The 72,089-nt window shown below is 46.9% G+C and overlaps 1 protein-coding gene and 2 pseudogenes across 1 annotated transcript; 2 read left to right on the top strand and 1 right to left on the bottom strand.

Annotated features, from left to right (window-relative positions):
- Positions 1-10,103: 10,103 nt before the first annotated feature.
- Positions 10,104-13,160, bottom strand: LOC149355784 (uncharacterized; annotated as a pseudogene).
- A 7,127-nt stretch (positions 13,161-20,287) lies between these two features.
- Positions 20,288-33,059, top strand: LOC149355783 (uncharacterized). Its single transcript, XM_089576188.1, has 8 exons — positions 20,288-20,302; positions 21,143-21,461; positions 23,453-23,578; positions 25,686-25,748; positions 26,210-26,335; positions 27,148-27,233; positions 30,785-31,007; positions 32,935-33,059. The coding sequence occupies exons 1-8, from the start codon at positions 20,288-20,290 to the stop codon at positions 33,057-33,059; spliced, it is 1,083 nt and encodes a 360-aa protein (XP_089432314.1).
- Positions 33,060-52,353: 19,294 nt separating this feature from the next.
- Positions 52,354-57,646, top strand: LOC149355782 (uncharacterized; annotated as a pseudogene).
- Positions 57,647-72,089: the final 14,443 nt, after the last annotated feature.

Genomic DNA, 72,089 nt, shown 5'->3' with positions numbered 1-72,089 from the left:
ACGTCTCATTACACCCTTTGTTGCTTTTAGGTGATCAAGCACTTATTGATTTTTCAAGTATTTCAAAGTTTCTTAATAAGCCAGTATTTTAAACAAACTGCAGCTGTCTGCTTTAACACCAGACATTCTAGCCCTGTTCTTGGTGCGTTAAAGCCTTTGTTTCTTTTGCGATAAAGTAAAAAAAAACAATATAACTATGTTGAGTAAGAATAGGAAGCCGACGCCATCGCACGAAGCAATGTTATCGACACTGGGATATCGGGATATCGGGAGAGGCGGTCGCCATTTGCATGTTGCCGCCGTGACCAGACTTTCGATTTCCGGCCTCCCTTAAAAAAATGGTCTATAGACTTTCTATAGACTTTTTATAGACTCTATAGCCATCCTATAGACTTTTCCTTTTGTCTATAGACAGTCTATAGAAAATCTATGGACTAAAGTCTATATCTGCTTCAATTTCCTTTTCTCTATAGACTGTCTATAGACTCTCTATAAACTAAGGTCTATAGCCACCTCAATTTCCTTTCGTCTATAGACTGTCTATAGACCCTCTATAGACTAAGGTCTATAGCTGCCTCAATTTCCTTTCGTCTATAGACTGTCTATAGACTCTCTATAGACTAAGGTCTATCGCTGCCTCAATTTCCTTTTGTCTATAGACTGTCTATAGACGCTTTATAGACTAAAGTCTATAGCTGGCTCAAATTTCCTTTTGTCTATAGACTGTCTATAGACACTTTATAGACTAAAGTCTATAGTTGGCTCAATTTCCTTTTGTCTATAGACGGTCTATAGACTCTCTATAGACTGAAGTCTATAACTACCTCCATTTCCTTTCGTCTATAGACGGTCTATAGACTCGCTATAGCCTAATGTCTATAGCCGCCTCAATTTCCTTTTGTCTATAGATTGTCTATAGACTAAAGTCTATAACTGCTTCAGTTTCCTTTCGTCTATAGACGGTCTATAGACTAAGGTATATAGCTGCCACAATATCCTTTCATCTATAGACGGTTTATAGACTCTCTATCGACCAAAGTCTATAGCTGCCTCAATTTCTTTTCGTCTATAGACTCTCTATAGACTACGGTCTATAGCTGCTTCAATTTCCTTTTGTCTATAGACTGTACACTAAAGATAGTCTACTGCCTATAGACCAGTCTATAACAATCGCAATTTTATTTAACAATGTTCGATACACTGACTTTCGACTAAGTCCAGAACAATGTCAATTTCTTTTTGCACTGCATGTTGAGGGGACCTGCATCTAGTGACCGCAACTATGTCGGGAGTCCCCCACCTCCTTCGCTATTACGGAAATTAAAAAGTACTGCGTAAGACCATTACAACACCCTCCTGTATATTGTTTTCAGGAGCATTGACAAGCTCCTTTTCGTTATACCGTGACGTATATTGTCAATACAATTAGATATTTAATGCTAACAAGTAAGCCGAGGAAAGGCAGCCGTTCTTGAAGTAAGGGCGCCCGCAAACTGTACTACATCGAACGAATACGCTGTCCCTTAAAGGAATCGCTCTACACAATTCCATTCCATCTTTCTATCGTTACTGTCCAACGCGCTGAAATTAGAAACATTTCATCAACGGTTCTACATTTCTTTTTAAAACGTCCTGAAAATAAAGGGGGAAATACGGGTGTGAGAATTCAAGGAAGCGCCCATCCCTTAGTAACATCTTCGATTAATCTCAAAGAGCCTGGTCCTCTGTGCGATTAACATCTGCCATTTCTACCTTTGCAGTTTGTATTCACGTGAATAAGTGCTGCGACGCAACAATCACAAAGCCAGTATTTTTTCGTTCCTACCCTTGCACTTGTTGCTTAGGAGCCGATGACACGCTGATGTGGCGCATATCAGTTTTCTAAACACGAGCACACGCAAAAAAGACGTTATGCTATGCAGCCTTATAATTATTATTTGAGATTTGTACCACATACTATTCGGTGGGAGATGCGGCGCGTATACCGACAAGAAGTTAAATTTCGGTTCTGTTTTCACGAAAACAATAAGATTTTTAGAGGGTAAGCGAAGAATTTAAGCTTATAAACCAATTGCCTTCGGTGGTCTTGGATATCAGATCAAGCTGCACACGGCAAGAGTGTGAGCGATAAAGATACGACCGTGAAATGGGTTTCTGTTTCACGTTTTACCCATTTTCCCGCGAGACGGCGGAAAATCATTCGGGCTACAAGCAACCCTGTGCGTGGCTGCAGCAATGGCGTTAGCGTGTTTTTCGCGGATTACGTTTTCTTCAAAATCCAGCTTCATCGTCCGCTTAGGGTAAGTCTACACGTTTATATTTTATTCATCTGGTCTCCTAAACCACTCTAAGCAGAGCTGTGTGTGCAGAACAGATTATGTGCGCAGTTACAAACGTCCTATCTTCGTTTCTAAGGCGGAAGCCATCGGGTTCTCGACTAATGCCGCTTATCTCTGTCCCGCTGTCTTTACTAACGCGCGGAAAGGCAGTCTCTGCGATGCCCTTGATGATAAGCCGCTCCTCGCGAGCTGTCTACTAGATTTTTCGTGTTTCAAGGTAGATGCGCGGCCAGAAATGTCGTTTAGCCTCTGAATGACGGCCGAAATGGAACTGTGTGTTAGTTAGCGCCGTGTGAGCTCAATTTACTTTTCACGTCCGAAAACGTACTTACATAGTCTCGTTCAGTGGTGGATTACATTTATTTTCTTATCTTTGTGTTATCGCCTGTCTGGACCATAGAGTGCTGTTCTTTTTGAGGTGTGCATTGCTTGCTACGTATGGACGCTCGCTCGGTGCGCGTCGTGGACGCCGACGTTTCAGCAAAGGTGTCTTGTAACGCTATAGACTGGAGCGCGAGATGTTTGTCAAAGTTGTATTCAAGCGGCGCTGGAGGAATGCTTGTAGTGTGATGGGTGAATAAAATTCGTTGCCGGCGCGAATGGCCGGCGTGCTCAAACACCGCGAAGAACCCACGAGCTCCATCCCATCTCCCCTTCGTTGCACACGTATGGATTCGTCCGTGTCTGTCATCAGAGCCGTTGGCCGCCGCCGCTGGCTGGCGGGCGCTTCATTTTGAAAGCTGGGTAAAGGTCGGCTCGACAAGAGGTGGCTTACATTTCGTTCCGAGTGGTTCGTTCATGAATCCCGCTCACGCGTGCACAGATTTCTAATACCATTTGCGCGAGAGGCAAAGTATGTGTTTGATTTCAGACTGCTACGTTACGAAAGCGCCGATGTGACTCGCCGCTTATTTGCGCCTAAAATTAAATTAAGCTCTCGTGTTATTATGGATGCGCCTGTTGAAGGCGTTAATTGTTTCATTGAAATACTTCCTACTTTGAGCACGTTCAATGCTTTCGCTGATTTTTATAGCAGCGTTGGGTTAGGCTGCCTCCATGCAAGAAACACACCTCTTTACTGCGCTGTTGGAGCTGCACTTGAAGGAAAAACTAAGTGAATTTCAGACGGTATTTTATCGTGACAGTAATTTGCTGTCTCAACCTCGCGACTGCTTTTGAAACGGCGCAGCTGCAGCCTCTGTGTGCTGTATTAGTTTTCTGAATAATGAGCGCGGCATGGAAGCGCTGCAACCCGCTTGTTTCTAAGAGCGCGCGCAGATGTACGAGTATGCTGTTCCGTCTTTGTGCTTCAAGTTATAGGCGCAAATCTGTGGTGAACTGGTTGCTTCTGCCTGCTGGTTTTGTATAGCTTGTGCCCGTTTGAGTATCGGCTTACGTACACTCGGCCAAATCTTTAACTGGCTTAAGCGTTGCATCGCTAAATGCACCTTGTAAAAAGGTGCCTTTTGGCTACACTGCTGGCATATTCATGTTGTAATTTGACGGGTGAGATGGCATTTCATAGTTTCTTTTTGTTAATATAATTTTTGAGTGGAGTACTTGCATGTTTAGATCAAAGTTATCAGCAATATTCATCGTCCGCCGCTACGAAGAGCCGAAACAAGCGGAATACGCACCAATGGTTCTGGTGGCGCATTTTCACTAATATGGGTAAACGACTTGTCCGCCACGAAAGGAGTGGTACTTTACCCAGAGCATGAGGCCATATGGACCAGATCCATTGCTGCGTATGCCGCTTGTTTCAGCTGTTCGTAGTGGCAGACGAATGTTTCTTATAACGTTGATCTAAACACGCAAGTACTGCACTCAAACATTATATGAACAAAAAGGAACCACGAAATGACATTTCACTCGTTAAATTACAGCATGAATATGCCAGCAGTGTAGCCGAAAGGCACCTTTTTTACAAGGTGCATTTAGCGATGCAACACCGGAGCCAGTTAAAAATTTGGCCGGGTGTACCAGGCTTAATTCACGCAGGGTATTCTGAAGCGCTTCTTCTATAGCGGTTATAAGAATAAATGCTGCAATATTCTCCTTTTTAGATCCCTCTGTAAGGTGCACTGAATCTGTATTTTATGGAGGTGGCATTCTTAACAGCTCCTTGCGAGTCAATGCAGATATGTGGCACAATTGTTCGAAGTCTTCTGTTACAAATAGTGTAAAAGGATTGCCATAAAGAGATCAGTATTGGCTGTAACAGTATGGCCATACAGAAATCAATATCGGTACTGGATTCAGAGTGCTCCAGGGATTAGGGGTCTTTGTTACAATGTTTTTTGACGACACTTATAATCTGTCGTGTATTTACTGAAATGATTGAGCCGGCGTGATAGCTCAGTGGCTATCATGTTCGTATGGCGACCTGAAAGATGCAGGTTCGATTCCGGCCTAGGCGGTCGCATTTTAATAGAGGCAAAATGCTAAAGGCCTGTGTACTCTGCACAGGTGACCGAAATTATTCCCCAGCCTTTCACTTCAGCGTCTCGTAGCCTGTGTCGCCTTGGGTCTTTGAACCCCATAAAACCAAACCAAAAGATCAAGATTGCCTTTCTAGAATGGCATAGCCAGCATATGCCTTGCATTGTAAAGCACAAGTGTAGAGATGGAATGGGAATTTTTTTTTAGTTCCTCTTATATTATTTTTTCCTTTGTGCTGTACAGGTGAACATGCCCGGATGATTTACTGCAGACAACAGGCCACAAGAATGCTTCTGAGAAAACTAGCCGGACTGTTACTTTCAACTTTTATGTTACTGTGGTGCATTATTATGGTGCATGTATTGCATATTCCCAGCCTGGATAGCTTGGAAATAAACTAAATTTGTAAGTATATTGATTGTTTCATGTGTGAACTCTGTCTGGTGACCTTTTTCAATGATTGTGGACAGTCTATAGGCAGTCTATAGATAATGGTCTACTAATAGTTTGGTAGACAGAGGTCTATAGACTGTCTATAGACAAAGGTCTATAGCACTGCCAGGCCACACCTATGGGATGTCTATAGACAGTCTATAGACATCTGTCTACTGGACCAGTAGACTTTTGTCTGTAGACTGTCTATAGACAGTAATCTACAGGAAGTCTATGGCCACAAGTCTATAGTCCGTCTATAGACAAGTGTCTATAGACGGTCTATAGACAGCTCTATAGGAAATGTTTGACCATAAGTCTATAGATCGTCTATAGACTGTCTATAGACCTGTGTCTATAGACTTCCTATAGACCTATAGACTTTCAGTAGACATTTGTCTATAGACTGTCTATAGACAAAAGTCTACTAAAAGTGTATGGCCATAAATCTATAGACTGTCTATAGACCAGTCTAAAGGATTTGTCTATAGACAGTCTATAGACTTCATAGACTAAAGTCTATAGACAGTCTATGGACTGTCTATAGAAATTTTTATAAGGGCTAGCTTCCAGTTTTTGGAAGTGCCGCCCCTGATTGGTCGTTTTTTTTTGTTTGTAGAGACGCCACACGGCAGTTTATTTTTCGCAGGCGCTTTGAACGTATAAACGCTTCATGCCTTTCATTTGTTTTGTTTTGTTTTTTTCAGCAACGCAGCCTCCTTTCCGCGTTGAAAAAATGTCGCTAATGTTCGCGAGGAATAAGTCTCGCCTAATGGGATATTTCCGTACAATGCCGCTCTAACCTTAGCATAACGGACAGATATTTTCGTTTACAAAAAACAATGAAACTCTTCTTTTTTATCTTTTCAGCTGCCCAAGCACTACTGTGCATATAGTTTCTTAAAATTATTCCTGAGTGTCCCGTCACAACCTTCCCTGTTGAATCGACTCTGCTTCTTGGCTGCGAATAGCTAGCGGCCTGCTCGATCGCACCAAACGTCCTGGCTGTTGACTGCACAGAAAGGCTTTGTCTTTTCTGTGGACGCAGCGGGGGACATGGTAGCCTTCCGCTGTTTTTACGTTTGCAAATACATCTAATCCTTGTCCCTGCGTCCACTACGTTCCTGTTAAATCTGAGCAAGTCCAGTTTTATACTTTCCCTTCTTCCCAAGGACCGCCGATGAGGTTACCCGGCCTTCTTAAAAGCTTTAACTTGTAGATAGATCTAAAATTTCGTCTATCTCTTATTACTCGGTACAAGAAACTTTAGACCCTCTACACCGTTTTTCCACAAATTGGCAAAAATCTGCATAAAAGAAATAACCTGCATCGTTACCCGGTCAAAAAATCCTTCAAAGTTCCATCAAGGATTCTTGACTGTCATTCAAGATTTCTTGAATGCACCTCTACACGCACATGCGTTATTCTGAATGTCCTGAGGGAGTCTGCATTGGAAGCTCTGACGGTACCGGTGCGGCCCTGAACGTGCTGAAGGAATCTCCATTGGCAGCCCTGACTGTATCGGCGCGACTCTGACGGTCCTGCAGAAATCTGGCATGACTCTGAACGTTCTGAAGGAATCTTCATTGGCAGCCCTGGCTGAACCGGCGTGACTCTGGCGGTCCAACAGGAATCTGAGTGCAGCTGCTCTGTCTGATGGAGCCTTTCTGACGGCCCTCTTTGGGCTCCGTCTGCAGGCTGGGTCGCTTTAGGCACGAAAATAATACTGCTAACATCGAAGATTAATTGCACGAATACCAGTCTGTATAGCATATATCTTGTAGTACCAGCACGACTGCTCACAAATGGCAGAAAGCAAGCCAGCTGGATGCATATGCGCGCGCACGCAGCTATACGATCGCGATCGGTAAGCGTTCTATATATTACGCACATAAGTTGCACGATCACGGACGTTTGTTTCTAGCACTCATTAAGAATGAACGAGCTTCCGATAGGGCATCTGTCCTGCATACGAACGGAACCAGTCGTGATGGAGCACATTTTGCACTCGGTAATTGCAGCGGTTTTTCGATCCAATTCGTTTCGTCTGCTCGCTCGCCTGCAACAAAACAGTGCGCCTTGGACACTGCGGTAACTGTTGTCTCGTTGTAAGTGCAACGGTGATATACCTTGCTCGACCGCGCGTGTCATGCAAGCCCAGGTAATCGTTCGATCGCTTCAGCTGAAGCATACGCCTGCGTTTTGCATGCAGCAAATGAAACCGCCCTTTGACGGAAACCCGGTTTCGGCGGATTCCTTATTCATGGCTGCATGTCGTACTCGCCTCGAAGCGCCTTCGATGCGCTCGCAAGTGTAAGGGTCTCGCCGCACATTATGCGAGCCCGGAATTGTCTGCGCCGTCCGGAATCGTCTGCGCCGTAATGCGCATTACGGCGCAGGCGATTCCGGGCTCGCATAATGTGCGGCGAGACCCTTACACTTGCGAGCGCATAAAAGGCGCTTCGAGGCGAGTACGACATGCAGCCATACAGATTAAGCTAATCGTGAATGACGCCCGAAGGCGCGTTGACGAAAAGATTAAAATTGCATGCCATGTGACAGTTATCTAGTGAGATGTAACTCAAGATCACAGCAACAAATGCCCCTCAAAGGAGGCCCTAGCTCCATCGACCACAAATTGCCATGGCGCTGGATTTGTAAATAATCTGGCCCCTGCACTTAATTTCTAGTTCTTCGCATGTATGTGTCACATGTAGGGAATAGGGATTACCAGCGCGTCATAACAACCGGCCGGCACCATCGGCTGGACACCTTTTAAGGCCCATTTAATTGCCCTAGCATGTTTCAGTTAATTGCATATGTGTATTTAGCTCCAGGGTATACATTCACAGCAGTAATACAGATTTTGCTTCTGTAGACAGTTTTGAGTTTTCCACACTCACAAATATGATTTATTACACATTCTGGATCACAACATCAAAGCAGATCGGGAAGCAATAAATGGGAAAATGAGCATGTTAGAATTGAAAATGCATATTTGAGCAAATTATGATGACAATGCATTCATTATAATTAAATGAAACAGCAAACATCTCAAACACACGACAAAACAAGGAGAAAGCATAATCAGCTTATGAGGATGCAAGGTAAGGTGTATAATATTCTTGTATCATATAAATGCAATCAGTGGATTTCATGTTATATAGCCTATGGGCCGAACAAAGTGGTCACTTACATTATTTGCACTACACACTTTCAAGTGAAAAACTGGCCTTATTAAACAGTTCATATAAGCGGCAGCTACTACAATTGTTTGGACTGATCCAGACTCCCACCAATTGCTAGGAGCAATCCATAGTAGGCTTTTAGTACAGATGAATAAAAAGACTGTCGGGCATTACAGACATGCTTGTGTTTGCAGTGATGTTATGAATAGACACAATGTAGTGAAATAGTGCAATCATTAATGGGAAAGGAGACTGGATGCTCAGGCAAACAAAAAAAGAGCATGAGGCCATGTGCCATTATTGATTTTCTTCACAATACTGAGACCAATCACTGGACTCAATGTAGGCCGGGCAAGAAAATGGTTTTCCACCACACACTTATATCCAAATAAGAAACAGTGCAGCAGGTGTTTTCCCCAAAAGAACATGTATTCAAGAGTTCCATCCCACGCAGCTGATGGTCACAGTCTTCCGGGACAAACTGGCTGGTTTATTGGTTTATTGGGGTTTAACGTCCCAAAACGACTGAGGCTATGAGGGACGCCGTAGTGAAGGGCTCCGGAAATTTCGACCACCTGGGGTTCTTTAACGTGCACTGACATCGCACAGTACACGGGCCTCTAGAATTTCGCCTCCATCGAAATTCAGCCGCCGCAGCCGGGATCGAACCCGCGTCTTTCGGGCCAGAAGCCGAGTGCCGTAACCACTGTGCCACCGCGGCGGGGCGGGACAAACTGGCATTGTGTCTGTAAACTTCATGCCTCAAGACAAAAGTAGAGCCGCTATAAACCACAAAAATTTTGAATGGCTGTGGTATTCCAAACATAATGAAGGGGACTGATGACAATGGGCCTACAGATGCTTCAACAATGCCAGGGTCTACAGCATGCATACCCTCTCCTCGCTTTTGGTAATATTCAAGTGCTCTGGAACATTCCCTGTGTAGCATGGGTGAGGCGACCAGTGAGTTTCACTTGTTCCATTATGTGAAGAAACATCCTGCAGGAAAATGGTTCACTGATACAACACAAAATGACACAAGGTATGATGAGGTTTACAGGGCTGGCAGAGTGTTAATTTTATGGCCATGGCATTCAGAAGTTGGTTGGCAGCCTAAACGAGGGCTTGAATAATGCAGAAAATATGTGGGAAAATGAAGAAATGTGGTTACCTTTGGATTGTGCTGAATAGGAGCATTACACAGCCATGCAGGCTGTTTTTACATTTTTGTACTGTTTACTTTCTAGACATATATCTCACAAATTCCTCTTTAATGCATTTGTGTAAATATTTGGCATTTCAGTTCTTATGAAATGACCTTTTGTCGCACTCTAAAGAAGCAGCATAATCATTAACTGTGATGAGTTTTGTGGCCATAAATTTTAAAATAGCCTCTAAGGTGGCTTGGTGGTTGCGGTGTTTGGCGGCTGACCCAAAAGATGTGGCTTTGATCCTGGCCGTGGCAGTCACATTTTGATCGAGGTGAAATGCTGTGCGATGTCAGTGTACGTTAAAGAATACCAGGTGGTCAAAATTATATGGAGCCCTTTACTATAGCTATGCCATTCCTCATAGCCTGAGTCCTCTTGGGATGTTAAACCCCATAAAACCATAAAACTAATTTGAAAAAAATAAACACACTAATGAGGTATCGAAAGGTAAACAAAAATAATATTACACTGAAACCACCTTCACTACTGTATCAGTCCCTTTCCTTTTGATTAGGCACATCACACAAGTACGAGACATTATTCACATTAAAGAAAACACATTGCAGGGCCACATCATCAAAACGATACAAACAATTATTCTGAGCACCTGATGGATGTTGACACCGCTTAATGTGTGGCATATCAAACACAAGTGGCGAGGTAATCAATCTTTGAGAGTGCAAATATATACAGTTTGTGATTACATAAATTCCAAGTACATAACAATAAGAACCATCCACCATTTTTACATAGCAAGAACATGTCTTCTTTGGTGTTAAATAATCTGAACTGTGTACAATAATGCCACCGATTTGCGCGCGAAAATACTTGGACATCTCAGGAATGCAGCCAAAGCGTGAATTTAAAACATTTCTCAGATGTTCAGAACAACCTGAAATAGGTTGTGGCATGCCAAGAGGACATATTTGGTGGCTCTTTTTGTACTGAGCAGTAATATCTTTCTTGGCACCAGCCAAATGAGCTGGAAGTTGCAAGTGCCTGCCCAAACTCCGATAGGTTTGTTGCATAATGCACCGTTATGCAATCTGCATGGGAACAAGCTTGGCTGCTGACACAAGCCGCAGTGCATGGCCAATCCCATCTTCAAAAGGAAATGTGGACATTCCCCACAATGGGCCAAACATACGTGTAGCTTTGGAAAGGTGAAGCAGTTGATGAACATTGAAAGTCATCACTGCATTGCCATAGAGCCTAGCTACCTGTTCAACGAATGACAACAGCAACCTTTCAGCTACACATATGTCACTTTCAGTTACAGTGTCTTTTAACAACAAAAACACTGCCTTTACAAGGAGTGCAAAGTGTACCAAGTATGGCCGAGGCAGGAGATCGGATAAACATGGAATACTATAAAACAAAAGCCAGTAACGCCATTCAGTTGCTTTCCAGTAAGCACGCTCCGAGAGGGGTCGCCCAATCCTCGAGAAGGTGATGGGAGATCTTATTAATCGCAATCTGGAATCTAACGGCCTGACATGCAGCCCGACATAGAATGCAGAGCCTGTTAGCGACAGCCATAGGTCAACAAGTTGTTTCGTCACACCCTCGAGGGTGCAATGCATGTAGTCCGGAGGTAGGCCCCACAAAAGGTCAAGGCCCTTCAGTTTTAACAACGAAGATGGCCCCTTAAAACCTTCGACTGCTACTTGCTGTACCCCTGCTTGTCGCATCGCTTCCAGGACACGCCCATGGGTCCGTTCACAGGCTAGCTGGCCGTGGTACAGGTATTTGACCGTGCCTGTAAAAATTGCATGTAGGCTTCAATTCCTTTTCATTAATAATCTGACCCACAAAATTCAGCCTAAACCTTCCAAATGCAACACTGCACCTAAAGCTTGCAGCACTTTGTGTATTATATAGAAAGACATGCTCAATTTATATTTTTAGCTGCACAAGAAATTTCCAGTAATTAAGGAGCTTAGCTTTTCCAGAACATAGAAATATGCATTTTATGACATTTAAAACATTGCTCATGTGATTAACAATAAACCTCATGCATCTGTTACAGAGCAATAAGTAGGCACTGTACACAGGACCTAAAATGAATGCCTAGCTGCTTGGTATAAGTGTTTTGCTTTTGCTTACCATTAAATTCACACTTTCATAATACCACTATGACACCTAATTGTCAGTTAGTCAGTATTGCTGCGGACCCATTAAGAAATGAACCCCCTTTGAAAGTGTGAATTAAACTTACCATCAACACATGTACCTTCCTCAAGGCACCAGCTGCACCCGTAATGCCCATTAAACTGCTTAATGTTGAGGACAGATGCTCTTGCTGGCGAGTCCACACAACACATAACCGCATGTACAGATGACTTCACAATTGTTCCAGCATGGGACCAAACAACTGTCCCAATACTGTTGACCTCGTCAACAAACCTGCGCATAAAAATATGCATAGGTGGGTGGTCCTTTGCAAACCACAGCCCTGATAGTGCAACATTTTTCCACCGGAGTTCTACGGGCAGTTCGTTTACCATGACCTGAATAGGCCAGATGGAACTCTTGGACGACTCGAACACAGGCGCCCCGTCAGTGTTAAAAGTCAGTGTGATGTCACTCCATGACATGTTGAGTTGTCGCCGAATGCTTCTGTATAGGTCACCATCAGTGACATCTTTGTAGGTTCCTGGCTCACGAATCGCTGTCGAAAGCTTCTCCAGATTTTGAAACAGGACGGAGCTGTAATGCCTGATCAAATTTGTTAGTTGCTGTTTGAGGTCAAACATGACGAAAAAACTTCCCATTGCTATCAAATTTTTCTCACTCTTCTTCCTGTTGCAGCTGTTACATGTTATTTCACTTTTGGCAGGGACTTCATGAGTAATGCCAAGATATTCATAACAATGCCAGCAGAACCGATGCAGCCTCAGTGCTTGTTTTTTGTCCTTGCAGACCTTCCTTAGTAGATATGTAGTTGGTGGCACAACCACTTCTCCAAAGAGGGCGTTGAGAAGGACAAGGAGGCCCCTAACCTGTGACCAAGTGAGCCCTGCTGTCACGATGTACGCTAAGATTAACAGCAGTGCTTATGCTTTTGTTGTGGACTGATGTGGCAGATTTTTCTGAGAAAGTTTCCCAAGGTAGGCCTCGAAGTCGTCAGAGAAGTCTGGGTTGTCAGTTTCATTTCCCTCGACATCATCACAGTTTTCTCCCATGTCTTCATTTACGGTGTATTCCACACATTCTTTGTCTGAAGTGTCCGTGCTGTAGCCTGTCTGACAGTCCTGACCACCATCACTGGCAAAGGCAGCACTTTCATCTTCATATGTAAGAGGATCTGCAGCATCATTTGGGGCTGTCCCTGGGCTGATATGAGTCAAGCCTGTACTTGGGCCTTCACCGCCACCAACACTCGGAGATTCACTCTCACTGCCTTCAACGCTGGCTTGAACCTCCAGCTGCCTGGTTCTGATTGTCCTGCAAATGAAAATAAACATCATGTGGCTTGCAATAAATATGAACAATTTGAATTTGTGCGTGCATAGATTATCCAACTTTTTATCCTTCACCAACTGCATTTTGCCCAATAAGAAAGTTCCCAATGGTTGAAGTATGTGTAGCCATGCTGACAATAACAATACATGCTCCTTATGAAAAACATGAGATTGTAGCCAGCTGTATACAACTTGAAAATGGTGCTGTCCATAGGGAATGCACTCGAAGAAAGAAAGGCAGAAGAGTGCAAAAAAAGAGATCAGGAAAACGTGAAAAAAAAGCCGTCAGCTGCAGTCACAGAATTACGTGTAATCATTCAAGTGGTGAGAAAGAAACGATTCTGAAGTCTATCAAGAAAGCCAAAAGGACAAACATACTGATAAAATGCTTCAGTTACTACTAGGATACAGTAAACTGTAAACACTGAAATGTCAGTGGACTAACGCAATTGTTACAATGGGGTCTATGAGTCATGGAACAGGGAGTAGCCAAATGGCAGAGATGCTAAAATTTCTGTCATTGTTTACTGCCTCCCATTTGGTACCATACTACTCTGCACCTGTTAACTATTACCAGACATGCAATGTGAAACGAATATTGAGTACATGAACGTACCTTTACATAATATTTTCTCAACATTTGTTCACAGGCACTCAACTGCCTGTATCAAATGTGCCGGCAAAGTGAGTTTGAATGCCTTGTGACCGCAAGCAAGCTGGTGATGCTGATTAAGCACAAGTGTATGCCGCTTCAGTACACATTCCCTAGGAAATCACTTTTCCATGCGCACTCATGGCCGAATTAGTAAATTGCAGTGATGCAAATGCGTGCAAATGATGCAAACTTCTTGCTGAAAACTCATAAGTACAGGGACTCCAGAACTATTTTTTGAGTGAGGGGCAAGACCTCGTTTGTTTTATTTGATTATTTGTTTCATTTAGATATTTATACATTTGACCCTGCATATATTTATTTCACATTGTTCAAAGACTTATTTGTTAATGCATATAAACCCTACATTAAAATAGGCAGCTTAAGATCCACACAAAGAGTGATCAACCATGTTAAAAATGGTACATTTTCTGTAAGCTACTGAAATGAAAGTTTTATGATCCAGTGGTCAATGAAGCCAACAAGCTCAGCTTCACTGCGCTTTATATTAATAAGCCCTGGAATGTAAGCATTTGTCAGAGACCTGACCAGGCTTGCAACTGGGGATACAACAGGGGCCTGTGGAAAAATGTTGGGAGGAAGGAAGGGCGGAGAACGCCCCCTTCCCCTTTTTCTCCTCCCTTCATTCCGGAGGCCTTGCATAAGCACTTCATTGCACCACATGTGCACCTACCTGAACAATAGCTGAAGTCCTGACTCTCTTGTTTACATTGGACACAGTTTGCCTAGGAACTTGAACGCTGGTTCCCTGCTCGAGGTAACGCCTGTAGCGCTGTCGTGGCTTTCCTGACATCGCGATATCAGTTGAAGCCACCACGGAACGCCAGCCCTTGAAGCTAGCGTTTTGCGCGCTTTTATCTCAGGTGAAGTCTCACTATCCAGAGAAAGAGAAAAGGAAATCCAGAACGCCTGAGTGGACAAGGATATGGATTTGGCTGTGCGGTAGACGCGAGCTGGTCCACAGCTAGGGTGGCTAGACTAGCCTACCACAGTTCCACAGCTCGTGGCGTATACTGAGACGAGATATGCAAGAACCACGGTGGCCGTGCATGGCTGTATTATATTTGTGTGGGTCACACATATGTCAAACGATTATATCTCTGAGCAGCAAACAACGAACGCGCCGCACAGTGCGCCCTAGCTTCCAACAATCATATGTGTGAACGTCCTGTACGAAAACATATACTACCATTTTAATACATGTATTCACCTGGCGCGATATGGCTCAGTGGCCATGGCGTCAGATGCTTACCGCGAGGACACGGGATAAAAGGTCCACCCCAGCGGGCCACGTTTCAGTGAGATTGATTGATTGCATGGCGTCCTTTATTAGAAGCCATTCATGTTGGTGCATATTGCTCGAAGCATCTGTGGCCACCCCGGGCGCGTGCTGATCCGGTCGCCGCCGGTCTCCCTCAAATTCTCAGAACTTTTTCCAAGCAAAGCGACAGCCGTATGTGCTGCATTGTGCTGCTGGAAGAACACTACGGGCCCGGCTGGCATCGCAACCGGTAGTTCTGAGGGCTTTGTATTGAGCTCCTATTATTCGATCCTAGCATTCCAAGATGCGCGTATTCGGCGACGACGGCCCATATCCATTCGTCACTGATGAAAAACTTCAGTCTTAAAGCCAGGGAGAGCGCAATTGCTGATTGTCAGGTGGCGGACTAGTCTGCGTGCCCCTCGCACCTCCGGCATATATGCGCAGGGCGTGTGCTTGCTTCTCAGCGCGGAGACGAGATACATTAAAGGCCCGGGCCATATACTGTGCGATAAATGTCGTGCAGTGCAACGTACTCGAAATTAATCCGGATACTTCTATCACGGTGCTTTTTATATATGTGTGTGTAGCTTGGGCACCGTCGATTGGGTACCCCACAGCGCGCCTAGGTGTGTAATGCACCGGGAGAGCGTACGTGCCTATGGCGCACTAGATTATACAGGAAGGCAGGGTCGATATAGAGAATTAAACTTGCTTTCGTGGAGCATATATCAGCAATTTATGCGTAGTCAATTAAGGCGTGGACTGCATGCAAGAGCATCTGCACTGGACGTGTCTTCGTGTGATTCCATGGCCTCATTGTAAACTGTGACGCATTGCACGATCTCTGGAACACTAGATCGACAGAGCAGTTCGTCATGCATTTCAGACGTTTGTGCTTGATACGATCGAACAGCGTATGTAAGACATGTTAGTTCCTGCTCTGAAATAATTAGGGCCTCAACACTGCTATTACAACGTAGTACAATAAGTGTCCATGCAAAAAAAGGGGAAAGGACAAGATGGGCCTGTTTTTTTTCTTGTCTACTGGAACAAATTTTGTTACTAAGTGACCACCCTCCTTTCCTAGCAGTTTAAGCAAACGACCATGTGGCATTTTTTAGGCAGTTTTAGGACCGCCGTACGATAAACAAGGTAACTGCTACCTCCTATTCGTACAGGAAACGTGACAAGGCTCGCCTGTCAAACAGGCGTCAAAAAGCTGTAATGAGGAAAGGAGTTTGAATGTCCGCGCTACTCGAAGTTCGAGGATGCTGTCCGCATGTAATGATAAGTGAAATAAAACTCGCAAATAAATCAGTGACAAACGTTGATGGACACACCGTCGGGCCCTGCAACACTAATTCCTAACGAATGCAAAGACATACAGACCAACTAGTGTGTGATCATTCCCCTCCAGATGAAGCCACTGCTGCGTTTTAATTTTTGTATAAAAAACAAAAGGCATATTTCTGTCTGTTTAAATACGCTAGCGATGCTAATGAAATAGCGCTAGCGATGCTAGCGCCAATGAGATGTGCCGGCATGCGTGGTTCGCGCACAACAGCTCGCCATGCTCGCCCTATGCCTTCACTTGCTTTCCTTAGAGTGCGTTGGTGCGAGTAATCATAGTGCGAGTGTAGACGTGCATTATTTTCTTGAAAAGTGCGTGGGATTCAGCGTGAATTCAAAAATGTTCGCGCTTGTGGAATATGTCTGTGACCTTACAGTCGCGAACATTCAGCACGGCGACATCGAACATTTCGCGCCTAAGAATGTCGCGGATTTCGATCCTGGAAAGCTATACCAGGCCTACTGGCGCGGCGACGATGCCACCCAAGGTGGCTATTACGACGCAAAAATCCTTCATCTCACCGGTAAGTGGTTTGTGCTAGCGTTTTGCAATCCACTACCAGTTCTTTATGTGCGTAAACGTGTTACGGCAGGTGTGCAGTGCGGTTCGGAGTGCATTTCATAGCAGTTGCCACTGCGCATGTATACCTTTGTTTTTGCACAAGTGTGCAGTCCGCGGATAATGATGGGCTTGTGTTTCTCTTGACCTTGCCTCTACGATTTCGGGGTTTCGAGTCGGCCACACTTGGAGTTCAGGCTCGTGTGCAGAAGTGAGCTGCCTTGTTAGGCTGGAGCAGTGTACTTCGGTTGTCGTTTGGATGTCTCTTGCTGTGTTCAAGCTCTAGAACTGCCCCTGCAATGCAGCACCCGCGTTTTGAGGCCCTCTAGGCAGGCCTGCGCACGCCTGTGCTGCATAAACTTCGACTGCATTAGTCCTGTGTGATAGTGAAACGCTTCCTTCAGATTAATCTCGTAGCTGAAATGCAGACTCAAATTGTTAAATTGCAAAGAGTAGTCATGCATGAAGGGCGAAATAATCCCCCAATAAGCGTGAAATATATTGCAGCACGGTTCATGTCACTGTTACTGGCAGTGAAATTACTGAACTGCCCTTCTGAACTGCCGCTGCTCACCAGGCACCTGCGTATACCATTTATTAGGTCTTTCCAGCACGCGCATTAAACGATTGCATCTGTTAACTATGCTTCCCTGTAATTCAACAGGAAAATGGCGCAAAAGACGTGGACAAAAGAGACAAATACGACAGGACCAGCGCCAACTTACAACTGAATTTTATTTCGCACCAAACCCGCCTTTATGTAGGCCAACACGCCCTAACATCCGTGTAATCACGCACAGGCAGTAGAAAAGATAACTGTAAGATATCTAGCACATGAAGCGCAATAGCAACCACGTAACATACTATCATGGCTAAAAAAACCCAACAAAAAAAACCCAACAAAAGTATAGCAAACTATACTTTTGCTATACTTTTGTTGGTTTTTTTTTTGTTGGGTTTTTTAGCCATAATAGTATGTTACGTGGTAGCTATTGCGCTTCATGTGCTAGATATCTTACAGTTATCTTTTCTACTGCCTGTGCGTGATTACACGGATGTTAGGGCGTGTTGGCCTACATAAAGGCGGGCTTGGTGCGAAATAAAATTCAGTTGTAAGTTGGCGCTGGTCCTGTCGTATTTGTCTCCTTTGTCCACGTCTTTTGCGCAATTTTCCTGTTGAATCATGAACCAACTAGCCCAAACTAGAGTTCTTCTTTCCCTGTAATGTATTCCATTCTTAAGCTATTCATTTTCAAGCGTAACAAGGTGTAGAAAAATGTGAAGTGCAGAAAGGTCTTTTATGTATGTGCTTATGAACCACTAGCCGGCACAACCATCATGCTGCCTCATTTGAGTACAGCTGTGTGCAAGATACTAGGTTCCACCAAGCACAGTGATGGCTGGGAAAGGAAACTTAACCAACACAATGTTCTGTTGAAAGCGGAGGATCCCACAGCACCAGTTTGAGTGGGAGAATGTGCACATTAGAAGTGCCAACTGCGACCGCGGGAATCGTGAATTTCTAGTCAACTGTCAACAGTGTCATGATGGTGAAACAAGGGAACCTTTGCTGTATAGCACGATTGTGTGTGTTGGAGTGACGGCCACCCATTGAACTAACCGTAAGAGGCACCGTTGCTCGCCTCTACTTTGTAAGTACAGTGGCAAGCATAAAGGTTCTGCATGCCACTAGCGCACAGTGAATAACGAGTGAGTGAAAACCAGTGAATTAAGCTCCTGAAATAGCATGTCGAGGCTTGTGTGCCAAGGGTAGTGATCCTGCCATGCATCTGTCTTTCTGCCTGAATGATGATTACTGAAGATATCAGTATTTGTGTGGACTGCATTTTAGCATCTAGAAAGCTAGAAAGGGATGAGCACTAACAGCAATGCTACATTAACAGCTCGAGATAAGTTAGCTGGCTGAGAGCATAAAAAAAAACATTGCGCAAGTGAGAGCCCTTCGAACATCCTCTATGAGCTGGGTTACTGACAAGTTCACCATAGTAACAGCGAAGTTAACATGCAGTTATAGCGATTTGTACACTTTCATTCATGGGGAACAATAAGGTACTTCACAATGCTACCATGTCACATTGAGGAACAGCCTAAGGCCAAGATATTTTCTGTTTCTGATGCGTCATGGGTGGTCAGCCTCTCATACGGACAAACATTTTTCTTGCACCAAGCAGTCACTGATATGAATAGCTGCGATATGTAACCCTCGTGAAAGGTTTGCACAGTCAAAATTGGAGGTATTTCTACGCAAAAAGCAGAAAGGAGGTCATGTCAGGACGGAATGCGGCCTTTTGTCTGCATCTATGCATGCGCGGCAGCCCAGTGGTTCATAAGCATGGTTGGCGCAGCAGTGAGTGCGCTGATATGACGTCACATGCAAGCTATGTATATCGGTGCTGCTAAAGTAATCTTCAGAGTGATTTTGTGGGATATACATTACTGTAGTATCGAAAGCATGGCATGTGATGTTTTCAGTTGCCTTTGTAAGGATGATAAATCACGGTCTAAATGAGTGTAGTAGCATTCTTGATCATCCACAGGGGTGTGCCTTGGTGTGCACTTTCATCCTTTATCAGCAACACTAGTTTGCACTGGCCACTTTTGATCGGAAGTGCACCCTGCTGGGGCAGTTTTTAGGTGCCCCGCTGCACACCAAGAAACCGGAGAGCAATCCCAGCAAGCATACTGAACAAGCCAACCGAGACCTACATTGGCCTGCTGAGGTCCCAGAGGCATGTGGCTCTCGGTCACCGCTCGTCAAGTGCATATGGATGAGGTTGAAAAGTTATGCAATGCTTAGGGAAAACTGTTCAGGACAGCGTCTAAGTTGAAAAACGTTACAGAGATGTCTATTTTGTCTCTCACAGCACGATGGGATGAAAGGGTCTTGGAGCACATTTAAAGCTACCAGTCATAGGTACAGCTCCGTACTTGCTGCCACCATGTGTGCACGCTCACACACTTTCTCGACAGGTGTATTTTTGTATTCCATGGGTACACAAGGTGCACTGGGTACATATGTTTCTGTTTCCTCTAGGTTTTCAGAAATTTTAAGTTTGAACAGTGGGAGTTAGGCAGTAGCTTCTATGGCATGTTACTGTGTCTCTTCACTTCCTGGAAATTGGTGAGTGTCAGCATGCGCACAAGTATTCTGAAAGCTGTTCCAGGTTTGGAACACCCGGTAATTGGCTGGCATGCCTCAGTGGTTACATACTTGCCTGGCCTGAACGATGCCATGCTAGCCATGAGTCTCTACACTAGGTGACAGTAGGTCTAATCTCTGGTGGGCGCCCTTTGCCGTTGTTCTTGACGCCACTCTCAGCCACCACCGCAGAGCACTGCACACCATGCTGGCTCACCCGGTGAGACTTGATGAAGAATGCTGCAAAATATACCTCTCGCCATAACTGTAAAAAAAAAGCACTGTAGAAGCACTGCTTTGTTTGGTCATCTTGTCCTGTTCTCTGCAATTGAAGAAACAGAAGAGGAGATGAGAAGTTATTCCGAGAAGCGGCGCAGGAGGCCACTAGTGCCTGCTAGCGTGAAACGCAGCAGCGCAAAGGACAAAGAAAAGGTATTGTGACTGCGGCTTGTTCATTACGAATTATTTGTTTTAAATCTTAAGGCAAAACCACTAAGCGGCAACACTTGTCTTGCGTTGCACCAGTGTCTCGTCTATCCATTTTGCTGGAGCTGAAATGGTGGCATTAGGAGGCTACGCATGGAGACACAGGGGTCTGTCAATGCCAGACCTCGGCGCCAACGTCTCAGCACAGTGTGCTGTCTGGCAACCATCCCTTGGAAAATAATGCAGACTTCTTTTATTGTTCGTGACTACTTGAAAGAAGTAGTATGCTGTGTCACACATGATAGGCTATGTGATAAGAGGTTAAGAGCATAATGGCTAGCTCTACTTATAGCTTTGTAGAGACATAAGGAAAGGAAGTGGCATGCACCTGCTGCTATTGGTAGGTGTAGCGTCATGCTTGGTGTTTTAGATTTTTTGGGGCTAGTAAGCTCTATTTCAGCTTCACTGTATGGGAGCACGAAGGATGAGATGGGATTGCAGCTTGTTCATAAGTGGTGCTGGGGGTATATAGTCATTTTCATTTTGCTTTCAAGAAGCCAACCGTAGAAAACTGTGAATACGTTGCTGTGGCATTTTTAAGTTTTGGTTGGCCTTGCTAAACTTTGAATTGCAGGTAACGCCACCAGCTAAAAAGCTGCGCAAGGAGGTGCAGCGGAAACATGAGCTGGACCTCCTGCAGGAAATGCAGGACCAGGCAGGAGAGGTGGAAGCCGCTTGCCAATGTCCTGCACTTCAGCAACTCCAGGCGTTGAGGCAGGAGATTGAGGACCTGAGAGGAAAGCTGGCAGAAAAAGATTCTGCCCATGCTGTCCCACACTGCACCTGCACATGCAGGGAAGGGGGCTGCGAGCCACTTGAAGCGGAAGTTAAAGAACTTCGCGCACTAAACGCGGACCTGCAGAAAAGCCTGCTACTCAAAATATTTTCATCTGGTGAGTGCATAATCTGGTCACATGCAGATGGGGGCAAGAAGAGAGCAGGCAAGCAGATAATGGCAGGCTTTAAAGGGACACTGAGGAGAAATTGAAGTTGGCTTGTATCGATTGAATACCAGCCCCTAATCACAAAAACACCAGTCTTACCGAAAACAGAGCTGTTGTAAGGTAGAAATGAGCAAGCGCTAAAATACAGGTGTCGCCGCCACAGCCTAATCTCGCAAGTACAAGGCGGATGATGAAATAGAGAAACACCACGCGTCTCTGAGGCTGACAAATGGGCGTGAAGGTTACACGTGTGAAAATTGAATTAAGTTTTGCTTCATAGCCGCTAGTGAACTTTTATCATGGAAGGAAGACTGAGAAAATACAACCGGTGTGTTGGAAGTAAAAAAAAAAACTACTTGGCGGCGCGACAGGCGGCCAGTTCAGTTTCGGTATGCTTCAGCTCTTCGCGGAAAGCAGCCGCCTCTGCCCCCCAAAGCATCGCACGCTCTTTGGGGCTGAGGCCGCTGAAGTGCAGGCCGGAATTCTTTGGCAGGGTTGCGTTATCAGGATCGGTAACGAACATCGTCGCAACGTCCGATCACAGCTCGCCGCCTGCGTCCAACAGGCTAGATGTCAACGACCCGCCGCAGCCCTTCGTCGCAACAAGTGGCTGCAGCCAATGCGAGCGCTGAGAGCTGTAACTTCACGATGACGTATAGGTGCGCTGCTGGGGCCGGCGTGTTGGCCATCTTGGAAGGCTGGATGCCGCACGCCGGTGTCAGAAAAAGGGGCTGGGCTAAAATTGTTTATTCGCGGGCATAACAAAGCCTGATGCAGAGGACCGGCAAAAATAGAGCATTTTTGAGGATCGTTGACCAATACTTGGTTGCCGATAGCAGTGGTAGCGGCTATACATGCATATTTCTTCCCACAAACGCTTTGCTGCTGCTGCTCGGGGCGCCTCGCCTGGTGTCTGCTGCTTCCTGCGCTGGTGTCGTGGGAATTGTACATATCATTGTTATTGTGAGAGGTCGATCATATCAAAGCAATGACGAGACTAGTATACTTTTATTACAGCGCTGTCCGCTGTGTCTTCGATGCAAAACACGGTATAGGCAGCGACGACTACGGCAGCCAGGAAACAGCTCAGTTCGTCGCCCGGCGCGCCCGCGATCGACGCCGTTGCTGAAAGCTCGGTACTTGTGCAGACGTGCTTTGCCGCTGCTCGAATATAGCAAGCAGTCTTTCTGATAACAAGGCTGTTTTGTGTTTACTAATGCGAATTAGGGGTACACCTCGGCAGTTGTCGGACACTCCTTCGGGGTGGCAGTGCGATACCGGCTGTGGGCTTATTCGTCGCTGCCGCTCCATGTGTCCCTGCTTGCTGTGTGATGGTGAACCGCTTGCAACAGTTCGCGCGCAGCGCTGCAGCAGACTTCGTACATGTGTCTCCTGCTTTAAGCGCCCAGCCGGCGGTAGCTTTTATTTCGGCTGCTAGACCGCACCACACTGCGCCAGCAATCACGGAGTCGGCGTTTACGTCACTGTTTCTCTGTTTCGTCGCAAGAGAGCCGCCTGTTTGAATTGGAGCGGCGGGAAAAAGTATTTCAACTTCGGATCCAAATCTCTCAGCAATAAATACATCTTTCGCACAAGCGACAACTAAGCCACGAAGTGCCCAACTATCGAGTTTTGCTAAGAAAAAAAAAATTGCTAGAGTTGTCCTCAGTGTCCCTTTAAGAGCACCTGGAATCAGAATCTTAAAAATAATTGTGGTCACAACAGTGGGAAGGTCTAGGGTTTGCCCGCACTTGAAAACAGGTTGTGAAAAAGATATGGCAGCAGTGGCATGTATTTACTTTGGGGTGAGAGAAGAGCGATACTTGGGCAGAGCTTTAACTATTGGTAAAGTAATCTTCTCTGAGGATGATAATGTGGTGTGAAGTTTTAGTTTTTTGTTTTGTTCCATCTAACGCTACCTGTTATGTCGAACATTTCAGAAAGCAGACTTATCTGCGCGTCGAGTATGGACGTTCAGGTAAACGCAGTGCCACAACTGCGCAGCAGCACAGTGCCACAACTGCGCAACAGCACAGTGCCACAACTGCGCATGCAGGAAAACAGAGGCAAGTGAGCTCTTTTAAAGTGCATCTGTTACTTTGGTTACTTCATTCAGCTAATGGGGTGGCACAGTGGTGGGCATGCTTTGCAGCTGAGCACAAAGTGGAGGACAAGTCCCAGCCAAACACTCAGCCAAATGCAAAAAACAGTCGTGTTGTGCGCCCTCAGTGCATGTGAAGGCACCCCAGGCGGTAGAAATCAGTCACGAGTACCTGTTCTCTCACGAAGGCAGGACCCCCCTTGTTTTCCCGCGTGGGGACCAATTCTGTAAAAAGGAGGCTTTACGTCTTCTTTTAAAGGACTTACTGGGCATAAACCTAGTCTCCACATGGTGACTGCAGGAGTGACAATTATTTGTTTGTGAGTTCAGTGCCGGATTGTAGGTGTCGCTACTGTGGAGCAATTGCTGGCACAAACAGCAAGGCTAAGCCCACCTGTAGCTAACAGCATCTCAATTCAACTGCCTTTACAATGGCGAAACTCATAAACTTGCTACTATATGCAACTACTTGTACTATATGCACGACTTAGCGCAAAATGTGGTTTGGTGTATGGGGTTTAATGTCCCAATGCAACATGGGCTATGGAGGGACGCTGTAGTGGAAGGGCTCTGGATTAATTCAGATCTCTGGGGTTCTTTATTGTGCATTGAGACCACACAGTACATGGGTGCCTTGTGTTTCGCCTCCATCAAAACGTGGCCGGTGCGGCTAGAGCTGAACCTGTGTCCCTCAGCTGAGCAGCCGAGTGCCTTAACCACTGAGCCACTGTTGCGAGGCCGCAAAATATGAAAGCACTAACGCAAGAGAGGAGAGGCTACTGGCTTGTTTTTGTGTTGTCTTCACTTTGTTTGCTAGAGCCTGCAACCATTACCAGCTCACCCAACACATTGTTCATGTGTTAAAACCCATATACATTGCTTTGCTTTAATTCAATCCTCTGAATTTTCTGGACTGCCTCCTTTCTTTATTATTTCTTTCTAAGAGACTTGAGATTCTTAGGGGTTTTAGTTTGCTCTGCATTTGCATCTAAGCCGAGCGTAAGCTGTTCACGATTAATTCATTTGCAATGGTGAGACTAATAAAATTTCAAGTGTGCCAGTCCTCGCCCCGTGTGCATCACATGCAAACTCCAATAGGATATGCGGCAGCAGCCTTACACACACCTGTACAATCATTAGTGTCACACTCATTAGTAACGGCAGACCACATTACACCATTGCGCCACTCACACATCACAACCCACATCGGCAGCTTTGGGGAGCAAGTCATCTGTCTCTTCCGAGACAGTGCAGCTATGGAGCACAAAGCCTGCTTTTCTTGAACAGTTGTTTATTGTGGCCTGCCTCACCTCGTATCACACACTGTACACAAACTGCACCGCTTCTAACAAGGTCACCTTCATGTCAGGAGGTCCGGAAGCGTGCTCTGACATCCCCTGGTGGTCTATTTTCCCATCAGCTATTCCGGCATGTAAGGCCTCCCTCAGCGGTTATGGCGCTCTGCTGCTGACCCGAAAGACACAGGATTGATCCTGGTCGTGGTGGCTGCATTTCGATGGAGGCAAAATGCTGGGGCCCATGTGCTGTGCGATGTCAGTGCACGTTAAAAAATCTCAGGTGGTCGAAATTCCGGAGCCCTCCACTACGGCGTCTCTCATAGCCTGAGTCATTTTGGGATGTTAAACCTCTTAAAATAAACAAGCAATTCAAGGAAAGCAAACTTCTTCACTTTTGCGGCAAGAATTGGCCCAGTGATGGAAACATTCTAGTTGCAAGCGTTCAAAAACGACTGGTAAAGGGACTGTTCGACGTCGCCATGCAAATCCTCTGCCACCAGTAAGCCCTTTCACAAGGGCTGTAATGAGTTGCAGTGGCTCGAGCCATTTATATGAACACAGATGCTTGCAATATGTGCTGTGTTACACTTGCAGAGTAGCTCAGCTCCATAAGTTCTTACCTTTAGGCTCGGCTAATAGCCTTTGTAAGTTTCATTTTGCAGATGTGAAAGATGTAGAGGTGTAGCACAGAACACGTACTTCCTCTTTTAAGGACCTTAGTTAAATTTGCTCTCTGGTGTATGAATGTGCATTCAATGTGTATCAATTTCACAGCGCTGCCTCGTTCAACACCGTCGACCGCCGCAGTGGCTGGCAATAGTGGCCCTGACGAGCCCGGTGAGCAAACCCTTTTGTGAGGCATGCTGTGTTACTGTTATCGTCAGCCTAATTTTGCCTTATTGCTACCTGGCTTGAATGCGGCGCTGTGCCAAACAGACATTGCAGGCAGGCAGGCACCGTTGCCTTCAAATGAGCTGAATTGAAATGTGTGGCCTTCATATTAGAATAAAGGTTATTTGCACGCTGATTGTCTTGTTCAGGTGAAATAGTTTGTGTTAGAGTTGCAAATCTGTACATTGTAGGGCCACCAAGAAACCCTTTCATAGGGCCTGTGATGTGTTGCAGTAGCTAAGGCCATTTTGTGAACGCAGATGCTTGTAATGTGTGCTGTGTTACACTTGCAGAGTAGCTCAGGTTCATAAATTTATGCCTTTCAGCCCAACCAGGTAGATTAACGTGATTTGCAGGTGTCAAAGCTGAATAGCTGTTCTAGCACAGAAAGGCTTTTCCTGTTTTAGGAGCCCTGCCTAAGTGGGCTCTGTGGTGTGTGGATTTGCATTCAAAGTACATCATTTTCACAGCACTGCCTCACTCGACACCGTCCACCGCCGCAGGGGCTGGCAATAGTGACCCTTACGAGTTTGGTGAGCAAACCCTTTTGTGAGGCATGCTGTGTTACTGTTATCGTCAGCCTAATTTTGCCTTATTGCTACCTGGCTTGAATGCGGCGCTGTGCCAAACAGACATTGCAGGCAGGCAGGCTCCCTTGCCTTCAAATGAGCTGAATTGAAATATGTGGGCTTCATATTAGAATAAAGGTTATTTGCACGCTGATTGCCTTGTTCAGGTGAAATAGTTTGTGTTAGAGTTGCAAATCTGTACATTGTAAGGCCACCAGTAAACACTTCTGCAAGGGTGGTGATAAGTTGCGGTGGCTTAAGCCATTTGGCTTAGTAGATCGAGTAAGCTGGCTATTTAGGTGTAAAAGATATATAGATGCTGTAGCACAGAACCGGTACTTCCTCTTTTAGGGGCCTTGCTTAAATGAGCTTTGTGGTGTGTGGATGTCACTCAAAGTGTATCATTTTTACAGCACTGCCGTCTACCAGTGGAGCGGCTATGAGTCAGGACGAGTACGGTGAGCGAATCATCTTGTGATACATGCTGTTCAACTATTGTTATCAGCAACCTAATTATGTCATTACTCACCACTTCGCTTGAATGTGTTGCAGTGCCAAGCAGACATGGTAGGCAGGGAACTCTGGCCTGTGTAGCGTACTTTGTCGTTACTGCTCCATGAATTTACTGCATGTGAGCCGTACCCTCTTTCAGTGCTTTCTGCATCACAGCCAATGTGGCCAGCAGGCTCAGTCTAAGGGAGCTGAATCAATGGAGCTCTGTGTTGGGGTTTATAGAAAGTGTTAACTGTTTTCATGCCTCCCAAAAATCTCCTCAGATGCGGATATTGACGCTCAATGTGGCAGCTGCGATTTACAGCTGCCTGGAGCCGATATCATAGGTGCCACCCGGGACGATGGGAAGGTAATTGTATGAAATATTTTGGGCATATGGGTTGAATTACCGTATTTACTCAAATCTAGGCAGACCACGATTCTAAGCTAAGACCCGAAAGTTGAAGGCCACAGAAAAAAAAAACTTGCTGCGATTGTAGGCAGGCTGCAGCGGTCCAGCTGGCCGCAACTCCTAGCGATGCGTGCCTTATGCGACCTGTTGGTGTAAGCTCGCGGTCTTCACTAAGCCATTCCATGTAGTATTTGTGCAGCCGATCCTTAAAAGGCTTGTTGAGGCATACACCAAGAGGCTGCAGCTGGCCTGTCATGCTGCTGGGTATGATGGTGATTTCAGTACTGGCCTTGGCAAGCGCACCTTTTACGCCATCGGTCAGGTGCCGACGGTAGGAGTCTAGGACGAGGAGGGAATGTTTGGCCAAGAGGGCCCCTGGACGCCGTTGCCGAATGATTCTTATCTACTCCTCAACCATTTCGCTCGCCATCCATCCATTTTCATTGGCACGGACGATCACGTTTGTTGTGAACACTTCCGTGCTGGAAGAGTCTTGCGTTCGAAAATTATGTACACCGGCAGCTTGTGGCCATCCTCCGTGCAGCCCAACATTACTGTCATGCGCTGCATCTTGTATCCGGCTGAGCACACTTTGACCTCCTTTGCACCTTTTTCATTCACTGTGCACGCCACTGGCATGTCAAACCATACACCCGTCTGGTTGGTGTTTCCCGTTTGCCCTACTACGTAGCTTTGCTCCACCCTCTTTATAACAAACTGCTGAAATGCGATCAGGTTCTCTTCATAGTCGCCCGGCAGCTTTTGACAGATGGACATGCGACGTCGGAGGCTGAAGCCAAAGCGCTTCATGAATTTCTGCAACCAACCCCAGCCACCTTTGAACTGTTCCCGGGGAATGCCTCGCTCTCTAGCCAGCTCTCTTGCTTTGGCCTGTAGCACTTCCGTTGTCACTGGAAGTGCTGCTGACCTCTGCGACTTCATGAACTCGGCCAGTGCTAACTCCACTTTGGGATGGCGGCCTTTCTTTGGGCCTGTGAAAGTAGTTCTCGTTGCGGCGCAAGCAAAAATTTCATTACATTGCCTCCTCCAAATGCAAACATTCTTTTCATCCACGCTGAAGTCCCGCCCGGCTTGCACAACTGAAGATTGCTCTGCAGCGAGTATAACTTCGTGCTTGAAGGCAACACTACAGATAACGAAAGCCCTCAACAACGAAATTTTCGCAACAACAAAATATTTCGGAGTCCCCGGCAGAGGTACGTAGGGCTACACGTATTTCATATCCCTCAACAACGACACATCTTCAACCGGCAGCCCTGCGACAACGAAAATTTCTGCCGTAGCGGGTCGCGAGTTTTCTTTGCACGATCTCAAAATAACATAGAAACAGTGTAATCCAGGTGAAATCCTAATCAAAAATGTGTTAAAACGTTTTCTAGGTATTTTAGAAACCAACCGTATATACTTGCATAATGAACCAACTTTTTTTCCAGAAAAGTTGACCCCAATTTGGGGGACGGTTCATTACGCGCAGGAAAAAGTTTTAAGATTTTTTTGCAACAGTGAAAATTTAATATCCGCCCGCTGGCTCGGCCAGCCGTCGGTCAGTTGGTGCGTTACTTCATTCGTCAATAAAAGCGTGCGGTCACCGGCGCTCCTGTCACGGCGCACGAAATCTTGGCACGCAACTTGGCAACTTTGCCGAGCTAGCGTACCACCCCTCCACCATCGAACTATAAACGCGCTGTAACGCTATCAGTGCGCGGCATCTTGGCGCTCTGCCAACTTCAATGCCCCCTCCCTTCCTTTCCACAGAAGCAACACGCCGTGCTAGCCATGCGCAGCATATCTTGGTGCGCAGGCAGGTCCACAGACGGCGGAAACAGCTTGACAAAGAAAAGAGCTAAGTTAGCGCTTTAAAAAGAATGTAAGCTCTCAACGACTGAAGTGGTGGGTGGGTTTATTATGCAAGTGGGTCCGTTACGCGCTGCATACAAACGTGTCTATGGCCACAGCCATCTGGCTTTAATAACCAGCAGGTGCCAGCTGCACCTCCAGAGTCTGAGTGACCAGCAGAAGGTGCAAGTGCGTCTGGTGACGCGAGCGAACTTTCCACACTGAGCAAGGCATGGGATGCTCTTCTGAGTGTGGACAAAACTGCGCCGCACGGCTTGGGTCTGCACGACTTCCTGTCCGTTGACGACGGTTTGTTCGTCCACGAGGAACTAACAGACGATGCCATAGTCAGAAGCGTACGCGGCGCTAACGAGAGCGATGACGGCGACGAAACCGCAACCAAGCAAGCGAGTCCTCGAGATGTGCTTGATGCACTCACCGTGCGGTCATTCCTCGCGACGCATGATGACGACGTGGCCACATAAGATATTTTGAGTTGTGAGGATCGAGTGTTAAAACTCCTCCGAGGCCGTGGACGGCAGGTCAAAATTACGCAATTTTTTCAGTAAAACGTGGTTCCTGTGGTATTTCTTTTTTTTGTCTGCTTTCTCTCATTTTCGCAATAATGAAATTCTCACGAGAACGAAAAAAATTGCTTTCCCCGGCGATTTCGTTATTGCGGGGTTCAACTGTATAACGAAACCGCCTGGTTGGTGCCATGGTGTCCGTGAGAAAAACCACGTATGAAAACTTCCACTGTCACTGAATGTGCTCATGCCACCACACGAGGAGAGAACAAGGCCAAAATGGCAGCGAATGCTCGTTTGAGGTCTGATCGGCATCGGCTACGGATAGTAACGGCTACAGTGCTCTTTTTTGCGGACATTTTGTAGGGGCGCCACTGAAGTGCAACTTTTTTGTATTTTATGAATATGAAACCTTGAAATAAAATCCTTGAATCTAAGCCCGCCTAAGAGTTCAATACCTTTTTTTTAAGTATCAGCCTAGGTTCGAATAAAAAACGGTATCTGTGAACGTCGTGGATGGACCCTGATGCCACCCCAATTCTGTTGACTAGGACGCAGCTGCTTCCACATATCTTTCAGTGTTTGGGCCGCCGCGGTGGCTCAGTGGCTATGGTGCTCGGCTGGTGACCCAAAAGACGCGGGTTCGATCCCGGCCGCGGCGGCTAGAATTTCTTTGGAGGAGAAATTCTAGAGACCCGTGTACTGTGCGATGTCAGTGCACGTTAAAGAACCCCAGGTGGTCGAAATTTCCGGAGCCCTTCACTACGGCGTCTCTCATAGCCTTAGTCGCTTTGGGACGTTAAACCCCACAGAACCAAAAACAAAACCAAACTTTCAGTGTTTGGCCTTTTGAATATATTTTGTGCTGATGAACCTACTTTCACTTTGAGAAGTCGAGTGTAGCTTGATTTTAATGTTCTGCACAGATGCTTAGTTCTTTTTCTGTAATGGGCGTGGTGTATCAGGTAGAGGGTTTTTATCATGATTTGACACACTGCTGCTGTAAAAAAAAAATCTTTGTCCATATTGTTGTTTTCTATCCAGTTTTCAAGTGATATTTAATTTAGGTCCTCTTTGATGACTGCTCTCAGTGTACACACATAAAATTCTGGGAATTTGCTGCAGGTATATGCAGGCTCCGGCGTGTGGCTGGACCGCAGTGCCTGGGAAATTTTGCTGCGGTCCCCGACAGACTCCATGTTCTGTCGTGCTGCGTCGCTCATTTACTGGACGCCAGACCAATTAAGAAGCCGCAGCGTGACAGGAGTCATATCGAATAAATCGAAGTCACTGGGGATGACAGAAGCCAAACCGGCACTTTCTCCAGAGAAAGTCTCCTCACTGAAAGGTGAGAGGGCTTTTTCAGTTGCTTTGAGTGTAATGTCGAGACAGTAAAAAAAATGTTGATTGAAGCAAAGCTTGCATTCAGGAATGTCTCATGTAGCACGTAACGGCAGCAGCAGCGGCCGCCGCAAGTGGATGTCGTGTATCACGACTGCCTTGCTAATCTGGAGACTGTGGGAAGTAGTGCAGTTTCACAGCAGCAGACGACAGCATGCACAGCATGCACCGCTTGGACGCCATATCTGAGTGAGCGGCGGTACTCTAGCGCCTGCACACGTGGGCACACAAACCGCGGTGATGCCGTCGTTGGCGACCGGCCCATTTCACGCTGCCACTGTACCATCGTCTGTTTTACTTCACGCGTTCTTGTTTTTGCTATCTTCCCCTGCTTTCCTCCATACGATGTCTTCGCTTTGGTTGCCTTTAATCCGTTGGTTCGCTTGGTTACGGTGCCGCGGCTCAGTCCATGAATGGGCGTTAAGAGCTGCGCTCTTAAAGGGCCACTGACACCCCCGGCCTAAATCCGGTGGTTGTGAGGCATCGTCACCCCGAACTCATGGCCGCAAACACTTTTTGAATAGACGCATTAATACTGGAGTTATGCGGAGTTAAAGCCGGGGAAATCAAAGTGCCAATGCGTCTTCCTTTCCTTCGTCTTTTGCTCCGAGGTCCTTCTCTCTCGCAAGCCTTCCTTCCGATGTTAGCGACAGGGGTGGAGTTTCGTGTCGTCCCTTCGTACTTTTCATGCATGTATGTTTGTTTCTGGAAGACCCACCTCCGTTTTATGACCAGAGGGGCGCGCGAACGAAGCGCGGGCCCGCGGACACCGCCGGCTTTTCTAAGAAAACGAGCCTCCAGATGTGTCTTTGTGCGTATTTCTCCTGTGAGTTTGTGTATTTTCTGTTTTTCTATGGCGCTTTGGAATACCACGACAGCGGCAATGTATGCGAGTGGAAAAAGAAAACGAAATGCGGGATGGAGAACCGCAAACGAGGAGAGGACGCGGGGCGTTGGGTTACACCCACCCTTCGCCGCCAAACCGATGGAACGCCTACGGGCATGACGTCACACTCAGGGGTTCAAACGCAAGGAGGTCGCTTTCAAGAAGAGAAGAGCGAAAGAGCTTTGCGTTGAATTTTTTACTCTTTTCTGGGGCGCGTGCCTCTCTACTGTTTTGGAGGGACTATCTTCCATGCCTGATCTAACCACTGGGCTTATTTTCTAAAAACATCCAAACCCTGGTCAGTGGCCCTTTAAAAAATCATACTTGAGACGATTTTTATAGGAATATCAAAGAACACCAGTGCCAATTTTGTTAACATTTATGCATCTATACTTCATCTCAAGCTTTTTGCAGCACTGCGAAGAGTATCGCTCTCTTGTTCAATTGGCCAGTGCAAGCAACAAATAGTCCCTCGAATACTTGAGCAGTGTTGTGAAAACTTTCCAAACATTTATTGCAGTAATTGGAAAGTCAGGTTTGGTTAATGTTTTGAAAGTATAAGGAAACGTTTCAGTCGCGGGTTAAATTAGCAGAAAAAATCTGCACGAACACAGCACTGCGGAGGCCTGCCTCGAAGTATTGTCACCATTATTAAAAATGGAGTCGGCCGAGTCTCCTGCGCTCTTTCCTCCCTAGGGAGGGAGCCACCAGTTGCTGCAAGAAGGGTGCAGAGTACGTTTTGCAGAGCATGCCGTTCAAATTGGCTTAGGTAACTGCAGCCTTCACAGTGCTGCAAACAACTTGTGAGATGAAGTATAATGCTGGAAATGTGGCTTCTAGTTCCAGCTTTTCTGTTTCAGTTTCACATTGATAGGGCAAATTAATTAAATGTTGCCATATTTTACTTGCTCCACAATTTTGCTTTTGTCACATATCCAGCTATATATAAAGCTGTGTTCTAATGCATCATATATTTGATTCTGTGCAGCTCTGTTCCATGTGTACATGGGCGACGTGCCAGCCGATCTGCAGCAGAAGCGGCTGAAGGCCGTCCGGAAACACCTGTCCCAAAAGCTGGGAGACATGCACAGGAAAGGACCGTGCCACGATTGAGTTTTTTTTCTTCATTATTTTCATTACAGTTGAACCTAGATATAACAAAATTGAAGATTCCCAAAAAATCTTCGTTATAGGGAGGTTTTATTATACGCAGTTTCCGCGAGAAAGTTCAAAAGATAAATACAGAAACGAAACTAAGGTAATTCAAGGCCAGTGAACTCGCCCAGAATGCATTTATTGCTGGTTGGTTGGTTTATTGGGGTTTAACGTCCCAAAGCGACTAAGGCTACGAGAGACGCCGTAGTGGAGGGTTCCGGAAATTTCGACCACCTGGGGTTCTTTAACGTGCACTGACATCGCACAGTACACGGGGCTCTAGAATTTCGCCTCCATCGAAATTCGACCGCCGCGGCCGGGATCGAACCCGCGTTTTTCGGGACAGCAGCCGAGCACCATAGCCACTGAGCCACCGCGGCGGCTCTGAAAAGAAACGAGTGATCTTGCTGTGCTATTTGTTGACGAGGGTCGGCACCACTGATCGTTCATAGGACATCAAGACACTTAAAGCTGTACCGCCATCGTCCAGCGAGCCCACAGCGCGTCGCAAAATGTCGATGGCATCCAACACTTCATTTGTAGAAGGCATATCACATGCTGACCCGACCTCTGGAGATCCATCATCATCGCCAGTCTGACATCGGACACTTTCAACCAGCGCCTCATCCGACATCTCTTCAGTAGTCACGGCACAGTCGTCCGCATACAAAAAGTCACAGAGCTGCACGTTGTCAGGGGCTGCTCTACTCACGCGCAGTAAGCCCCAAGCTTCGGCGTGATCGGGTGGCCCGGAAAGCTCCACTCCTAAGGGCTCCTCTTCGTCAGTTTGCGCAGCCTGAACTTCTTTCGTTATGCGGGCATTTCTGAAACAGTTGGCGGTAATGGCCGCACTTGTTTCTCGCCACGATGCTTCAAGCATCTCAACTGCTTGAAAAATGTCCACTTTCATTTCCCGCTGAAGACGAATGTCCAGAAGCAGCTTTTGGATCAGTCTACGCCGGTAGCTGCACTTCACGCTGTTGATAATCCCTTTGTCGAGGGGCTGAATTAGGGAAGTGCAGTTCACGGGCAAATACTGCAGTTCAATATTTGAAAGGTCGAGGCCTTCAACATGATGGTACGCAGCACAGTTATCTAAGAATAAGCAAATTCTGCGGCCTTGCTTCTTGATATCTGCATCGAACGCCTTCAACCAGTCACCAAATATGGCCCGCGTCATCCACGCTTTCGTATTAGCCATGTATTTCACGGCATCCGGTGTGTTCCTTTGAAGCACTGGGGCGGGCACTCTTACCGATAACCAGTGGGACGCGCTTGTGAGACCCGTCTGAAAACAGTTATACGAAGTTTACTCTGCTTGCCTCCGTGGCAGACGTTGCCTTTCAGGCAAAGGGTGCGGTTCGGGAGCAATTGATAAAAAAGGGCCGTCTCGTCACAGTTGTAGACTTCGGACGCATCGTAGCGCTCTAAAATTGCTGGCAGTTTCTCTTCTACCCAAGAATTTGCAGCATCGCTGTCCGCAGAAGAGGACTCACGGCTTATAATCTTTCCAGCGATGCCATACCTGTTCTTGAAGCCATCCATTGCTGTCTTTTAAGTCATCAAATCCCAAGATACAGGCATAATCCCGTGCCTTTTGCTGCAAGGGAGTGCCGCTGATCGGAAGATTTCTAGCCCTCATGTCCATGAACCACGTGAACACCGCTTTGTTTACGTCGGCGTACGTTGATGGCTTTAGCTTCTTCTTTTTGCCACTAGCACCGGACTCCACTGCACTGCGAATCGCATCTTTCGCGTTGAGAATTGTAGAGAGAGAGCTGGCTGGGATTTGAAACCTGGCAGCAACATCCTTTTTTTTCTCACCTGCAGCAATGGCGTCCAGAATAGCAATTTTGTCCTCAAGAGACAATATTTTCCGTTTTTTCGTGGACGTATTCATTCTCGATGTGTCAAAGCACCAACGCGACCCGGCGCGCACAAACACGGTAACCCGGCGCGCACACACACGAAGTCGAGATCGAACAGCACACGCCGGCACGGCGAACGGAACAAAGGCTCGAAAAGCTGTAACTGAAAACAGTTCAAGAAACGCGTGTCGTGCCACCTAGTGTCATGCATACGAAGTGAAGTGACTTCTCGAGCAGCCAAAGCGTGGCGCTGCCGGAACGAAAGCAAGCGATGCCTGTGCATAATCATCACCACCGAGCGGGAGAGTGGTGATGCTCGCTCGCCGCCGCTGCGAATGTTTTTTATGCATTCATCATTCTCGGCCATTAAGTAACGAAGAAATTTGGCACAATTTAGCTCTGTGTTCTTAAAATATGGGGAAAAAAGGCAAGGCGGTCGATGGGGCAATTTCGTTATTTCGAGGTTCACTCCCCCAGCCACTACGTTACTTTGAGGTCACAAATACATGGGCTTCTATGGGACTGGCGACGGGGAATGGAAAAACTTCGTAAAATCGAGGAATTCGTTGTATGGAGGTTTGTTATAGACAGGTTCAACTGTAATTTGCATCAGGATCGAGAATCAATAAATTATTTGTACAAATTAGGTGGTTTGCTAAAGATGTTTTGTAAAGCTCTTCTGTCCCTCTTGACCAGCTAGCAAGCTTGGCATAGTGGGACAGTAGGCTTTTCAGTGTCATACACCTTTCATGCGATACATAATGGTGCGTGCTCGTGAACATATATGAAGTTAGGCCTAGTATCTGCCGAGCACCGATCTGAGCATACATTCAGACCGTCACCATCACCATCAGGCCCATCACCATCAGGACCATCACCATCAGGACCATCACGATCAGGCCCATCACCATCAGGCCCATCACCATCAGGCCCATCACCATCAGGCCCAAATTACGGGTTCCTTCAGACCGGCAAGCTGATGGAATTTTTGACAGGGATAGCTTGGCGCATGATAGCATTAGCTGCTTATGTGTCATTAAACACAACACAACACATTTCCCTTCTTCTATAATTGCTACTGGCGAATCACCTTCTTACTTTAAACCTGCTTCTTACATACTCCCCGCAGGGGGGCATCTGCAGCGTGCAGACGTTTGTGAGAGGCGACACCACGGGTTCCCTAGCATCCGCAGCAGCATCCCCACGGGGGGATGATGGTGAGCAGTGCGCCACCACGGACCCGAGCATCCGCGCCTAGCCGTGCCTGGCATCGCCGTGTCCGGGGAAAAGATCCTGGTGGTTGAGCCGATGGTTGAGCGTTTGGTCCTTTAAGGCCCCTCGGCGCCGGCAACGCACCACTTTGGCCCCAGCTTCCCGTAGACGGCACCTCCGGCCTGACCCGACCAGGGGACATCGGCAGTTGCCTTTTCCTATCCTCCCCTCTATTTTTCACTTTCCCATCTCTTATTTCCATCCCTCCTGTCTCCTCTCATTTATCGTTTTTTTCTCTCTCTTTTCATAGGTAGCTACGGTCAACCACCCTGAGTTGTGTTGTATTTGATTACCCAGTCGAAAAAAACAGCAGCCCATGTCTGGTGTTTACACCACACCGGAAATTCAGACACGGGTTGTGGTGTGACCCGGCCTGGTGTTACCCGGCCTGGTGTTACCCGGCCTGGTGTGACCCGGCCTGCTGTGACCCGGCCTGATGTTTTGGTGTGGCCCGTTCTAGTGTTTTGGTGCGGCTTGGTCTGGTGTTTTCTGATGTGATTTAATTTGGTGTCGTGCTGACCGGGTTAGGGGCCTTTAGGAACAATGTCCCTCTTTTACGATGTGTGCCGCCCGCTGTGGAGCATAACGAGCATACCTAGTACCGAGAAAATAGGTTGAAAAGAAGCGCACGTGGATGATGCAGGTAAGATGTCGTTCCACAAGACGCCAACTGCACATGTGAGGTGGCAAGTGTGAGCTCGACAGCTGCCCTCTTCTGTCACTTGATACTGCTGCTGATATAAACTGCACAAGTAGAGTTAAACCACCAGCTTCTGCAATGCTTGCGCTGTTGTTCACAATCACTGCAGAGCTCAGAGTTGCAAAAAGAGAAGAAATGTGTGCACGCACAGTGGCCGTGAGAAAAACGCAAATTCAGTGTGCTTTGAGAGCGATGCAGTGCATTAGGATACACATAACAGCATGCATACATCAGCACTCAGTTTTTAAGCTCACCAAAAGAAATTTTAGGGAAAGAAAATGAAACAAAATTTGCGCGCATACGTCAATACTCAATTTGTATGCTTGCCAAAAGAAATTGCAAGAGCATGTAGAAAAGAAAAAAGAAACAAAATTTATTCTCATTTCGCTTAGCTCTCTGAAGCAGCGGGCCTCTTGCGGCGAAGCTCGCAAGTTTTCTGCGAAAGCTAGAGCCTTATGCTTTTTTCAGCTTTCGTGGCTGCTTCGTCCGTCACTCCCCGACTGGGGACATAATTCCTGAAGAACACTGAAAGAAAATCACGCATAAGTGTTATTTATTTGTTGTGTCCCCTTATTGCTTTTGTGTGTGTGCGCCCCCTCCTAACGACCACTCGCATTCCCCTCCTAACGACAGTTCGCATCCTCCTCCTAACGACCACTCAATCCTCCTCCTAACGACACTTGCCCTTCGTCGCACGCTGTCGCCAGAGGCCCCCCCCACGGTGCGCCCCCGCACCCTCCTCCTGTTCTGGGAAGCCACTCCCTCCCGTGGACGCTACTCAGCTCCCTCCTTTCTTCGGGCGGCCAGTTCGGCTCCTGCCTCGGTCGACGCTGGTCGCACCCTCATCGGCTTTAAATAAACGAAGTCTTAAAGTGCCGTGTGCGTCTTTCGCTGCATTCAACACAGCGACCGGACACGACAGTGGCGACGAGAAAGTGGATTCGACCCGCGCTACGCAACGCTATTGACAAGCCATGGCTACGCGAGGGTTTCCCAATCAGATACCAGAATTCAACGGCTCATCGTGGTCATCGTGGGTTGGACGCCTTCAGTTCTACTTTGAAGCTAACAACATCACAGACCCAGCCTTGAAGAGGGCCAACCTGCTGACGCTGTGCGGGGAGCAGACCTACGATACTGTCTGCGCCCTTATTCAGCCAAGCACACCAGCGGCAGTGTCTTACGACGACATCGTAAAAGCGCTGCAAAAGCACTACGACCCAAGGCCATCCGAGGTCTACAGCCGGGCTCGCTTCCAACGACGAGATCAACTGGGAGGAGAAACTGTGAGCGCCTACGTAGCCGCGCTCAAGAAGCTCGCTGCCGACTGCAATTTTGGAACGCTGTCGACAACAGCTACCGGGCAGGAGGGAGACGCAGCTTCTTCTGCTAACACCACCATGCTTCCCTTGGACGTGATGTTACGCGACAGATTTGTGTGCGGACTGAGTGACGAGTCACTGCAGCAGCGCCTGTTCGCTGAGAAGGACCTCACATTCAGCAAAGCTTACGACATCGCCGTTCGAGCGGAGAGCGCCGGTCACCAGCAGAGAGGGATTCGCCGGAACACCGAGCCGGTACACCAGACAAGCAACCAGGTGCGCAAGCCTTCTGTTGTTGTAAAATCGGTCAAAAAGGCACAACGCTGCTGGCGGTGTGACGACCAACACAACCCCCAGGGATGTCGATTCCAGTCAGCCACGTGTAATTTTTGCCACAAGCGAGGGCATATCGAAAGAGCATGCATTACGAAACGGAGACTTGCCAAGATAAAGTCACCTTCCCAGCCTAATCACAGCGTCAACGCCTCAGAGAATACGCCGCTATCTGATCTCCATGGAACAACATCAGCAACACCATCTGTGTTGTACGACCTGAACACCATGAATCTCGGCACGCGACCGAAGATTTTTACAGAAGTAAGCGTACATCACCAGCTGATTAAGTTCGAGGTGGACTCCGGCGCAGCCTGTACTCTGATCAGTGAGGACACGTTCCGAACTTCATGGCCATCTGACGCACCCGCCCTGCAACAAGACGACACGCACCTGCGAACGTGGTCAGGACAGAATCTGCCACTATTGGGCTCTGCCAACGTGCAGGTTAACTACAACGGCCAGACCCATACGCTACCTCTGCTTGTTGTGAAGGGCACAGGATCAAGCCTTCTAGGGAGAAACTGGTTTTCTCCACTAGGCGTGATGACATGCGGCATACACCAGACGCCGAGCCAGAACATGGTTGAGCAACTGCAAGAGAAATACGAAAGAGTATTCTCGGAAGAGATTCCAGGAAACGAAGGGCCCCCGGTCACACTGGAGTTGTTGGACAACGCGCAACCCAAATTTCTGAAGGCCAGGCCGGTGCCGTTTGCTCTCCGAGATTCAGTTGAAAAAGAGTTCGACAAACTGGAGCAGCAAGGTGTCATCGAGCCGACGCAGCATTCCATCAAACTCTCAGCGTACGACTACGCTCTGGTCTACCGCAATGGGAGTAAACATCAAAACGCCGATGCGCTAAGCCGTCTGCCACTAGACGCAACTGTTGACGAACCATTTCCACCAGGAGACGTTCTGATGTTCGAAGCACTGCCAGAACCTCCGCTTACAGCAGGCACAGTTGCAGCATCTACGCAGAAGTGCGCAGCTCTCCGGCTAGTTTACACAGCTGTTCAACAAGGCAACGTGCATAAACTCAAAGGGGACAACTTCGACGCTTACCGCAGGCGAGCTACAGAGTTGAGCACCCATCGCGGCTGCATCATATTTGGGTCCCGAGTTGTGATGCCGAGAGAACTACGCGCACAAGCTATGTCTCTCATCCACGCCGGACATCGGGGCATCGTTGCAATGAAAAAGTGTGCCAGAAGCTACATGTGGTGGCCTGGCATTGACAACGACATCGAAACAGTGGTGCGAGAATGCAAGCCTTGCCAGAGCAGCCGGAGCGCCCCGCCGAAAGCTCCTGTCCCAGAATGGGAAAAGCCAGACACACCATGGCACACACTGCACATTGATTTTGCAGGACCAATTGAGGGCTGCACTTTCCTTGTGGTCGTAGATGCCTACACAAAGTGGCTTGAGATAAGGCAAATGGGACAGACGACTTCGGCAGCAGTCATTGACAACCTCCGATCACTATTTGCAACGTTCGGCCTGCCGCGCAAGGTAGTGTCGGACAACGGAACACCGTTTGTGTCTGCGGAGATCCTCAAGTTTTATCGCGACAACGGGATCTCATCAGTTACATCGGCCCCCTACCACCCAGCGACAAACGGACAAGCCGAGCGCTACGTAGCCGAGCTAAAACGCGCCCTCGAAAGAGATCAGACAGGCTCGCTGCAGCGCCGCCTTGCGCGCTTTCTCTTCAAGCAGCACACGACGGTTCAGAGCACAACAGGCGAGACCCCCTCGAAAATGATGTTCGAGCGTGAAATGCGAACCCAGCTCACAGCCATCCTCCCCGAGCCAAAGGCAGAGACGTTCCGGGAAGAAAAAGCAATTCCGCGCTGCGGCACGCTTAATGAGGGGCAGCGCGTCCTCGCCCGACAGTTTCTGAAAAAGCCACGCTGGGAGGAAGCTACAATTGTCAGACGCATAGGCCTGCGCTCTTGGCTCGTCAACATACATGGCACAGTAGCACGCCGACATCTCAACCAGCTGCGTAGATTTACGACGCCGTCTGAGAGCTGTCCGCCAGCGGAGAGAACACGTGCACCATTTTCCCACATAGCCTGGCACCTCTTCCAGGAAGAAGAGACTTCGCCCAGGACAGACCTAGGAGACACAGCGAACAACAGCCAGCCTACAAGTGTTTCTCCCCCGAGCGCACAAAGCCAGCGCGCCTCCACGCGTGAGCGCCGACCCCCTGCACGATACCAGGCAACTTTCTAAGGGGGAAGGAAGTGTTGTGTCCCCTTATTGCTTTTGTGTGTGTGCGCCCCCTCCTAACGACCACTCGCATTCCCCTCCTAACGACAGTTCGCATCCTCCTCCTAACGACCACTCAATCCTCCTCCTAACGACACTTGCCCTTCGTCGCACGCTGTCGCCAGAGGCCCCCCCCCCACGGTGCGCCCCCGCACCCTCCTCCTGTTCTGGGAAGCCACTCCCTCCCGTGGACGCTACTCAGCTCCCTCCTTTCTTCGGGCGGCCAGTTCGGCTCCTGCCTCGGTCGACGCTGGTCGCACCCTCATCGGCTTTAAATAAACGAAGTCTTAAAGTACCGTGTGCGTCTTTCGCTGCATTCAACACAGCGACCGGACACGACATTATTGTTATTATTCTGGCTTCGGCAGAATTGTTGTCGTAGAACCAATTTCCAGGACATTCCGCAAGTCTTAGCCTGACAATTAGCTCAGGACTACAAAAACTGCGGAATCTACTTGTAACACCACTGCTTGTTGTAACAAAGAACAGTATGCTAGCTACATGATAAGTAAATGTATTCGCCTGATCATTTCAAAAGGACGCAGAGGACAACCTCATCCAGCTTTAGTTCTTTCTAAAAATCAATTGTATGGCTTTAGGGTCATTTTGATATTGCAGAGTCATTTATTGCTGCGAAAATTGGGTTGGACAATAATCCCATAGTTCGATTCACACATGAAAAGGGACAAATCCCGGTGTGAGACTGTCCATGTTTCAACACCTGTAACAAACTTAGGGCACAAAGCAGTAGCTTTGACGATGCACAACACCATTCCTTCTGCTCATCTTAGTAAGTGTAGAAGCATGTGCAGTCTCAACGGAACAGTGGAGCAGTAATGGGGAGCAAATTTATGCGAAACACAGTAAAACACAGCACATCAACAGAAAGTAGTAAATAAGCCTAGAATTAATCCTAGAACACTCCTGCCTAATATGAGTAATAGTGCAGCAAGGTGTTCTAATTCTGGGTAAAACTCAGCAGATATGTAAACAAATCACTTTCTCCACTCTAGACAGGTTGCACAAAGCTATGTTGCCAAATCTTGTGCACGTGCAAAGGCCATGAGTGACAGTACTGCAACCACGGCCGCTGCTGTGACATTTAGCTCTGCCTACATCATCAAAATGAGCATGTCACCTTAATGTTCACGAGAAGTGTAAAGCAGAAAAATGACTAAGGTCATCAGAAAAAAGCCTTCGTCAATTGTAAAAATGCAGGCAATGCCCAGTGCCCTAGCAGATGCATACGTGGTATGGTCCTGAACACAAAGCCAAAGCCGCCGCCGCGGTGGCTCAGCGGTTATGGTGCTCGGCTGCTGACCCGAAAGACGCGGGTTCGATCCCGGCCGCGGCGGCTGGAATTTCTTTGGAGGAGAAATTCTAGAGGCCCGTGTACTGTGCGATGTCACTGCACGTTAAAGAACCCCAGGCGGTCGAAATTTCCGGAGCCCTCCACTACGGCGTCGCTCATAGCCTTAGTTGCTTTGGGACGTTAAACCCCATAAACCATAAACCAAACCACGAAGTCAAAGCACACCAAGTAAGGGCTGAGTTGCATTACTATGTAGGCGAAGTATACAACAGGTCGAACTGCATACATTTCCCGAGAATATGTTTGTGCTAAACCAACCCATAATTAGTGCTTTTGCCAAGGCAATTAGATAAAACAATAACAAAAAAGGACAGGAAGATACATAAGAATGATACCATCAGCGTTTGCGTTAAAGGCGCACTAAAGAGGAATCTGAACTCGTACTTTTACCAATGGAACTCGATCTACACGTTCCGAGCGTTCTTAGAAACTGCGAATTATTTCCCTGTGCAGCCGGTTTCCCTAATTTAAATCGAATTAAACACCCGGTTCCTGTCTTTTTTTTCAATTCCCCTGCTGACAGTGGGAGGAGCCGACCAACCTTTCAACGAGTCCCGTGGCGGCTTGCCGCTCTGCCATCGGCGGAGTGATACGGAGCAATCGGCGAAGGCAAAGTCCATGCGTACTTTTATTTCTGTATGCCTAATTTGCAGCTATGTAGTTTCTGAATAGACCTATTTATCCACGGAAATGTAAAAAACAAAATAAAAATAAAAGCAAAGCCGCCATGTGACTGCCTGCAAGGCACTCCATGCGGTGACTGACTCCTCCCACTATCTGCGGGGAATTAAAAAAAAAGGTGGGGAGCCAGACATTAATGAGATTTAAATGAGGAAATTCAGCCGCAGAGGGCAATAATTCAAAGTTTCTAAGAATGCTCGGAATGCGCAGTTCGCGTTCCCGTGGCAAAAAGACGTGTTCAGATTCCCCTTCAGTGCACCTTTAAAGGTTTTAAAAATGCACAGCTCTTAAGAGCCTAACTTTCCAGCTCAAAATTGTCATGTTACAACCGCCTAATTTAGCATCACAAAACAAGTAACGTTCTTTGGTTGTTGCCACAGATGTGGAGTGCTCATGTCATACATTCATCTTGGATTAAGAGCGTACGTTGTTGGGCTAGTCGGTCAATCATGGTGAATACAAGGGGGGGTACTGCGCACAAAAAGACAAGGACAAGAAGATAACACAACAAGCGCAGACTCGCGACTAGCCCTTGTCGTCTCCACCTTCAGCGGCGTCAGTGGCTTCTACGTGGCCTTGTCCCCACCCTCTGCCAGGAATCTGTTGGACAGCGTTCCTGTGAAGCTGCGCTGAGCCAGCGCTTCTGTTGACCACAAAGTGGTTGCCGCTCTTTTCACAAGCAGCGAATCTTTTAGCAGCGCCATAAGAGTATCATATGCCTCTTTCGATATTTCATGGCCATTGGCCAGGTGTACCTGCAGGAAAAAGAAAACAAATGGCATGCCGAACTAAGAGGGACGTATATAATGTACAAATTATCATTGTTCACCGAGTGAATTCTGACTAAAACTCAGTGTTGGCACTTGCCACAGCACCCAGGTCCACATCATTTAAAACTTAAAAATAACTGTAGAACATACATGTGGACATTAACAGTGCGATGGGCATTTAGTGGCACTTCTTAACAGCAGTGGAGTATGAAAGGTAACTGCATGCAGTGCTCGTAACTGGCGAATGCTAATCTCAATTCATGTTTGGAAGCTATCGGCAAAGAATTTCAGAAAAATGGCTCTACCCTGCTGGACTTCGCCAATTAGTATGTGCGCACTCTAACAAATGGTAAAAAATAAGAACAGCAGACAAAAAATCAGTGCAGTTTGTGCTTCACACGATATGGTGCCCCTTGTAAGATTGGAAGGGTCACAAAATTTCTATAGCAACCCCCTTCTCGAGACGTGTCACGATGACTAAGCAATGCGAAAGACCACCCTCAAAGACAAGCTACCCTTCCGACACTGAGCTGGCATCTCATGCTTCACGCTCATGCCTCCCCTTTTTGCTGTTATTGTGGGGCACATGGATACAACACAGGCTTTTCTACTGCTCAGCTTGCACTGACACCTAACATCTCATTGATGTCTTAGCTGCCAGTGCTCTTTTTAAAAGCAGCCCTAAGCATGATTCAACTTCATGTGAAAAAATTTTAGTGATCATTAATACTATATGGGCTACTTTTTTGGACCAAACTGAACCTGTAAAGTAGCTGCATGAGCCGCAAGAAATAAACATCTGACTGTTGAAGGCTGACCAAAACTAGTCCCATATACCTGTCATTAAACCACCAACATAAAATGCATATAGCTTACTGAATTTTAAAAGCACTGGTTGAGCAATTACATTTAGAGATGAAAATCGTTTCATGAGCGTCCACTGTATTTTCGCAGCAAACAAATGTTGCTTAGTTTGGATGATGACCTTTTTTCTTGTTTCTTGTTTTCCTTTCTTTTTATAATCTGTGTTTCTTGAATAAAAATTTACAGATGCAAGTGAATGCTGGTGCCACATCTCATTGGTGCTGCTATAGCCAGTATAGAGAAGTATCAACTTGCTAAACATTCTACACTGGTGAATGAATGTATGTGCATGATTTGCATGCTACGCCGCATTTCACATTTCATAACACAGAATATTTAGGTGCTTTCACCTTTCCACTCTCTGTCAGAGTACAAACACCCTGGACTGGTCATGGTTCTGCTGCAGGCGGTCCAGCAGGCACTGCTGGAACGTGTACTTGAGAAGATGACATCACAGACGTCTCCTCGCGTTGCAAAGCTAGCATGTCTGCATGCAATGACGGCAAAACACAAGCTTGATATTTACCTAGTAGAGATTAAAACACAATTCAAACTAGTGCAGTAGGAGCAACATTTCATACAATTTATGCTGAAATCAACACCCTCAGCCTCGAAGCATATCAACTACATAAATACACTATTCTTTATTGCCGCCGCGGTGGCTCAGTGGTTATGGCGCTCGGCTGCTAACCCGAAAGACGCGGGTTCCATCCCGGCCGCGGCGGCTGAACTTCGATGAAGGCGAAATTCTAGATGCCCGTGTGCTGTGCGATGTCAGTGCACGTTAAAGAACCCCAGGTGGTCAAAATTTCCGGAGCCTTTCACTAGGGCGTCTCTCATTTTAGACTCCCCGTTTAGCAAGTTCATTTTCCTTGTTTCATCATACTTTCTCATTTATTTGTTTTCGGTCTTTTTAGGTAACTTAAGCTCCACTAAGAACATGCACATATGTAGCTAAAGTTCACATTTCCACTGTGATGCAGACGTTAGGATCATTTAAGACATGGAGTTAGTGCAAAACTGCATTTCTACAACCAACGAGGAACGTAATAAACGTGCAAAATTTTTAATAATTGCTTTCCCAAAATGAAGTCCCTTTTATAATGCACTTGTGTATTTTTAAAACATTGGAGCTTACGAGAAAAAAGTCATAACTTACAGGCTGTAGCAAGTGGTATCTAGATTAAGAAGTAGGGATACTGCCGTACAGGACTAACCTGGAGCTTAGAGGAATTTCGGAAGCGGCTCCTGCAGCTTCATTTTTAACTGCCGCACCTCCTCTTTGAGCGCATTGCTTTCTCTGAGTGCCAAAATGTCCTCATTGGCACTTGTTTTGGCAGCCATCCTCAACTATTTCACCTTTCTTGTTGACTAGAATTGAAGCATAGGCATAACCAATATAAATGCATCAAATGTGTATTATGCACAAGTCATTACACTTGATAAATAATCAGCATACTCGAAATTGTTTGAACACTGCAAGGAGTTTCACCCACTTGCCACAAGTACAATAGGCGTTTCCTCGTCCATAACACGGTACTGTTGGCCGCAAAAGTTTGCAGGATCTGCGATACGTGGCGGGGCGAAGCAACACTGCTTTGCTGCATGATCTGCCATAACAGAGCATAGTATCCAGGCTCATGTGAACCTCAACACCAAGCTCTGTGATCGCAGATGGCACAGCAACGCAGTTTCGCGGATCAAGCAAACTTTTGTGCTTGACAGTTTATGCTCCTGATACATGTTAGGAATAATAGCAATGCCAGAAGGAGTGCACACGACTGTATATATGACTGCATTAAGCCTAAGAATCTGCAGGTCTACAAATGGCAGCAAGTTCCTGTCCAGAGGTTCCCTTGAAAAGATTCAGCAGTGCTTCGATATGACTGCGAAGCTGGCATAGTCGATGTCAAGTCCTTCACGACTCTGAGTTAAAGCTGCTTCATACTTGGTTGCTCTTTACAACAGCAACTTAAATGGTCCATCAGAGCAACAGCTATATTATACAATTCTTTGCATATGCATTTCCAAGTTTAGATGCATGAACTAAAAAAATATCAGAGAAATGCACTACATCACTCATATAAGCTTTTCCTACAACTGCACGCTCTGTTTACCATGGCTGTGATTACACATGTGCTCGCATGGCAACATTCTGCTTGCTCTAAGACTTGCACATGTTTCAGTAATTGACAAGTAGCCAACATTTCCATAAAAATATAAAAAGAGTAAACATATTCAGAATGACCGGGGAGATAGCAAAGGTCCCAGCGTGGCATCAATGGAAATTGCATATACCTGGGTTGCATCGAAGTCATAGCTGCCGCCATGTTTGAGATTAGATGCACGCCAGGAACTTGCAAATTTTTGTAATCAATTTTTCATTACCTGCCGCAATCTGCATTCAAGAATCTCTCCCTTAGACTCTATATTGTGGCGCCCATGATATCGCTTGAAACACAGGCATACATACTACCAACATGACAATTCCTGAACGGAACATTGAATTTCCAACGCCCACACTTTCTGGTGGCCCCTGCCGCTTCAGCTTTGCACGCTGTGCCTTATCTGTTATGAACGTGCCCATTTCTTCTCTGGACTCTGAAATAAATTTGCTGAAATAAATTTGAATGAACACTTGTTTCTCGTAGTAACGACCAGGTCACACAAGACTCATGCAGCTACATCTCAGTGCTCGCACTCGTATGCTTGTGTTTTCCCCGAGTGTCCAGTGTCGACATAATTACACTCTCATGCTGCAGCTGTTTTTCTCAAATGTCCACATAATTAATGTACAGCCTGTTGGCGCTGGTGAGGTAACATTTTTAAAAGCACGGGAAAGATGAGAAGACAACATGAGTCCATGAAATGCAGAATATAAATAGCTGACATTACTGTGCGGTGTATTTCATAATACAACACCAGCTTTACTACAACACAAGCTTTACAATGTATGTAAACAGACAGAATTCAAAATAAAACAGCTCTAACCATTCTGCCGTCTGCCCGAAACCAGGGCAAATTAATGGGCACGGGATTTCGGTACATCGAACATCAAGCATGCAGTACATTTGGAGCGCACAAGCGGTAAAAAGAAAGTGAAAGAGGGCGAAAAACGTTCGAGAAACAACGCACACAACGTGTGGTTGAGCTAGTCGGTGCAGATTCGACAACATGAAAGAGAAAACAGCGTTGACACAGGACATGAAGGGGCGCCCTTTGTTTTTTATCGTGTGCCCCGAGCAAACCCATGTGAGCAGACAGGCGGCATATGCCTGCCGACATGTTTTGCAGCAATAGTTCACGGCACAGTGATATAAAAAAAATTTCATCAGGGTCTTCAGGACAGTTCTGCTTACCTGACATGTGGAGTATTTTGGCATCGCAATACCCACCGCTGGTGTTTTCGTCGCCTCCCCAGTATACGCTCCATGTTTCCCCGGCCCTAAAATCGTGCACATCGGCCGGGCGGAACGCTTTCACATGACGAGATTTCAAGATTTTCTTTACACTGTCTTCCAAGAATTTCACGTAGATGTAATACTCCATTGATTTGTCCGGGCTGTCTCCACTGGAGATTAACGCTACCAAAACTATACCAAAACAAACGACGGAGTTCCACGCGCGAGCCTCCTTGATGCGCCACGTCGCCTAGGCTTGCAGGATAGCTCATTATTTAGGCTGCTAGTGGTGGCGCTGTAATCTCGTTAGATACGCAAAGAATTCCGTAAGACTTCTATCCACGCACAAAACAGCATATTACGATATGTTCGGTCCAATTCTTTCTGTGATCTTAGTTTAACAGGTACGGTAAGACATTATCATTACCATTTCCCTGCATTATCTGGAAATGTATAGAAAGACAGAAGCTCTTCACACGCGCCTGTCAGCCACCAACTCCCCGTATGTCGGGTGAAAACAAACCGCAAAATAGGCTATTTAACGTATTGGACACTTATTCGGTGATTGCTTCTTTGCCGGCTGGTGTTTCGTGATGAAAATGGACACAGGGGGGACTTTCGTTTTGGGCGCCCATTCCACCTTGAAAAGCACTTTTTTGGTTGAATTTCTTGCCGGAGAGACATTTCCTCCCCGGCAGTGGGAGAGGTTCGAGATGGAGTGAATTGAAAGAGTAAATTTTTCAGAAAAATTACTCCAGATGAACATGATTTCCGGCGAATGGCATTTTGTAGCTGGATATACATGTGATTCCAGTTGGAATCGACCGGTTTCCTGGTGGATGGGCATAATTTCCAGATCAATAATCCAGCTGATAACGGAATCTCAATCCCAGGCAGTCCAAAGGGCCACGTCCAGCGCGAATATTGAGAATAGTGGTCGCAGAATTAACACTTCGCCCATATTTATAGGCCCCTTTGTAGGGCACTGCAAAAAATTCACTGCCAGCTTCACGCCATCGAGTAAATATAGCAACATTCGCTGCAATAAACCAGAATGAATCACATATAGTTCTCGCTGTCATATTTGAAGCTATAGAAATCCCATAAAAAGGAACTGCACGCATTATGCCCCAACTCAAAATTTGGTCCAAATAATCCACTTACACTGAGAAGAGCTTATTTGGTAAAAAAAGAAAGCTTTGCGTTGATTTTATGCGAACAGCTAAGTATAATAAATGGTCCGTACGACAAACACAGAAAGTCAGAAATTTGGTGCTCCCCCCCCCCCCACGCCCCACGCCCGGATAATAAAAAAAATTACGTAGGAAGACTATGCCGAACCCGATTTTTTCGACGAAAAATATCCAAGAAGTACACATGTCAAATGAGCCCTCGCCCATCTCTCCGTCCAAGATTGACCGTAAATTACTAGCCCCTTAAAATGGTGCATCTTTCTTTGGTCACCTAACTTTTACTGTCGATGATATTTCTTCAATTTTACCAGTTAACAGCAACGGAAACAAAGATCTCGGGAAAGGAAGCCAAAATAAATGGTACTGGTCGCAGAAGCAAAAGGTATGAAGATCGCTGAGAACAAATAAAGGAAAGCCGCTGTGGTGGTTAAAGGAGTATGTGCATCTAACTTATGGGTGCGTGCTGTCTTGTTTGTAATGATGCGCAAGACATTGTTGTACATCGATTATTGCGTGGTGTTCTCTTACGAGCGCTGAAATTTATAATCAAATTTCTTTCTCGTGCTATTTCGCTTTCAACAGCCTATAGCGATGGCTGTGACGCCAAAGTGTGTTTATAGCTAACAAGGCAAGAGCGGGGCCTATAGCTGGTCCTTCATAGTGCAGATATCGCGCTTACTGATAACTGTTCCCGTTCTGCGCATGTGCTGTGTGTGTCAGTTGTCTGCACTGTGCTTATAATCCACAGGTCACGGGATACATGAAAAAACTGCGATATGTTGATTAGTCGCTTTACTTCCCAAAAATGCATTCTGCTTGAAGATCGGAACGACAACGAATGTAGAAGCAGAGATTATATTGTAGTTTTTTCATGCCTCGCGCGTGGCCTATAAGCCACTTTGACGGTAGAGTCATCGTTCGGCTACTGAAACCGAAACCGAAACAGCATGACAAAACGCTTTCCTGCTCACAGATCTACAATATCTGCTGCGAAGAAACAATAACTGCTAAGAACGGTCATTTATGCTTGTAATAATGAAGAAAAACAGTATTGTTTGCAGAGTTCAGTGGTGCAAAGCAGTGGCGTTGTGGTTACGTAACTGTGGAGGCCGAGGCCGCGCGCCAATAGCGCAGTCTATTTTTCCATGGTGCTCTCCTTCTTGCCTCGCCTTCGTTGAGTGCGTCTGTTAGTCTGTGTGGCCATTTTATACGTGTACTATTTGTAGAAGCAAGCGTTTGTAGTTATTGTTAGCTGCAGTACTCGGTTCGAAGGCTTTCTTTTACCAGCAGGCCGTGCACTTTATCGCAGCATGCCTCCTAAAAAACGGTACCTTGCTTATTTTGAGCCCGGTACGTCGTCAGCGAAAGTTCGGCGGCAAACCGTGTGGAGCCAGCGGCAAAGGAAACCGTCGAATGAAGTTTCACAGGTGAGCCGTTGTGCATGGCACGTTTCCAAAGACGCCCGCTACCCCCCAATTTCTCCCCGTACTCCTTGGGCCGTACCTTGGGTTCTACGAAAAAAAAAATCAATGAGCAGAGGCAAGTAAGCCTGTTTACAGCGTGTCGTGGGGCCCACACCGAAGCGAGGCGAGTGCATATTTGAGGGATGGGGGCGGATTTAACAGGCAGTGGTGAATAGGTGAGGTGCGTTTCCGAAGTAAACGCAAACAACCATGGAAAAAGCGTCTGCCAGCTACTTCCGGTTCCAAATTTCTCCCACGCACTGCCTTCTGCATAGCAAATGCCCGGCATTCATGCATCTTTTATTCGCTAATCTGTTCGTGCTGCGACATTGCGTATTGCACAGCATCACCGTAAGGTCAGCGCGTGCTGCGTATGAACGCGCCCTGAGCGCAGAAAATGGCAATTACGAAAGGTACGAGTGTCTTCTCATGGTTATAATATTGCCAGCGTAGACTGGCTGTTCTGAGTATGCACGTTAGTCGGCTGTGTGCGCGATGAAACTAGTTTAACGCGTTGGTCGTTATATGTTGTTTTTTTTTTGCTGCACCACAAAGGCAACGACGGCTGAGCTTGCACAGTTTAGCAAACGATTGATGTAATTGCCTCAAAGCGTGTAGAAGCTGCCAGTGGGCTAGCAGACTATCCGCACATGCAACAATGCGTGCAGCGCGTCTCAACACATCGCACTGCATACGCATAGAAAGCATCCGACCGTTTACGTTATTTTGGTTGTACTTCATATGACAACACGCCACGAAGCAGAACAGAGTCGACGTCTAGTTGGTCGTGCGATGATGCAATACAATCAGCGGTGCTGCAGTGGAAATAAATTAGTGTTAGAAGCGAATTAACACAGCGAATGCCGTGAAGCAACCAAGCAGGGGGAGAATGTGGAACCGGAAGTAGCTGTAGCAGACGACTTTCCCATGAGCCTCTGCGCTGACTCTGGAAACGCACCGATGTTGAGGTGTTCAGAGGCAATTCGTGCATTCAAGCGAAGCCACATAGATATGTGCACTTAGACTTGCTGTGGTGGCTAAGTGGTTAGGTGCTTGGCCGCTGAGCCCGAAAATGCATGTTTGGTTTCTTGTGTGCCCTTTTGATAGTTTAATGTTAACTGCCTTTGAACGATGCAAATGCGGTGTTATGAGAAAATGTATTATTTTATTTGCCTATGTTTCCTGGCCACTCAGTTGGGCTCATGCCGCTGTTGAGAAACTCTATTTTTAAAAATATAAGTGTCTCTTGTTGTTTGCCTTGTGTGATTATTGTCAAATCATGCTCAACAAAACTCGCAATGCTGACCTGTAAGGTTACTTGTCGCACTTTCACTCTTGGTCCTACTGTTTTGACACTTTCCGATATAAAATTTAAAGGAGTATAGAGACCAAATTTTGGTTGCCTATGTTTTCTTGTTTGTAACGGTGCGTTAGACATTACTATACATGGAACACCATGAGGTATATGGCTACAGCTGCCAAATAATTAATTATCAAATTTCATCTCTTACCTGATTAGGCGTCTGTTCCAAAAGCGGAGTGATGGCTACGATGTCAGGTCAGTATAGGTCACATGAGGCATGATGAGAGCTGCAGTGTAATCGCTGCTGCTTCACTCATTGCGATTCTGCTGCTGTGGTGGCTCAGTTTTTATGGTTCTCGACTGCTGACCTGAAAAGCGGGGGTTCAGTCCCAGCCACTATGATCACATTTCAATGGAGGTGAAATGCTAGAGTCCCATGTACACATTCAAGAACCCCAGGTGGGCGAAATTATCTGGAGCCCTCCACTATGGCATTCCTCATAGCCGGGGTTGCTTTAGGACGCCACAACTACCATGAACAATGCACCACCCATTACCATTCCAGCTCTTGCGGCAAGCTTACTTTAGCATCGCAGTAAATTAAAATTACGAAGCAGTGATAATGTTGCACTTTTTATTTCTGTCTCACGTGACTTATATTGACCTTTTATGTTGTAGCCATTACTTGACTGTTGAAGCCGAAACAGGTGAGAGAAGAAATTTGATTATAAATTATTTATTGATTGCAGGTTGATGTCACATGGTGGTCCATGTATACTAATCTCTTATGGATCGTTATAAAGAAAAAACATACAACCTGTGATGAAAATATTAAAATGTGGAGGGAATCTGAGTGATGTTCATGCGGAATAATACCAACTCGGGGTATACATGAACAGGTTGCAGTCATTCAGTTTAATACTGATGTTTTTTTTCTTCTGTTTCTTAAGAAGCCTTTCCAATGTTTTTTGTAGCAAGCTGAAGGTTAGGTGCATGACAACACCTCTACAAGTCATCCCAACTTGGATGATGAGCCTTCAAGCCTGCATCTTGGTGACAGAATTTCTGATGCACAACTGCCAAAGCTTGGTGAGGACACCGATGGGCTTGACAACCATGTGCTAGAGGACCCCGATGAAGACTTGTCGGAATTTATAAGAGTGAACTCCGAGTCGAGATTTCCACACCAGAACACTGCCCACCTGCAGGCGATGCTGCTTGTATTAACATTTGTTGTTGCTGCTGGCCTTCCTTGGACACAAGTGGACAGCTTGTGGAAGCTATTGAATGCGTTGCTGGGCCAGAACCAAGGGCGTCCGCAGAATTTTTTGCAGGGGGGGGCCCCATTGGTTGTTGGCGCCGGAGGGGGGGGGGGGTATGTTCGTAGCAAAAAGGCACTATTTGCGGAGTAAATTTATTTATTTATATACAAATAAAATAAATAAGTAAAATACACACATGAAAGAAAAATTACAAACAGCAAATTAAAGCGAGGCTAGGAGAGATACATTGGAGTTTATCAACGAAGAAACAATTAAAATTAATAAAAATGCAAAAAGATACTATCACTTCGTGGAGAAGAGTGCTCAGTCTTGCTGCATACGGGTTCTCGACACACCCGGATTGATGACCAGCACACAGCACAATATGTTCACAAACACGCAACGACAGTCACTCAGTCAGTCTTCCTTGAACAGAAACTGTAGACGCCTCGGATTTTTCTGGGCGAATTGCGTGATGACACTGGTGATAAATTCATTTCTGTGCTTCATTACACGCTCTCGGTGCACACTCATCATACAAAGGCCGTCCAGTCTGTCGTTTGTCATCGTTGAGCGTAGCCACGTTTTCACTCTCCTCATTGTACTGAAGGAGCGTTCGACCGTACAGGTAGTAACTGGCAAAGCCAGAGCCACCTCAATGGCTTTTGCAACACCAGGGAAGAATGTCTTGGCCTGATGTAGAACCTCGCAGTAAGTTATTTCTGATGGGTCCCCAGTTTTGTTGCACCACATCTCGTACCAAGAGATGGCCTCTTCCTTGAAGTTGTCGATGCCGTAAAAGCACTGGAGTTCTTCGGCGAGAACAGCGAACTCAACACGGCTCAAGTGCTTCATTTTTGATGGATGCAGCTGGAGAAGTTTGAAGCTCCTCTCATTGCTTTCAGAAAAGCGCCGAGCTAAAGAAGCAGTGAGGGAGTCCAAGTGCGGCACATATATTGCCACACGGTAGTATTCCTCTGGCGACTGAATCCCGTAGTTGTCTCGGTGGGCCTGACGAGAGACTTGTCTTGGTCCAGATATCACCACATTTAAGTGATTGGCTGCCTCCCTTGCTGCATTCATGATGTTAGAGAACTCCTCTACAGCGTTTGTCCGGTGGCCGCGAAAAATACGTTGTAGCTCAGTGATGTGGCCATGCACAGAATGGAAGTCCATGGATACACCTTGCAGAATGTTCGTAGCTGGTTCGAGCCGAGCGCTGTACTTCGCTACAATATGCAAGCAGACGATGAAAGATGAGCTTGTTGTTGCGCAGTAGAGGATGTGAGCTCGTTGTCTAGTTGCAGCGTTCGAGCATGATTCCGTGGACGCGAGCTGCTCGAGTGCTTCGACTATGGCCACGTAATGCTGAGAGAAGATCCTAATAGACTTGTACTTTGCAGACCATCTTGTCTCACACAGCATCGGAATGTTGGGCACCAATTTTCTCCGGAGCACGCTCTCGCGGAAGAAGTTTATGGTTTGTTTGATTATCCCAATTGTGTTTCGAATTTCAGAGACGTCGTTCAAATCGTTGATGACGAGATTTAGTTTGTGACTTGCACAGTGGAAAAATAGTGCCTTCGGGAACTGTTTTTGTATAATTTTGTTCACTCCAGCTTCTTTTCCAGCCATTGTAGAGCATCCATCGTACCCCTGTCCAACGAGGTTCGAAAGAATCAGTCCGACATTCGTCAAAAGCTTCAAGATTGCCGCGGCGATGCAAGCGGAGTTTAATTGCTCCAGCTCTACAAATCCCAAAAACTGCTCTCGAACGCACACTTCGACTTCCGCCTTGTCAATAAAGCGAACGCCTATAGACATCTGCTCTTTTCCTGAAATATCTGCAGTTTCGTCAGCAAGAACGGAAAAAGCAAACGCTTTGTTAGTTTCGGTAACTATCTGCTCTCTCAGGATGTCGCCACAGATTGTGATGATCTCGTTCTGGACGCGGACAGAAGTGTACTTGGCATTGCCAGCAGAAGAAGCGAAGTGCTCCTGAAGTAGAGTATCTCCAGCTTCTACACGAAAGTCAAGCAGATCATTGAAGACTCCACTATCGGACTGCTTGCCGCGAATCGGCAAGTCATGCGTCGCGCAAAAGACAATGGTGGAAACTATTGGAAATAGTTTCTCACGGTTCCTTTCAACTTGCGCGTGCAGTGCTCTGTTCAGCTGCTGTACAACGGGTAGCTGCTTGCCTTTCATCACATCCATAAAGTTCTGTGAGGCCGTCATTGCCTCCTGGTGCCATTGGGATTTTACGTGATCCCTGCACGCCTCGTGCATTTTTCTGTAGTTACTGAAAGCGCGCACGATAAAACTACCTTGAGTACCCCGGTGAACACGCAGAGGAAAAATGACGCAAAAACGACAAAAGGCGCCTTTCGCTGTCGCTGAGTACGCAAGCCAGGGGGCGTAATCTCCCAGCCACTGATGTCGAAAAGGCCTCTTTCCAGGTGTTACATCCTTCTTAAAATCATATGTGACATTTGGCGACCATGGCTTAGTAAGAAGACGTAACTTCAAAAAGTCCGGTATGCCAGTGAGTTTAGCTTTGCCTAGAAACTCTCCTAAGTCATATTCTTGAGGCAAGTTATTTGTTTTCTTGATGTTGTCTCCGGACTTCGATCCCAAGCAAGGAGAAAGGGAATCGTTTCGGCTTACTGCGTGACCGGAGCTCGCTGGTGGAGTTCCTTCCATGGAGACGACGCCGCCGGCTACTGTCCGGTGATAAAAGGTTGCATCGCTCTGGTCAAATCCGGACTTGAATCCCAAGAAAGGAGAAATGGAATCATCTCGGCCTGCTGCATCACCTGAACTCACTGTTGACAGAGTCCCTTCCATGGAGTCGACGACACTGTCCGGTGATAAAAGCTTGCATCACTCTGTTCAAATGCTACACCGTTGTCACATGTCACACCAGAATCTGCAGGGGCGCATTTGGATAATGCTTCGTCAGACAACCGCTGACGCTTGAAGAAGCGTCGAATATCCATCATTCGGGACCGCGCGAGACAAAGCTGGCTATGGAGTTCCTCGGGGTTGGTAGTGTTAAAAATATATACACATTGATTGGAAAAACGGTTGAATGCGTACGTTGAAAACAAAAAATGACTATGTATGCAGCGAAAACTTATTTACAAGATAAATGCACGCTCGCAGCTTCATACACCTCGCTCCATCTTGCTCGCGCAACCGCACAGTCGAGTATTTGCACACACACTACTCGCCGCTCGTCGTTTTCTCGTCCGCTGTCTTGGTTGTTCTCAGCTTCGTTGACAACCGGCCACTAAAAACACCGAAGCACAAACAAAGAGGCGCGCACACGCAAGGAACGCCGCGCGACTTCCGAGGGGAAGGGACACTCGCCACTCCGGTCGGAAAATTTGTTTTGTGTGTTTTTATGAGGTTCAGAGCCTCAAAACGACTCAGGCTATGAGGGACGGACGGTCTCTTTACCATGCACTGACATCGCACAGTACATGGGCGCTGTTGGGATTTGAGGCCCAGCCAGAGGTGACAGGCGAGCCAGGCAGGCGCCATCGGGCTGCCTTGACCAAAGGCGCTGGTTTCCGGAGAAGACGCAAGGAACGCTGGTGTGGGGGCGCCTCTGGAGACTGCGTCGCCGTGAACAAAAGCAGCTAATCCCCTTTGCCGAAAATTCTGAAAGCGGCGCTTGTACCGAACTGCGCTCTCCCGTGGATCGGAGGAGACAGCGAGCGGCGGCGGCGCCAACTCATCGCCCGCTTGCCCCTGAGCAGTCCGACAAAGCGGGGATGGACACGGCTGATTTGTCCCTCCCTCCTGAAGAATTCATCGGTGGCCGGGGTGTGCACTGTCTGCCTCCGTGTCGCTATCTCTCTAGAGATCAAAGAAACAGGCACACATCTCAAGACGGCTCGAAACACATGCTCGCCGGTGCCGCTGTATGTCTGCAACGACGCGTCCCCGGACGCGGCACTTTGCAGATGTGACCCAAAGCGTGGAAGCAGGGCCGCTTTTACTCTTTTGGCTGAGCGCACCGCCGCCCCTGACGTGCGGCCATCACTCACGGTTCGAGTGAGTGATTTTCCAGGGGGGTGCAGCCGCCCCCCCTTGCCCCCCCCTCCGGACGCCCATGGCCCAGAACGTCTTCCCATCGACAAAATATAGCTTCAGGAAGTTATGGAATTTGTACATATCATACATACTGCCCAACATGTCAGTACCTGACATAAAGCTGCGGCCTAGATTTCCAGCGCTGCACTAATTGTGCAGCCACAATGACTATGGCACAGCTGGTGAAAAAAGGAAGCTTTTTCATAACTATCGACCTCAAGCGTCAGCTACAATGTCTCTTAAAGAAGTTTGGGAATATAGTTGGCGCAAACCTCCAGAAACTGACAGCTGAAACTCATCAGGGAGCTTATAAGGATATCACAGATGGCCAACTGTACAGAAAGGTCCGCCGTGAAAGGAACATGAATTGGAGTGACCTGACTGTTACCGACAACAGCGATGGATCGCCAATATTTAAGCCGAGTAAAGGGTTAGTCAGGCCAATTCAAGAATTCAAGTAGCGATTAACTTCCCTACCGTTGGAAGAAAATCCTCATCGGCGCCATTTGGTTTGCCCCAAATGGTTTGCTCCCCTCCCCTACTCACCTCTACTTGAAGACATTTGTCGAGAACTTCCACACTAGGGGCAGCTTCGCATGGTCATTTGCCGGCAAAGTTGTGCAGTCAACAGTGAATGTGTTGTGCTTTTGTGTTGACTCGCCACCTCGCGCTAGCCTGCTGAATGCTAAGCAATACAACGGATACTATGGCTGTTCTTGGTGCCTTCAAAAAAGGAACGCTTGTTGATGGTAAGAATTGTTTCAGTCATATTATAAGTTTTGCCTCTTCTGCTTTCTGCACACTGTACAGCTCTAAGAACATAATTTTTTTTTCTTAAATGCATTCACATGCAAGAAGTTTGACTATTTACTGGTATCTCATGTGGTTGGTATCAACTGTTACCAGGTATAAAAATACTGGTTCATATCAGTTTGAACCAGGTTGTGTTCTAATGCGATAACAACAACTTAGTGTTGCAGCAACTTGGTGATGCAGGGCCATGATGATGGCGTGACAATCTGTGCTGCCCCATAAAAGCAGTGAAAGCAATTTCACTTGTGAAGGATTATCCCCCATATGGGGGAGAGAGAGAATCGAAGATGGTATGGCAGAGAAAAGGATGGCGAAGTTGCTTGTTTGTGACAGCTGTAACTCTGGTGCTTAGTCTTTTAAAGAAATTTTTCTATGCACATATTCCAGAGACGCAGCCTGACAACTGCCAGGGTATAGCAGTTTTCGACCATAGGGATCACGGGTCTTATAAAACTCCTCATAAGTATTCTGAAACAACAGACTGCTGTGGGATGCTTAGTTTACTTTCTAGCAGGCATAATAACAAAGGAAGGACATTTTTTACGTTGGCGAGCAGTCACATTTAGCATTGTGTTTACCGTGAGAAATATGTACATATATGAACAGGGCACTTATTTCTAGCTATGAGGAGATTGGGTGCTGTTAATTATGTGAGCAAAATGTCTGTGCTGTCTGTTCAAAATCTTGTGATATGTTTATTGTCTGATGATCATGGATATAAGAGGTGTGAAGACTGGAATCACACTTGTCACCTGTAGTAAACATGTATGGATTCAAAATAAAAAATATTGTCAATTGAAAGTTCTCTCTTACGCAAGCACTCTTGTAAACTTGTGTATCTCTTCCTGCAGAAGCTGTGCACATTAAAGGTCAGGAAGATTTACTATGCAGGTCAGATTCTGTGGTTATCATAATAATCCGGAGCTCTTCATTAGCATCTCCTATAACCTAGGTTTACCTCTTGGAAATTGGGTTCTGCAGTGAAAAATAGTGTATGGAAGCTCCACATGTTGACCTATTGCACTTGTGCATATGGTGAGTGTAAAATGAAAAGCCGAATTTTGTAAAATGGGCTTGTGCATTGATTAAAGGTAGATATTGTACCATTGTATGTAGTTTAAATTATTGTAGCATTTCATAACCATCGCATACACGTCCATGTCGTTCTCTCCTGTCTGTTCTTTAGCATGTATTTCTTTGTTCATTATGCATAGTACTATAACAAATTTATCTGTCATTTCTTTTTTCAGGCACTCTGAAGCATATCATGGAGGGGCGAGGTATGGTGGAGCAAGTCCATGACACGGTGTACAGTGCCACGAAACTTGCAGCCAGGCGAGACCGTCCCGTGGATGGCTTGAAGCGCTTGTCAGCCGTTGGAAACCTCAGCACATTGAACCTGGTGTGGGGCTTTCCACCGGCCTACATCCACTGCATACTGGAAGGTGTCACATCGCAGCTAATGAAACTTTGGCTGTGTTCACAAGGAAGTGCCTGGCACATTGGGAATCATGTGAGAGAGTTGAATTGCCGCCTGTTGAAAATTCGGCCGCCAATTTCTTTCACCAGACTGCCAAGGCCAGTAACTGAGCGTTCGTTTTGGAAGGCTACAGAGTGGAGATATTGGCTTCTTTATTACAGTGCGCCTTGCCTCTTCAATATACTCCCGCAGAGATATTTCACACATTTGTGCCTTCTTGCACACAGTTTATTTTTACTTTTACAAACAGGTGTTGACGAGACAGATATTTTTTGTGCTGAAAGGCTTCTTGTGCAGTTTGTTGAGTAGATGCCAATTCTCTATGGTGAACACACCCTGATATTCAATGTGCACCAACTTGTGCACCTTGCAAAATCTGTGCGCATGACTGGGCCACTGTGGGCAACCTCTACCTTCCAATTTGTAGGAGGGAATGTTAACATTATGAAGCTGGTTTCTGCAGCAAAAGGTGTGACACGTTAAACAGCAGAGCGCTTCATCATGCGTGAGGTGCAGAAGTCCCTGATGCGTCTGGTACTATTGCCACCCTTCCTGAAAAAGCAGCAAAAGCTGATCTCGGGGAAGCAAGGCAATAAGCTCCAATCAGGAGTATTAGGTGCACCATTGCAGACTGGCAGTCTTGAATGCCATGTTCTGGATTTGATCACCCACACCATTGGTGTTGTGCCCAGTATGAGTGAATACCTCTGAGCACGTATTAAAAGAATCATTGTACATAGTGCCAGTTACAACAGGACCGAGAAAACGTGCTCTGAGTACATTCTAACAGACGATGGCAAGTTCTTGCGAGTGATCAAAATCTTTTTGATGGAAAACAGTATCTTCTTACTCTGCCAAGAACTAATTACCGAGGAAAGCTTTATGCCTTTCATGTTCACTGCTGAACACCGTCCGACTGACGTTGGGTTGTGCCTAATTTGTGAGCAGAAAGTTATTTCACCTTGTGTGCTTGTGGCACAGAACAACCAATCATATATTGTGAAAGTGCCCAATCTCTGAAAGTGATTAGGAACAGATGCCAGGGACAAATTTAAATTGTCTTATAGCCAACCCTGCGACGTTGCATACGACTAGAAGTTTTCCATGTCCTCCGTCTAAAGGCCTATTATGCATGCTAAAGGACACTGTTTTCGCACTCAGTGTTTTTTTGCACAGTCCATTTTATTTGTTTGTAGTCTTATGTTTAAGGCATTGGGTCGATGCTTCTGTGAGAAGGGAGTAATTCCGCAAACCTTTGTAGTGTTTGTTTATTCTTCAGTGTTGCGGCTTTATCGCTTTGGCTCTGATGCAAGACGCGACCTGATTTCTCGATTGATCGCATCCAGGCGGAGCCGCTTCTACGTTGTTCCAAAATGTTCTAGTAACTTTACACGCTTTGTCTCGAAAGTTCGCTATCAGCTTTAAATTCAGCATGGCCAATAGCAGCGGGCATTCTGTCCAACGCAGAGTTCGCCTGTTGCTACGCCGCCGCGGAGTCATTCAGTTCTTTGCTTGTGCAAGTCAGCACAAAAGAGTTTCGTTTAGAAGCCATTTTCGCTGTCTTCCTGCTCTTCGGACTGCAGGCACCACTCTGTGACAATATTTGCTTTAGTTGTATGGAAGGTGTGCAGCTTTTGCTGCATATGGCATTTCAAGTTTATTTCCGTGTGCTGTTCTCAATTACTGTGAAACATCTCTGCATCTCTGTGTTGCACTGTTATAGGTCATTGTATATAGAAGAAGCATTCTGTCTAATGTCCAGTGTGTAATCCTGTTTGTAATTACTAAAGCTGAATGTGGCTTGTAATCGCATTTTTCATTAGCCATGTTTGGCCTAAGGTTCAAATGTACATGTGTTGGTTTGTTATCGGAGTTTGTTAGTTTGTTATCTGAGGTTTACTAAAAGAGCACTTGATTTGTAGTGTAAATAAAGAATTATGGTGTTTGATATCTAATTTTTACATATGTTTATGAAAACATGTTAGTTGGTTACCTTCATTATCATTCTACTCAACACTGTTTTACAGAGGTGATTATATCTCGAAGGACAACTTTCTGCTGCATACGTTCTGCTTGAATTGGTATGTTGAGCAATTTGCATCAGCACATAACATCCAATGAAGCAAAGTTTAGGCATGCTTAAGCATGACACACTGCTGCCCTTTGCTTTACCTGAAAAATGGTTGGTGTAGTTCTATACTGCACTTCGTGATCAGTGCGGCAGGCGCGTCAGACAAGAAATCCAGATTAGGATGGATGCACTCTACCAATATTTGTCTCTGCTGTGTATGCCCCCAAACTAGAGTAAACTACATGAGGTACTGTAGTGTAGTTGCATATGTTTACAACAGCACGCTAACTTCCTATGTGTGTGAGCCAGAATGTAGTTGATTGGTGTCCAAACCTTAATACCTATTGAATGTGTTTTGCATGAAAAAATTAATCAACCCAATCTTTAGTGCACACCACAACCCATGTAGTCTGGTGTATGCACTACAGCACACTAACACTGCACGCTGTGGACACCAAAATACACCAACCCAGTGTGGCGTGCACGCTGCAACACACCAACGCTTTCTGGTGTGCACGCTACAACACGCCAACCCATGGTGATGTGCCCGCTGCAACACACCAAGCCAGTCTGGCGTGCACGCTGCAACACATCAACCCAGTCTGGCGTGCACGCTGCAACACACCAACGCTTTCTGGAGTGCACGCTACAACACGCCAACCCATTGTGGTGTGCCCGCTGCAACACACCAAACCAGTCCGGCGTGCCCGCTGCAACACACCAAACCAGTCTGGCGTGCACGCTGCAACACACCAACCCAGTCTGGCGTGCACGCTGCAACACACCAACGCTTTCTGGTGTGCACGCTACAACACGCCAACCCATTGGGTGTGCCCGCTGCAACACACCAAACCAGTCTGGCGTGCACGCTGCAACACACCAACCCAGTCTGGCGTGCACGCTGCAACACACCAACCCAGTCTGCCGTGCACGCTGCAACAAACCAACCCAGTCTGGTGTCCACACTACAACACACCAAACCGGTCTGGTGTGCACGTTACAACACACCAAACCGGTCTGGTGTGCACACTACAACACTCCAGCCCAGTCTGGTGTTAACATTAGAACACACTACAGAAGCTGGTGTTCACACTAGGAAACACCAGAAAACACCAAGCCGTCCTAGTGTATTTTTCAAGTGGGACAAAGTCCGTTCCGTGCGTTTCTTTCGAACTCCGCGTTCCTCCGGATAATGTGCGCAGCTTCCTCTGGCTCTGTTCATATTTCCGCAGTTCATCGCAAACTTTGTGGAAATCGCCTGCCCTCTTACCACACTCCTCAAGAAAAACGTCCCGTTCTCTTGGGGGCCCACCCAAGCTCTCGCCTTCAGAACCCTTCTAAGTGCCCTCACCGCTCCACCTGTCTTGGCTCACTTTGATCCCTCAGCTCCTACGGAACTTCGCACCGACGCGAGCGGCCATGGCATTAGTGCCGTACTTGCTCAGGGGCAACGCAATCAGCTTCGCTTCATTGGGTACGCCAGCCGTCTCCTTTCTGTGTCAGAGCTCAACTATTCCATCACCGAGCGGGAATGTCTCGCCCTCGTTTGGGCCGTTGCCGAATTCCGCATTATACTGGCTTTCTTCGCTCAAAGATCCTACTGGCCGGCTGGGGCGCTGGGCTCTTCGTCTTCAAGAATATCTTTTCTGTCGTTCGCATGTCCGGCCACTTGCACCAGGACGCAGATTGCTTGTCCCGTAACCCTGTCGATCCGCCTCCCTCCAACGAATGTGAGGCTGACGGCGGCGTTTTCTCCATCTCGGACTTCCGCAACATTGCGCAAGAACAGCGCTTGGATTCCGCGCGACGCTCTAGCATCGACCGCCTCACCACCGACGGCTCTGATTCTTCCCTCGCCGCATTCGTGCTCCATCAGAACATCCTCTATCGGCGCAATATGAGGCCTGACGGCTCTGAGCTCTTGCTCGTGGTCGCTCAATACTTGCGCTGCAGCGTCTTTGAGCCGCTCCATGACCTTCCCACGGCAGGTTATCTTGAAATCTCCCGCACGTGCCACAGCGTGCGCGGCCGCTTCTTTTGGCCAGGTCTATACTGTTCTGTTCGACGTTATGTGCCCGCTTGTGAGCTCTTCCAGCGCCGGAAGACGCCCTCGGTTCTCCCTCCCGGACACCTTCAGCCTATACCCATTCCAGTAGACCCCTTCTCCGGTGCTGGCCTCGACCTGCTCGGCCCTTTTCCGGTGTCTGCCATTGGAAACAAATCGATCGGCGTCGTCACGGAGAACTCGACGCGCTACGACATCACACGCGCGATCCCAAACAGCTGCGACACTGATGTCGCTGACTTTCTCGTGCACAACGTCATACTGCACCACCGTGCTCCCCGTCAACTGCTCACTGATCGCGATCGCTGTTTTCTTCCTCAAGTGGTCGCCGAACTTCGCCGCTCCTGCTCCGTTCGTCATCAATTCGCCACGGTCTACCACCCACAGACGAACGGCCTCACCGACCGTCTGAACCGTACCCTCACCGACATGATTTCAATGTACGTCGCACACCATCACCGCAACTGGGATAATTAGCCTGGCATTTGTGACATTTGCATACAATTCCACGTGTCACAATACAGCCGGTTTCTCTCCTTTTTATCGTCTGTTTGGCCGCAATCCTCTACTGCCCTTCGACAGTGGACTGCCCGCCGCCGCCTCCACGAGTACTTATGCTCGGGACGCCATCACCCGCGCGGGCGCCGCCCGTCGTGTCGCCCGCCAGCGGCTGTCGGCCTCCCAATTAACTCAGAAACGCCGTCATGACTCTCGCCGTCACGAAGTAACTTACTCTCCTGATTCCCTTGTGTTGCTCTGGGTCCCGTACCGCGGTGTGGGTCTGTGTAAAAAAATTGGCAGTGGCTTAGCTCTGGTTGAGCCTGGATATACAAGCGAAAAGCTGCAGTTATGCTGTGTTTCACGCCATGGCTGTAGCAGTTCGGGCACAATGCACTGGGAGCACCATGATAGCGGTGTAGATTTTGAGCCAACTCCCTCGCTACCACTTCTGGGTGTTCTTTTCTTCCTCCCATGGCGAATGTCTGCGCCTCATCTACGGCCGCCGCCACCGCTCACGCGTGCGTTCTCGCAACGCCTTTCGCCTTTCCAAAAAATGGCTGAGGCTTAACTTGGTTAAGCCTGGAGAAAGCGAAGCATCATCGTGTCGCGTAATTTGGAGGCGCACAACCACAGCGACGGCGCGAGGTGGGCCCCCGTTTCTCCACTGTCGTGACGTCATCGTGTCACGTGGTGTGATGACATGTATCAGGTGATTTGGAGGCGCACAACCACAGCGACGGCGCGAGGTGGGCCCCCGTTTCTCCACTGTCGTGACGTCATCGTGTCACGTGGTGTGACGTCATGTATCACGTGATTTGGAGGCGCACAACCACAGCGACGGCGCGAGGTGGGCCCCCGTTTCTCCACTCTCGTGACGTCATCGTGTCACGTGGTGTGACGTCATGTATCACGTGATTTGGAGGCGCACAACCACAGCGACGGCGCCAGGTGGGCCCCCGTTTCTCTACTGTCGTGACGTCATCGTGTCACGTGGTGTGACGTCATGGATCACGTGATTTGGAGGTGCATAACCACGGTGAAGGGCTGAAGTGGTAGCTAAAGTAGTATGCTTCGCATAAAAACCTTCTCTTGGGACGGCGGCGAAGACCGCCCAGCAGCGGCAAGGGGCAAACCGGTGGCGAGGAGAAGAGGTGGCGATGGAGCGCGCGCCGCGGCGCGCGGCTTCCTTTATGGCCGCAGCCGCCGCTCACGCGTTATCGCAACGCCTTGCGAAAGAACCTTCTCCTCTTAGGATGGCGGCGGCGACCGCGCAGCAGCTGCGAAGGGTAAACCGGTGGCGAGGAGAACGGAGGGGGTGGCGAGGAGAGGAAGGGCGCGCCGCGGCGGCGCCCAGGGTGGCCCACGCGAAGCGCGGTGTTGACGGGCCTAGTGAAGCTTTCGACTTCAAAACTGCTCCCGCGACATACAGGCCCACGTCCCGTGACATTGGTGACAAACGACATCACTCCGCTACATCACCGTCCCCGCCCGCTGCACCCCGCACCGACATCGTGCATGTGTCCCGCCTCAAACCTTACACCTAGCCGTCTCCCTGGCCTGTGTAATCCGCACCGAGACGGTGCTTTTGCCGCGGGGGGAGGGGGGGAGTCATGCTACGGACGCTGGGAGGATGACGCTTCTGTTCTGTGCGACTGTTCCAAGCCGTCGATCCTTCGCCTCGCAGATTACCGCTACTGCCTACAGCCATCACGTAACAATACCTCAAGTAAGCTTGCTTCAATCACTGGTACTTTGTAAAGGGAGAGGAATTTCTTCTGCAAGGACATCTGGTATACTCGTGTATAATTCTCTGTCTCTCATTTACAACGTTGCTGTCTGGTCTGGGTTAAAACTACCCTAAATAATTTCAACAAACTGAGCTCATTACAACGAAGGATTATTAGTACTATTACACACTCTCAAAAAGACTCTAATGTCAACTCAGTAATGCAAAACCTTGGAATAACACGAACTGAACACTAAGTGAATGCCTAAAGGATAACATTGATATCCTTGGTCTTAACCCAAAAGAACTGAAAATGTTTTTCTTCTAGTGTACTGTTCTCTACTAGCTTTTTGTGTTCCGAGTATTTTGACGGCGAGTCAAAAAGTGTGCCCTACTCTTTTTTCAAGCATTACCGGCACTGCGCTTGTGTGCTCCTTTTTCCTTGCAATTTGTTCACTGTAGTGCATTTAGAGCCTTGAGTGCGTCTTTGTCTAATATACCGTACCCCATTTAAGTTCGCCTTGGATAGAGTCAGTTGCTGGGAGGGTTGGCATTTCATGCTTTCATTCACACAGCGCAAAGACGAACACAGCCAAGAAGGGAGATACCACAAAGCGCCGACATCAGCAAAGTTTATCGCTGCGAGCAGCGAATACATATAGAGTATAGCGGGCATGCGCAGCAACAAAAAGTCATGCTAAGACTGGTAGCAGCGCCAAACCGCACGGGGACACGCTATCGTCGGTACAAGAAAGAAAACATCAAGCTAAAACCTAAAAGGCTTTAGAGATTTGTATTTGCTTTTTCCCTTTTGCAAGCAAGGAAATCAGTTCAGTCTGTATACCTTTAATGATGAAGGATTCGTTCCTGTGCGCATAATTCAGTACTGTACAAGCTCTACATTCGATTTTAGTTTTTTCCTACGCACTATTTTTTCGAACTAATGTGTGTCGGGTTGTGCTGCGAGTACTGCTGCTGCTTTGTAGGCGACGACGACTTGTCAAGCTGTTGTCGCAGCTTTGTGCCTTGCCTCCCCCATCGTTGATGGAAATGAAATAAGGTAAGGTAACCGGTCCCGAGGAGGAAGCCGCACACAACAAAGGAATGGAACCATTTTTTTCCCAGATGATGGTCCCTTCGCTTGCCCAAAGCTTGATCGTCCCAAAAGTGTGACGCTGGTTCTGCCTAAGAAATCAAACACTGCACTGTCCTTTGTTTTACTTTTTTTCTTCTCACTGCTTACAGCATAGCTCCGGGCAGTCTCTTCCGCACTGCCGAGCTTGTGCGCTTTCATTTGGTCTTCTTTGGAAAGATTTCTTCCGCGGTTGGCTTCCGGATGACTCCGAACATATCGTCGCCGCGAATGTCGCCCTTTGCTTGTCCAAACACAAGAATAGTCAAATACATCTCTGAAATAGAAGTGGAAAAATGCAAAAAAATATTCAGATAAGTTTTAAATTTTCCCAAGGGCCCTTGACTCAGTTTTGACACCTCATTAGCGCAATGCGTCATTTGTCTTTGCAGAATAATACAGCCGCACGTGTTGAAAAGGAGCAAAACTTTGCTATGAATCGAATATAAATCGAATAGGAATGTGACGGTTGAAAATGTGAGAATGTTTATTGCTGCTGAAATGAAAAAAAAAAGTATATTGACTCAACACGATGCGGAAAATTATGGTTTCACAAATACACACCGCTTATTAGACAGCATGAAAACATACAGCGATGTGCTCATGCAAAATAAGCGCCAAAACAAATTGAATGAATTCCACATTCACTTTGACCGCTTTTCCACGTACTCTATTTGAGGCACACAACGCCGCTGTAGCATCACTGTAAAGCTTGAACAAAGTTTCCAGTGGCCACGCCGCACCGCAGTCACTGCATAGGCTACCTACGGAAGCCCGAATTGCGCGTATGACCGCCATATTGCTCCCCAAGCATGGAAGTTACGAGGGAAATCTGCCATGCTTGCGTGCAGGAGGCGTGCACGGTGCGGGGGTTACAGCGGGTGCTAGCTAAATCCACTTATTTGTGGCTGCAAAACTCATTGAATTTTAAATAAATACTGCTAGTGACTGAGACAGCTTGTTAGTAGTGAACCGGCAGCAGCAAAGACTATTTCAACCAGCTATCAACGAAATACAAGACATGTGGTTCGCTGGGGCCATCTGTTGAAGGTTACACAAAGCTACAAGCGCTTTCTTCTCAGTAGTTAGAGAAAGCTTGTCATAAAATTGTATGTTTTTTATAAAGACATACTTTTGAACATTTGCATTTGGACAAAAAGAAAGACCTCACAGTACGACAACACTACTTGAACCAATAGGCTTCCAGCAACAGTCGAGCGCTAAATATTGCAGACACGTTGGCTTCTCTGCAGTGCACGAATGCTTTGAAACCATGCTTTAGCTTTTGGCCAATACACGCGCGAGCAGCGCAAAGAAATCTGGTTCCCGTAGGGAGCCTATGCAGTAGCTCTACGCCGCGCCCTCTAAGAGCAGAAACGAGAAAGGCGAAAGAGATAGCTCGTGCCGTCGGTCAGCACAGAGGACGCCACAAGTCCATAGCGCCACCCCCATTGAAAAATATTTGAAATTTTAGCCTTCATTTTCCAATTAGAGTAGGATTCCAATAACTAACATTCTACTCGCATTCAGAATTTGGTATATTCGCACACCACTACAAAAAAAAATTGAAATTCTTTTGTGCTTCGTATCTACGTACATAATGTCCTTGTCTATTCATGCAGATGACGCCAGAGCTGCATCCCATCATGCATAAGCCCCAGATAATTTCAATTCCCGGTCACCGTAGCTGGCAGGTGATAGGCTTTTCTGGTGTCACATTTCGCGCACGCTTAAGCAGCGCTCTATTCCTGCAGCGTCTGCTTCTGAGCGCAATAGCTTTTTCCGTCTCGCAGCTTGATGGCAGGAACATATTTTCCAAAACCTGTTTACCAAGATATTTTCGAAATCACTTTAGATGGTCTGCGAACATGTCACGACAGCAACCCTGTGGAATCAATCACATGATGCCCATATCTTCCACTCGACAGCGTGCGAGTTGTCAGACCGTTTAGCAATCTTCAAATTTCTAAAAGGACCATGTCTTTTCACTAATTTCGTTTTCTCTTAGTATTCAACTATCCGGGACTGTTTGCACGCAGGCGCAACAGAGCTGCACTCCAGACCCCCGGCAGATTACTTCCCACGCCCTGTAGCGTTCTTGCGTTAGTGTGCAGGACAGTCAAGCAGTGCGCATCAGTCAGCAAGAACTGAGAGAAGACGAGAGTTCATAGTTCCTGATTACTTCCGCTCAAATCTGGCTCCAAGAATTTAGCAGCTGCAGCGAAGCCTATGCGCTCCTAAAGTGTTCTGCGTGGAAGTGACGCAGACTGTACATGGCCATGTACATCGCAAAGAGGAAAAATCACTGGCGTGTGGCGACTAGCCACATTCAGAACACGGGGTCGGGTGCATGCCTTCCACGTCTAGAGTGGCTGCATATGCTCCCTACAGGAGAATGCAGTTGCCATCTCACTCTCCTGAGCCCTTCCAAGGTACAAGCAAAACCTCCTCTTGCGCGTGCAGGAACCACGGTAGTCGCGCTCAACTCAATTTACAGCGAAGGATGCAATAACTTCTTAAAAGCCATTCAATACATCGGCCTACAACGGCGGCCGCAATGCGCGTTCACTCTTTCCCATCGACGGCAGAGAATCAGAGCCGGAAAAGAGCGCCGATTTTTGCTATGACAAAAGCCGAGTGGACCGCGCCTTCGAGAGCGAAAGCCGATTCAGCCGCAGGTGGCTAGGAACTGAAGAAGAGAACCAAGGCGTGCCCGTAGGTGATAACGTCGCAGTGAAAGAAAAAAAATTCTTGGAGGCATATAGATATGTCTTAAGTGCGGGAAGGCGAAAGCCGTTTAGCATTAGATGAATTAACCGATTTCCTTAATAGTACTCTCGAAAGTAGTGCATTCGCTTGTGCATTATTTCTAGATGTATCAAAAGCTTTTGACTCCGTAAACCATGAAATATTACTTCGTAAACTTCATAGCTATGGCTTCCAAGGGCCCTTCCTAACTTTCCTTGAGAATTATTTGCACGGTCGAATCCGAGTAGTAGTTTTCGGAAATATTAAAAGCAAACCTAGACAGTTGACCGCTGGAGTTCCCCAGGGGTCGATTTTAGCTCCCCTTTTATTCAGCCTATACGTTAATGATCTCAGTCAAGCAATTTTTCACTGTCGGGTGTTTCAATACGCAGATGACACGCTTTTAGTATCACGTCATACTAATTACCATCAAGCCGTGGCTGAATTACAAACTCGCACTGTAAAGGTTATCAGTTGGTACCGTAACAACTTAATTTATATCAACCCAAATAAAACTAAATTAGTCTCTTTTCACAATCCGCTGAAATCTGTTTCTGTCATCACTCCAGTGTTTCTTCATTCTCCTCTGTGTAACAATTGCGCTTGCTCTCCTATTCCATACCTCTCAAGTGTCAATTATCTCGGTGTCCATTTCGATTCTAACATGTCCTGGAACACTCATTTGGCTAACGTTTGTTAAAGGCTGCGCAAAATAGCCTGCCTGCTATATTCTATTAAAGCACTATGCCCAATTTACATAAGAAAAACAATAGCTCATGCATTGGCGCACAGTGTGCTGCGGTATGGAATTTGTTCTTTTTATTTTAGTTCAGTGTTTTGGCGCAACAAAGTGAATTCTTTACTAAAATCTATAATTCGGGCTGTGATGTATGGTGCGCACATTACTAATAATTCCAATCTTTTTTGATGCTCGCACATGCCTTCGTTCAGGCTATTATTCAAAGAAACTGTGATCCTTATGTATATATGGAACAATGAGTTCTGCCTCCCGTATGTCCCCGCCAGAGCATTACGTCCACGCGACCGCTTTACCTTGCCCCAGAGTACGGACAAGATATGGTAAACGTGTCCATGCCTTCTTTGTACCTGATGTGTTGAACGACCTGCCAGATAATGTTTTTTTCTTTCAGCACTCGGAAATAAGTGAAATCTGTTTTCTTTGATTTGTATGTGTAATTTTGTTTCTTTTCTTTTTTCCTTCCCCCCCCCCCGTCTTTTCTCACTGCCTTTCCTTAGTTTCATTCTAAATTTGTGCAGTATTAATTAACTGTGCTGTTCTCTGGCTTGCTCCATTCTGCCGAGCACTGCCCCACAAGCCCATTGTTGGCTTGGGCAGGCTCGTATTTGTACTGTGTAATTTTTCAAATAAATAATTTATTATTATTATTATTATTATTATTAATTTGCCACGCTTGAGTTCATTTCAGGACAGACGAGCAGAACGTGGCAAGAGGAAGCGGTGACGTCACGCTGCGCATGCGCAGCTCGTGGGTAGTTGTTGCTTGGCTGCGGATCACAGTGATGCGGCGTTTTTCGCCTGATGTGACTTCATAATCCAGTTTTCCTCGTTGCTGAGCAATTTTCACCCAAATTATAGACTTTTCGGTGATCTTAAGCACCGATTCGCTTAATTACTCAGTTTTAAATCCAATCTGACACAACTCCGGCGTTTTTCCGCGCATTCTGTGACAATTTTCACTATGCTGTGACGACTTCCGTTAGATGTGACGTCACACCGTTTTTGTCGCTATATCGACGTCGGCGGTATATCAACGCATTTTGCAGTTTTCATTGTTTTTTAGCTATAAAATTCTATAATTAATTAACTAATCACTCTATAGTCACTAAACATCGCGTCGGGGTTACATTTTGTCCCCTCTATCTGATGCCACCATACGGTTTCTCATATCCTGATTAGTTGCCGCGTTATTCGTGGAAAAGGGCTTTACACCGGACGTGACCTTGGCCGCGAGTGTGAGCCATCAAAGGCTTTTGCCTTAAAAGAGAGAAAACGATGCCGCGTGGCTTGCCGAGGCTCTCGCGGCTTGCTCGTCGCAGAGCCAGCCGAGCACAGAGAGGCTAATGCTGTAGTTGATTAACGCGGTGAAGAGGAGGATCGCTAGACAAGGCGACGCAGCGTATAGCGTAACAGCAGCCCCATGAGCCTTAAAGGGCCACTGACCAGGGTCCGGACATTTTTGAAAAACAAGCCCGCTGCATAGATGAGGCATCGAAGATAACCTCTGCAAAAT

Source organism: Amblyomma mixtum, chromosome 3 (assembly GCF_055824585.1).
Source record: "Amblyomma mixtum isolate Tamu chromosome 3, ASM5582458v1, whole genome shotgun sequence".
In the NCBI taxonomy this organism is placed as follows: Eukaryota; Metazoa; Arthropoda; class Arachnida; order Ixodida; family Ixodidae; genus Amblyomma; species Amblyomma mixtum.
This window is presented reverse-complemented; position numbering and strand designations above follow the sequence as displayed.

Excerpts from the sequence above, each read along its gene's own strand:
- LOC149355783 (XM_089576188.1), top strand. Across the intron at positions 21,462-23,452 it reads ACTCAAAATATTTTCATCTG|AAAGCAGACTTATCTGCGCG; the intron begins GTGAGTGCATAA and ends CGAACATTTCAG. Across the intron at positions 25,749-26,209 it reads TAGTGGCCCTGACGAGCCCG|GAGCCCTGCCTAAGTGGGCT; the intron begins GTGAGCAAACCC and ends TTCCTGTTTTAG.